General features: G+C 37.8%; 2 protein-coding genes across 3 annotated transcripts; both read left to right on the forward strand.

Moving 5' to 3' along the window:
* The first annotated feature begins 679 nt into the window (after positions 1-679).
* Positions 680-28,715, forward strand: LOC130252980 (interleukin-5 receptor subunit alpha-like). Of its 2 annotated transcripts, none has more exons than XM_056491125.1 (12): positions 680-738; positions 8,390-8,932; positions 10,484-10,683; positions 10,996-11,150; positions 11,285-11,432; positions 11,904-12,012; positions 12,098-12,285; positions 14,122-14,258; positions 15,710-15,854; positions 19,528-19,615; positions 20,738-20,825; positions 23,048-24,222. In XM_056491125.1, exons 3-12 carry the CDS (start codon positions 10,581-10,583, stop codon positions 23,168-23,170), a joined length of 1,284 nt encoding a protein of 427 aa, XP_056347100.1. In that variant the 5' UTR covers positions 680-738; positions 8,390-8,932; positions 10,484-10,580; the 3' UTR covers positions 23,171-24,222. The 2 variants fall into 2 exon arrangements, with proteins under 2 accessions (XP_056347100.1, XP_056347109.1); XM_056491134.1 differs by lacking the exon at positions 23,048-24,222 and adding an exon at positions 27,998-28,715 and having other exon boundaries at positions 702-738.
* A 20,873-nt stretch (positions 28,716-49,588) lies between these two features.
* CRLF2 (cytokine receptor like factor 2) lies at positions 49,589-64,819 on the forward strand. Its single transcript, XM_056489286.1, has 9 exons — positions 49,589-49,645; positions 49,955-50,050; positions 55,693-55,801; positions 56,460-56,632; positions 58,051-58,190; positions 58,926-59,088; positions 61,064-61,178; positions 62,223-62,307; positions 63,467-64,819. Exons 1-9 carry the CDS (start codon positions 49,591-49,593, stop codon positions 63,737-63,739), a joined length of 1,209 nt encoding a protein of 402 aa, XP_056345261.1. The 5' UTR covers positions 49,589-49,590; the 3' UTR covers positions 63,740-64,819.
* The last annotated feature ends 7,270 nt before the right edge of the window (positions 64,820-72,089 follow it).

Raw genomic sequence — 72,089 nt, forward strand, 5'->3', positions numbered from 1 at the left:
GGTTAATCTTTTTGTTCAAAGGACATGTCCAAAAGTCAGCCATGTAATCATAGGTCTGATCTAACAGAAGATGATCAATGTTAGTGTTTCACCCTGCAGAAGGGATGGCTTTGAGAGAAAAATGCTGTTTAGCAAGTTCTCCCGAAGGCATTGGTAAATCTACATGAGATAAGGCAATGGCTTTAAATTGAAAGGTGGTATTGAAGAAATTCTTTCCTGAGAGGGTGATGAATCACTGGAAGAGGTTGTCCATAGAGGTTTTGGACTCATCACTCCTGGAAATGTTCAAGGCCAGTTTGGTTGGAGCTTGGAGCAGCCTGGTCTAGGGAAGGTGTCCCAGCCCATGGCAGGGGGGCTGGAACGAGATGATCTTTGAGGTCCCTTCCAACCCAAACCATCCTATGATTCTATGGTTCCTCAGAAACAAAACCTTGTTAAACTAAAGAACAATGGTTTAAAAGGAAGATAAACATTTAGCCACACACACTTGTCAGATGAAAGCAGAGTGGAAGTGGCTAAATTAGTGTGACTCAGCTAATGCAGGGAACAGTTTGAACGAGTGATGTCAACCCTGATTCAGCTGGGCAAATGTGCCAACTCTCACGTCAATAAAGCTGGTGGTACTACTGGCATGATTAAGGGCACTGGGAAGGGCTGGGGGAAGAAAAGCAAGGTCTGTGACCGAGGGCAGAGATCTGACTGATTCACCAGTGTGCTGCTCTGGCTGCACAGGGGGAGGTGAGTAAGATATCTAAGGGAAAAGGGAAGTAACGCTGGGCAGAATGAGGGAAAGGATTTGAAAATGTTAGGGCAAGCTTGATCCATAGTGGAAGCTAGAGTTTTGAGAAATCATCTCAGAATGAAGGGTATGTCTCATTGGGACTCCCCAGAAGACTAAATGGGGAATTATATAAGCTTCACAGTTGAAAAAGCATCATAGAGGGCTGTATTCTCCCACCTTCTCCCTCAGAAAAGCATGTGTCCTTCATGGGGCACTGAAAACCATGGATGGACTGAAACTGCTGTGAACCTCTGCCAAAGGTAAGTCCTAACAGCATTCCTTTTTAAAATGACAGGAAAATTCACTCCCTTCTCTCGAGTTTCCAGAGGCAGGAGCCCTCTCTCCCTCCTCTGAGCTGGATCAGCCTTCCTCTGTCTGACAGATTTAAACCCATTTTCTTCTACACCTTCATTGTTTTTTATCAATCCTCAAGCAAAAAAATTATATTTTAATCAGAAAAATCAAGTTCCCTCCAGTGGGATGCTAAAAATAACCCACACTCTGCACTCTCAAATTATTTTCATGCAAAGTTGCAAATTTCAGATGGCTCTGATTACAAATCTTTCTAAAATTTTGAGTAAAACAGATTTATTAACTATCTAACATGTTAGGATTTTATAAAAATATTTCCTGTCAATTTTTTTTTTTTTTTACTGATGACAAACAACAGTGTCTATAGATAGGTCATTCTTTTGGGTGAGGATATAGTTGTTTCAAAGCTCATTGCTGTTACAGCCCACCCCAGAAGGTGAGGGTAAACCAGGTTCTTGTTAATATATCTCTTTGGGCAGGTTAGAGCAAAATGACACTGACTGATAGGTGTTTATAAATAAATATATATAGGTAGGCTCTATTTTACAATAATTTGGTTAATTTTAGAATAATTTGGTTGCAATGGAAAGCAGGTTTGTACTTATTTTGGTTATTATCCATAGTAATAAAAAAGCATAAAAATAACACTTAAGAAAAAATATAAGGGAAAAGAAAGAAAGGATAAGAGTAGAAATATACCACCACCTGTGGATCCCAAAACAAGACTTGATTGTTGCAGTTTCAATATTCTTGATGCCCACTGGTCAAAGTGATGGTCACAGTCTTGATCCATTGGGGAGGGGGAAGCCCAGAAACACAAAGCTCAATGGATTAATATAAGCTCAGGCTCTGTGGGAATACTGAGATGCCTCCCATGAGGCAGGTAGTCTTACACTGTCTGATGCAAGACTGGATCATGGGGCAATAAGGGGTCTTTGATGGCTTGTGACACCTTCTAAGACATTTCAACTGCCTCTCTCTTCACTGTAGTTGAGCCAATTATAGCCCATCAGAAGGGATGAATATCTTCAGGCCACATCTGAATGCCCCAGTATGCCCCTGGAAGGGAATTTTCATTTGTGTAAAGTAGACATTTACTATGTCTACACATGGCATGGTAGCAGCACAATCCCACCTCACACCATCTGCTTCTTACAGGCCTCTTCCCTTACCTGGCTCAAACCCAGCAGCTTGTGCACCCTCTCTGCACCTGGAGGTTACTCTGAGCACGATCAGTAAAGCACCTGAAGCTTTTGCACATGGCCAGTTTAGAATCATTAACCATTTCAGCATTCCAGTCTCTCACAACTGCCTTTCACTGGCCCTGAGCAGAGCTGACACACCACAAGAGTTCAGTGGAAGAATTTGTATTAATGAGCTCCAGGTTAGCAAGAGTTTAAACAAGCACAATTATCAATGTTGACCAAAAATTGAGATTGATGAGCAGAGTGCCTAGAAATGTATCTTTCTCTAATACAGAATGAATTTCTGGATATGTCTCTGGGTGAGGCAACCAAGAGCAATTATTTTCTCAGATGGTTCAGTTGTGAAGAAGCTGAAGTGTTCCAAAACTGTGAGCAAAAGCTGTTCCACAAACAAGTAGTTTATTTACTTTCACTTGGCAGATGGATGGGCATTTTCTCTCGGCCTGTCTCTGATGAATTTTGTATCACCAGACTGTTTGGTTGAGAGTCAGTTTTATTTCAACTCAGTGTTAAATGCTGCTCTTCACTATTGTGCTCTTGGCAGATAGAGTTTGGTAGGCAGGAGTGTTACAGGGGTAATATTTTTTTTCCCAGAATGATGGCTAGAGCAGGTGGATAGACTTTTTCCTTCTCCATGTTTGGTTCCCTAATGAACACTGACCTGCTTGTCCTCACTGAGAATGTCATCTGCACATATATGTTGTCATGTTTGGTTAGGCAATAAGCACCCTATATAAGCACTAGAAGGCTCCTTATTTAATATCAGAAATCTAGATAGGAAGCAGATTTTTAATGATTACTTGTAAATCAATAGATGCTTTGCCAGTGCCAGTCCTAGCTCTTGATGTTGGCACTATGAAAATTAGGACTTAAAGTTTAAAAATATTTCAGGAAGTGTTTTTGAGTACCTGAAATGTTTCAGCATATCAAGAAGGGAGGAAAATAGAATTAATCATGCTGAAGGACATTCTAATATTAATTGTATAGAAGCAGCATGGAGATAATTGAACAATGCTCCATGAAAGGAGTAGAATGGAGTAATTTTTTCTTGTTTAGAGTCTCTTGTTTTAAAAAATCTGCTTGGTTTTAAAGGTTTTATCCTAACAGGGGGAGCAGACATTAACAATTCTGCTGTCAGCACTTGAATATCTGATCAGGAATAGTTGCACAAATTAATAATCAGGTGATGATACATATGCTCTGAAGTGCCTAGGAATTTTCCTGTATTAGGTATATTTCACCAGTTCCCTTGAAATAATACAGGAGGATCTCTTCCTAGGAATATTCAGGATGCATAGCTATTGATTTTAAAGATAAATCATTCTTTCAAGCCTTATTCTCTTAGGCTGCTGGTAGTCACAACTATTGTGATGCATCAGTAGTCTGCCCATCACCTTAGAGGAAATTTGTGTGCATAATGAGACATCAGCTTCTGACCAGTGTTAGGAGGTTTTTTAATGTAGTTCATTGAATTCAAAATGGAAATGACAAGAATAGTATCAATTAGCTATTTCAGATATATCTGGTGAGATTTGGAAAACTTACATGATCTCTCTGTGTCTCAGTTCCTCACTGAGGATTCTGTTTTCATGTATTCATGCCCTCCTCCATCTCTCCCATTACATGCAGTGCATATCCTGAGGCAGGTGTTAAATGGGTCTGATTTAGTCTAGTGGTTCTGTAATCACAACACTAACAGCACTATGGTTATAATTGAAATCTTCCACTGATTCCCCTTGATTAGCTAAGGCCAAACATAGCTACATGGCACTGCAGTACCTTATAGGACTCTTTCCAGCCCTGATGCAGTCACCATACCCTACAGTGCAGGTGTATAGTGTACCCCAAACCTGCACTCTGCTATCTCATAAATCTCTGCCTGCAGGATTTGAAACTGGAACAGAGGCATTGGATCCAAGGTTGACTTTCACTGTCAACAGCTGGCTATTTGTTGCAGCTGATAATTTTCAGAAAGGACAGAGGTATCTCCTCCAGGAAATTACTTTCTCAAGCCTTCCATTGGTGTATGTACACAAACAGTTTGAAAAGTATTACAAAATGATCCATGACAAAAGAAATGTTACATTTTGAGACTGTAGATGCAGAGTAGAAGGCTGCATGGGCAACTGCCATCCTGATAATATGAAACAGAAATGTGAGATCAGATTTAAAACAGAAGTAAGAGACCCAGATGGTGGAAATTTAGCTATTGCAGTAGAAAGCTGTGATTTCAAAATTCCCTTCTGTTAACAAGCAGTGTCACTTTCAGGACACTCCCTTTAGCTTTCTGTTATCTTTTTTGCCTGACTCACCATTCCTTTCCAGTAAAACATATCACTAACAGCCCAAATTTCTGAAACTTGGTTTTCACTTCAGTACAGAGCAAAAAATGAGTTTTCCCCCTCTTCCTTTCTTGGTGTAAACAGAGGTAGAACTCAAGAACTCAAGATATCAAGAATCCCAAATGTCCCCAGCACGTGATTGCAAATACCAGCTGTGTTGACACAACAAGCCAGACTGCAGGGGCTGTGAGAAGGAAAAAACCTTGTCCTTTAGTCACATGCATGGGACTTCACTGGCCTGACACAGGACTCAGAGGACTGAGGCAGAAAAGGCTGTCAAGTACTAAACACTGCTCAAAGCACAGTTTTTGATCAGCCCAAATCCACTCCTGGTTCCAATGCATCACTCTGATGGGCTGAACCTGTTATGAAACTCAGGGTGAGAGTCTGTTAAGGATGGGAAAAAAAGTGTTGAATTCCTACCATTCCTGCTTTTCTGAATAAATTAACAGCATATCAAAATTTAAAAAATAAAATTAAATCTTTAATTATTTAAAATTTTAAGAGAACTCCAGGAAATATGTGTAAAGTAATTAACTTCTTTTCTCTGAAGTCAGTAGTGGCAATGAGTTATGGTGCAAGAGAAGAGGAAGAATATACTGCAATTATTGAGGTGTTACCATTAATTCAAAGTACAAACCACACCTTAACCAGACAAAATTCACATGTTTTTCTAATAAACAAAAGACACAAGGGGAAATGAAGTTTTCTACATTTTAAAAATTGAGTACTGGGCTTGGGGTTGGGTTTGCCACTATTACCATTGGATTTCAGATTCCAAGTCACACTCTTCTCACTTAAATAAAACATACTTCTAAATATAGCCAAAGTTCTCCAGAAGCATTTACCTTCCTTTATGTTAGTTCATAATTAGAAAAATGTGGGTTCTGTACATTCCCCACCATAAGATCATGTCTGATTAACACCAGAACAAGGAAGCAATTGGATTCAAGCACTTGAGGTAAAGGTTTGTTGGTTTAACCTTACCTTGAAAACCCAAAAACCCAGAAAAAACAAAAAAAACCCACCCCAAAATGAAAAAGAAACAAACACATGGCCCTAAATATATCCTTTTCCAAACTAAGATCAAGATTAGCTCATTGAATCTATGTATCAGGAAAATCTAGATATAAGTCAGAGTAATCACTGTCAAAAATATTTTATTGAAAGAAAGAGGCACACAAAAGACAAAGCAACAGTTATTAAGACTTTACTATTAACAAGCTGAAACATTCCATTGATCTTCTCTATGACAGTTCTGTAGTTGGATTTGTTTGGTTTTTTGTTAATTTGTTTGTGTTTTATTTGAAACATGTATTTTTAACACACATACTGAAAGAATAAAACTATTCTCATACATAACTGTAACAGCCTCTGCCTGGGATGAGAGTGAAGATCTCTAGATTTCTAGCACTTCACTGAATAAGCATCAAAAGTGTTTCATGGGATTCTTCCTTTCTCAACATTTCTCTGCTGTGTGTCCAGTATCTGAAGATTGGGAAAAGCACAAAAGAGGCAGTTCCTATGCTCTGCACACCAGCTAGCAAATGATAAAAATCCTAATACTTGATCTCTTCAACCCTTTACAGAAGGGATTGTGAAATATTTTTTCCAAGTTTGGCAATTTTTGTAAAGGCAATAAATAATGCAGTCTTGACACCTTAAGTTCATTTTTGCACCAAAACCTGGGGCCATATCCTTAGTGAATAAACTTTTTAATGTGAAAAATGAGGTATATCCATTTCAAGCCAATAAATTAAAAAAAAAAAAAAAAAAAAAAAAAAAAAAAAAAAAAAAGAGAGAAAAACTTTTATCCATTATTGCCCCTGTAAATCCAGCTTAACATGGAAAGCTGGAATGCAAAATATCAGTGTGTATGAATAAAGTGGTTGATTTCAAACCCACTTATTAACAAGTCAGTCAACTCCCCTCAGAATGACATTCATATGTTGTCAGTGTGTCTTGCAATTGCATTTTTGATAATTGCAAATTAACTTTATAAAGCAAGCCAGTTAAAAGGACAATTTCAGAGACAGGGCTGGACAAACCTTCAGATATGAAGAGTTAAACAGGCAGTCCCACCTGTTCAAGATGCAAGATTTATTTGTTTTTTTTCCTTGTTAGTTCTGTGACTTTTCTTTTTTTTTAAATTTGGTGCACACTGAAAGATGCATATTAGCCACTAAAAGCCAGCAGAACAATGGCAAGTAGGGCAGGATCTTCCTGGGATTTTAATTCCATAGGTCACACCTGAAGTGCATGACTTAATTTCTTCTTTAATCTTTTTCTTAAAATATAAAGCCTTATTAAAATACATAAAAGGTTCTGAAACCTTTCTGTGCCCTATGCAAAAAGGAAATAGCAGTAAGAGCTCTGAGCTAGTCATGCAGACGTGTCTCCTTGGAGGACAAAGACCTTGGGTAGGGTTCCAGGGAGAGTTTGCTGGCCCAGAGGGATGCTCCAGCCCCTCGGTGGGGAGTGGCCCTGAAATGGGCTTTCCTGAGGGAGTGCCTTGTGAAAAGGGAAGTCTCCAGAATCAATTTCTCACTGTGCTCCTGAATCAAGCTGATCTGTCCTGCTTCTCAGCCTGAATGACGCATAGGTACCCAGGGTTTAACAAGCACTAAAATTAAGGTAAGTTTTGAAAATAACAATATAAATGGTACTCCTCTTTTGACTCTTCAGCTACCAAGAGATTTAAAATTTATTAGATCTATATTGTTTATTTCATCATAATTGATCAATTTCTACACTGTCTAGTATCAAACAGGGCATGGGGTGGGGGATGTTAAAAAGTATGTCTTGACAGCCTTAAAGGAAGTCTAAGTTTTAGGTAGTCTTAATCAGACAAACAGTCCCAGTGATTGCCTTAATCTAAGACTGTGAATTAGAACAATGAATAAAAGATTAAACTGTTTAATGGTTGAATTTTCTTTCCAAATTAGGTATAATATAATTATCAAGATCACCTGAAATCGACTTTTTTGGCAATTTTACTATTTTTTTCAAAGAAAATATATGTATATAAGAATTGTTTATTTAAAAAGTAACTTTTGCACTTAGGAGGATATAATACTCAGCCCCAGAAACTTTTCAAAAATAGCTTTATTCAAAGACATGTATAGTGTAGATTTAAAATAAACCAGTTTATTTTCCTGCTACTTGAGCTAACAGCTCTTAATTTTTATGAAACTTGTTTTAGCTATTTTCATTTTTCTTTCTCTGTCTACTTCCCAAATGTGGCAGGTGGGCTTTGTACAAACAACCTCTACAGCTGTAGTGGTAGACAGGCTGGCAGCTCCTGTCAGTTCTCTTCCCTTTCTCTTACTCCAACAACCTACTGCTGTAAACCACACATTGCTGGGCACCAACCAACAGGTATTAGCTGAAGTTGAAGATCAGAAATAAAAAAAGGGGATAAATAAAATAAAAAGAAGTGGTAAAATATGTATAGTATTTTTAATTTTTTTTAAACCCACATTTTTGACAGGACACTGCTTGGAAAACATTTGGGTTTTTTGGGGGATTTTTTTTGCATTATGGTTATTTTTAAGGTGGTTTAGATTGTTGAGATAATTTCTATCCCACTAGATTAACTGGACTCTGTAAGTATATTTGGCTGGTATGTATTCTTTCAGACAAAAGAGCCAGAGAGTCTTATGAGAAAAAATATTGCCAGGCAATGAATTTAATTTTGCTCATCAATGACTGAATTTCAGCACCATATGCTAACTCAATCCTCTTTGTAGCACAGGATGAGGAACACAAAATCCCGCCTGAGAAGAAATATTCTGTCTTTCAACTCATCTATGCTGGCATAAATGAAAATATGTGATCTTTGACAAGTTGTGAACAAGAAACTTTTTATGTATGGACAGGTTTTGTTCCCTTTTGGTCACTTATGCTGCACTGCTTTCACTTTACTGTTTTTTGTGGACTAATTAATTGTATACAAACGTAAGAAATACCCAGTGGGCTCAGCCTGCAGCAGTGAGGACAGGAGGTGTTACTCAGAAACAATCCACAACTCTGGCCACCTCCTGCATTGCTGAGTATTCCCCCAGCACCTACAGCTGCTGGATCAGGGAAGTGAGCTTGTGCATCCATCTCTAGCACCTTTTGGCATCTTTCCATGTAGCTGCTTGCCCTGCATCTGCCTGCTCCCATTCGCAGCATCGCTGGCAGAAGGTGGAGAGGTGCCTCAGTCCTCTACAAAATCTGCTCCTAGGAGCAGCTCACCTCGGGGAAACAGCACTGAAACATCTCACCTGAAATGTCTGTCTTTGACTCAGGTTGGTTGGCTTTTTTCTAAGTTTGTTCAGGCTTACTCTAAAATCTTCCTTGTCTGCCTCTGTGTGTCCTCTCTCTAGATGCTTTTATATTGCCACACAAATTATGTCCCTTTTTGTTTCTAACATCAAAAGCTGTTGCTACTGTAAAATTTATTTTGTTCCTTTTCCTGTTCCACATCCCCTTTTACCTTGTTTTTCAAAAAAATCATGTTAATATTAGCCATAAGTATTTTGACTGGCTTAGTGTTTTCCAGCCTCATTTTCCCCTTTCTTAGTACTTACATGTTCCTAGGACTGTTTTTGATTGCTCCATTCCATGGAGAGGGATGAGCCACTGCATGTAGAACAACAAACCATCCAAATTTCCTTGTTTTTAATTTTCCCTGACTTTTTCCTCTTTCCACACACCATACTGTTCTAAGAGCACAGTTAATGGCACAGCTCACCCTCTCCTCTCCATAAATTTAGAATTGGCTTCTTACCTGGGCACACCGAGCAGAATTTATTCTTTTTTTTGCTGACCATGTGCATATTGTGACTTGCATACTGTAGCTGCTACAGCTGAGATCACTCCAGACTGACCCAGATGAGGAAACCTCTGCCTTACAGCTTTTTTAATTGATTTTTTTCACAGCACCTCCTAAACAAGGGCAGCATTCCTTGAGTGGTCTCCTTTTCACTGCATGGTGATAAAATAATATTACAAATTAATCTGTATATGTATATAATTTTAAGTGTATGTGTATTACTTTTGGCCAGGAAACATCATTGCAGATTTTTTTGATGTGCTGAACATTCACACATTTCCCTCTAAGTGACCAGTGGCACTTATTTGCCTATGTATTGTGAACCTTTTGATATAGCTCCAGGTCCTGATTTCTGGATACAATATGTCCGAGAATTTAAAAGAGAAAACAATCAGAGTCAAGAAAAATCAGTTAGTGAGTGAAAGTCTCTGAACATGGAGGCATGTGAACACAGAAGGTATCAAATGCTGTTTCACATTAAAGCAATCTCTGAATGAGACCCTTCAGAGAAATAGCAATGCTGTCTTGCTAAAACCAACTTTGATCAGTCTGAATCTGTTTGCTCACTGTATTCCAAATTTAGCAAACTCCTGAAACTCTCTTGCTGATAATTATTCAAATGGCAGGATTCATCTCTTCTTATGGTTCATATCCTCCTAAACCAGGTAACACAAACACAGTCAAGAAATGTTCTCTATGGTCACAAGAGGCCAAATAACACATTCAAGTAGAGCTACTGGGCTGAAACCTGGTCGTGGGTATGTCAGGGGGGCCCTACCCAAACTGCCTGCAGTGCCAGCAGTGTCATATCTGTGGTGCTGGCTTGCAATCAAAGCTGTGCTGTCACTCAAAACCAGTGCTCTGTGGCACATTCTCTCTGGCCCTGGCACCCAGTTAAAGAGTGGGAACATCCTGGGAGCAGCAGGCACCAGTCAACAAGACCTGTCAAACTTATTTCATATTTACTTTTTGTACTTTCGACACCTTTTAAGCATCTAGGTGACCCTTTCCTAATATTTCACAGATGCAAAATGAAAACCTCACGTTCTAACTACTTTTTCAACCAAACTTGGAGCTAAGGAGCCTCAGTTTCCTCAGATCTGTGGCCCAAAACTTTTGTTATGGCACGTGTTACAGTCATTCCTGTCCTGCTGATATCAAGCTTTTTCCAGCATAAGACACTGTTTTCCACAATCCTGGCCAGTGGACAAGAAGACATAAAAGGTGAGTAACAGTTCATCCTCTGCCAACCATCCCAGATGTTTAATGTGAACAATCTAATTGTCAAGGCACTTTCTATGGCCCATAAAGAGACTTGCAGTAGGACAGGTGCCCAAGACAATTAATTCTGAGAGCTGCAAAGAGCAGCATGACTCCCACTGCTGAAAGTCTTATTCAGCAAAGCTCAGAAATTCCTACTCCATGCAGAAACAGAGGTCCTGGTAGAGCTACTGGGCATGCCAGGCTTGCTGAGGGACAGTTCTTTGTGTACACAGTGGAGGATCCTCTCTCCATGTAATATCATTGTTATTGCAGATGCACTTAGGCTACATAATGTTCTGTGGATCACCAAGGATGATTCAAGAGTTATTTTGTCCTGGAACAATAACCTGACAAAAGAAGAAACCAAGAAATACACTGTGAAATACATTTTGGTTTATAAGTTCTTCAATACCACTAAGGAAAGGAAAGTAAGTTCTTCAGAGGTTGCACACAGTGTAAAATGAAATAATATATTGTATCATTCAGGAGATGAGTTTGCATAATTTCCTTTTTAATACTTAGAACAGTCTACCTTCATGGAATTTCTTCTTCCTCCTCTTAGGAAAGACTTCAGGAGAAGGAAAAGATAATACAACTTAAATTACACTCTGGTTTTAATGCTAAAGTTAAGACACAACTTTTTGCAAAAGAAACAGAAGACATAATTAAGGAGAGTGACTGGACAGAATTTACTTACAAGGCACCTCCAGGTCAGCTATTTCCTACTTACTGTTAGGAAATCCAAGCACTTATGATAATTTCCTGTCTTGGAGAATTTCTGAAATCTCATTATTATCTTCTGCTACTTTTTTTTTTTTGTACAGATATGTTAAGAATATGGTTCATAATACTTTGAGGTATTGCAGAATTATTTCCTTTATTAGATGTGCTCATCTAATAAGGAAAACTACAGCTCTGCTGAGCAAGATGTCAGCATGACCCAAACACTTTTCATTTTCCCTACCAACCCATGTCTCTTGAAGATTGCCTTCTGTGTCACACGATTTCAGCAATTCTTAACTGTCTAAAATGCAAAAAGAACTATTTTTTCCTCACATAATATATTTTCATGCTTCTAGAAAGAAGCCAATATAATGGGCTTGTAAAGGAAGCCATCATGTTATTAGAAAATAAATGTAAAATAAACACGATTTTTTCTTTTTACCATTTCTTTGTTGCAGTCTACATTCAGAATCTTTCATGCATCATATATAACATTTCTTTTTTCAACTGCACCTGGCACATCAAAGCAGAAGCTCCTGAAGATATTCAGATCTTTACCTCATATAGGTAAGGATGTTTAGCAAAATAAGTATGAAACCAAGATTTTAGACCTAAGTCTTTGATTTAAAAATCTTATATTTCCTTCTCACAGACACGTAGGAAAAGTTTTTACATGCCAGGAATATATTAAAAATACAAGAAAGAAAAACATTGGATGCCATTGGAAAGAAACACATTTCCAACAATCAAGGAAAATAAATTTAAATATAACTGTGAGAAATTTGAGAAACAGTTCAAGAGGATTGTCTTATTACAAAGCTTTCACACCTCAGATAATAGGTAAGTATTGTCTATTACTGTATATTATGAAAAGTTTATTTATTGGTTATTATTTATTGTTTACTTCATGGAAAGCAAAAAAGGAAACAGGTGTGACAAAGCCATAATATTAATTCTAAATATTTAGGTATTCATCTCATTGTGAATGTTACACAAAGTTTAAATAAAATGGATTAGGGCTGAAGGTTTTTTAATTTTTTTGTCTGATTTAATAACATTGTTTATTTATAATTTTAATAAAAAGAAAAGATAGGCTAATGTGAGGAAACAATATTTAAAAGCATTATACCTTGTTTATCCATTTTTTTCTTTTCTATCCTTTTTTTATAGTGCTGATCAAGTGTGATTAAGAAAAAAGAGCATAAATAGTCACAAGTCTCATTTATAACCTGAATATATTGTTCTCAAACACTAGTAGAATTTTTATTTGTTGTTTTTTTTTTAAAGTTAAAAATATCTTGGCAGTTATTTTTAATTATCAACAGTTTTGAATGATCATATAAAATTACTTCTCCTAACTTCTCTGGGAAGTTTGAATTAATCTCATGGGTAAGAAATTCACCTGAATTTTAGCAAAGATTGCAGATTCAAATGCCTTTTAAGTCATTAACATGTTGATCATCTTCCAGACCTGTAACCTGGGAATCTGTCATAGCTCAAGGGATAGCTAAAAAAATATAATTCAAAACTCTAAAAATTTATTCTGAGTTAGATCTCATTTGACATTTTCCAAGACATTAGAATTGTTTGCTTTACCTAAAGCTTAGCACTGCAATCAGAGCCAGCTATAATCCAAGATATGACAAAAGGATGAAAAGAAATTGCTGCCTATTCTTGACATCCTTAGAGAAGGGAGAATGGTCTGGCTGCAGTATTTTAGAGACTAAACAAAAAAAAAAAACCAAAACAACAACAACAAACCAACAAAAACCAAACAAAAAACCCAACAAAAACACACACACAAAGAAATCCACACAAACCCCCCCCCCCCAAAAAAAAAACCAACCCCCCCCCAAAAAAAAAAAAAACAACAAAAAACACCAAAACCCTGCATCTTACTCTTATATGAATCCAAGGCTGAAATCCTGGGACCCAAACATCCCTTGCTTCCTATCTTGTACTCCCTCCATAGCAAGTGCTTGCTTTCTCCTCTACAGGAGACAGAAAAAGAGAAATTTCTTAAGCATCTGCAGAAATCTTCATGTATTGAACCAGACAAATCCTCTGGGCAACAGGTTGTTGTGAGAAATTGTGGATGCCCCATCCCTGGAAGTGTCCAAGGACAGGTTTGATGGAGATTTGAGCAGCCTGGTCTAGTGGGAGGTTGCCCTGCCCATGGCAGAGGATTTGGAGCTAGATGGTCCTTAAGATCCCTTCCAACCCAAACCCTTCTAAGATTCTCTGAAGACTTTCTAAGTGCTCCTTCTGTAACCCCTCTGTGAGAGATGAAATTCCATTTTTTGAAGTAATAATACCAGGCCTGTGGGTAGATGAAGCACATGTATCCTACATGACATGGAGCCAGCAGCAGACTCAAGATCTTCTCAACACCAACACAGACTCCAGAGAGGACTTTTTTCCCCTGCCCACTCCTTCTGCTTTCCTAGAAAGGTATCTGAAAAACCCCAATTATGTCACTTTATTTTGAGACAGTCACTGAACAGCAACTTCAAAGAAAATGTGTCACTCACTAGATGTCTCATTTGGGTGTGGCAAGCTCCCAAGCACTCAGCTGTGTATTTTAAGGACTAATGTACTTTTATTTGTTTAACACCAGTTTAAATATGAGAAGGATCATGAGTTAGAGAAGGTCTCTCTGTGCCCTTTATTTTTCAGAGAAGCTGAACCCACCAATCAACGTGTCAGTTTCCCTTGAAAACAGAAGTATTAAAATTCACTGGAAACCTCCACCTACTATTGGTTCAGCAAGGAAAAAATGTTTTTTGTACCAAGTGAAAATAACAGATCACAAGGTAATCAGTTTCCCTGGTGGTACACTTAGTCTGTATAACATAACTTCCATAAAAACAAGGAATACCTCAAACTTAAAAAAATTTAATCTCAAACAAACATTCAAGAAATCCCATTGTCTTTAATGAATAATCCAACTTGTCCTTCTGGTAAAAATGAAAAATCAATACATTTAATGAAATCTTTCAGAGTCAGGCTTGCATTGAAGTGAATTGGAAGTTTTTGTCTCCTATATTAAATTTGAATTGCACATTAGCATCACATAGACCATATTGACTTTTTTGTTATAGAAAAAAGAAGCATTGTCTGAAAGCTATGAAAGGCTGTCAGGTACCATGGAAAAAAAGATTAGAATTTGAAATGTTGGTTAAGTCTGAAATCAACAAGGCAAAACTCAGCAATAAGGAAAACCCTATGTTTAGGAAATACAGCTCAAATATGTCAACACAAAATAAGGAATTGAAATATAGGAGTCAACAGAGAAGGGAAAAGGTCTGTGGATTACAGTGAACCACAGACTGAGTCAATAATTCTGTGTTCTTAGGCAAAGGTCAAATGTTATTTAAGTATATATGATAAGCATGTCACATGTGAGATGCAGGTTGTGACTAATTTACCCGTCTAGATTCTGAGTTTCACCTGAAGTTTCATGCTGTGCTTTGGGCACCACAAAATATTAATAAACACCAGAACTGGAAAAGTCTTAAAGGGAAGAGAAATCATGCACAGGGTGAAATCCACATCACATCAGTCACTATGAGAACAGATCATGCTTTCCTCACACCAAGGAAGCAAAGATTCCATCTTCTCCATGTATGAGATTCCTAATTTCTACTTTTTTGCAGTTTTCTAACATCACTTTTAATTTCTACAAGCAAAAGTTCTCTCTCTTTTTTTATTACTTCTTAAATTTTTAGCATTTTTTATTTACAGAAGTTTGCTAAAGTGGTGGATGATTTAGAGATCACTCCATGTTTGGGCTTGATTTTTTGAAGTGATGTGTGTTTTTTCATAGGCACAGTTAAAGGTGTTTCAAGGTAGTCACAAAAATAGTGGATATCCTTCACCTTGAAAAATGCAAGATTTGATTTATCTGAGAAGAAAGTGTAGCACACTACCCACACCAAAATCTTGAAATTTGCAGTTCCATAGTTACTCTGTTTGTCCTATATGTGGTGTGAGAAAAAATGAAAGGGGAATAAGTGTTTTCAAATTCTTAATGTCCTGCCATTAAGGACATTCCATCTTACCAGCTTCAGTCTCTCTTCATATTAATTTTGGAGTTTTAGTACACATCAGATGAGTCAAATTTTATCTGGACATAAAAACTTGTTCTGAAAATCTCCTCCTACTAGTTAGAGATGTAAATAGTAATACTTGACACCCCTAGTTTATATATGTTTGAACTGAAATGTAAATATCTTAAAATAATCCCCTAAACCTCTCTTGACAGATTGTGAATGTCACTGCAGAGGACTATATGTATCCATTTCACAAGCCAGCAAAAAAATGTGCAGCACAAGTGAGAGTAAAGAAAGAGATTTGCATAGCAAACAAGATCTGGAGTGAATGGAGTGAACCAGTATTTATTCAAGATGGTAAGTTATGTACTTACAACTGTTGTCATGGGTTATGTTATTGCCATTCAATATATTTACTTCAATATTGCCTCCTCTTCTCCAGGCTGGTATTGGGTCATAACTGTACCTGGGGGTCCATGGCACACACCATGGCACAGCTCTGCTGCAGGGAAGGAGAGTCCTTAGTCTGAGTTCTACTTCCCTGGTCTTTACAGAGCTGCTGTCCTGAGTTAAGCTACAGCCTTTAGGAAAAAATAATGGTCAGCAGCTGACAAGGTCCTAACACCATCCCTCCACCCATTGCCCTGCAAAGGACAGCCCACAACAACTCTAAAAATACTTTCAACAGGAGTTAGTGAGCCAAGAAATCCACAAAAGTCATAACATTAATCAAAACACATAGTCTTTAAGGATTCAGTCCAAAATGCCCCTTATTACACTGGTGGAATAATTTTTTATCTGAAAGAGGTAGGAAATGGTTTAGCTCTCATTTTAGTTTGTGTGCTCTGGCCCCAACAGCTTGCTTGAGCACAAAGTAAACAAGAGCCTTGCAATTCTTTTCTTTCAACCTCTATGAAGAAAACACCTAAGACTGGTGTGCTTACAAGGAAAACTTGTGCTTTCCATGATGAGAATAATGCCTCCAAGTGCAGAAGCTTCCTGATTGTCAGGTTAGGCAGAGGGGAAGTATTGCAGTGGTGTGTTCTAACATTTATAGAGAAAAGCTTGTGTCTGTGTGTCAACATGCAAAAAAAAAAAAAGTACAGTACTATGGGTGGTAAAACAAAACAAGAAAGCATCATTATTTAATACAACAGACTGTATTTGGGAATATGACTTTTTCAAACTTGAGCTCCAAATACACATTTATCTGAGGACAGGAAGTGCCAGGGGAGACATTCTTATTTTTAAAATGGATTGAATGTAAATTCAGTTATAGAGTTCACTGGATACTGGCTGCCTACTCTATCAGATTCCTCATTGTATCCCACTGGTCTGCTGAAACCTTTTTTGCCCTAATTCATTCACTTCAAAAGTGTTCCACATGTGAAATAACTGGAGAGAGAAACCTAATTGTCCTTCATGTTCATTGTGGTGAAGGAGATAACTTCTCAGGCCATAAGAGTCTTGAATTGCTCTTTAAAGATTCCCTTTTCTTCTCACTAAAGAAAGAGAGAGTCTAGGACCACTGCATGGTCTAGGAGGGGTCTGCCTGGTTTTTCTGCCTGGCACAGGCCAGACACATCTGATGTGCAATAGGAGAAATCAGGAGAGGTCCTCTGGCTGGAGCCAGGTAGATTTCCCTGCCAGCCTTCCTCCAGAAGAAGGAATTGGATTTGAGCAGTCACCATTCTGGTTCCAGCCCACCAGACCCTGCTCTCAGCATCTGCCATCTCCTTTAGCTGTTTTCAACATTGCTGCTTTCCCAGCTTCCTCTACAGCTGTTGCTGAGGTTCAGTAATCACAGCGTGTTTCCTCCACTTCAGAAAAGTTTGTGATGGACAAGACCACCATGGCACACAAGTGTTAGAGCTGCATGTGTTCAGTGCAGCTGATGGTTTACCCTGGGGCATGCTGCACATGTGGTGCACAATTCCCCTCCTCCCTGCTCAGGAAGGATCAGTGGTTGTTGTAAAATGGATCTATGGAGATATTCCATTGGAGGGTCAGGTGCTCAGCCAAATCTCTTTACATACTTACTCTGTTGCTGAGACAAATTTTTCTGTCCATTTTACTCTGTGTTCTGTGGAAATTATTCTATCTGCTTCTAATTGGGAACATGTACAAATGGACATTATGCAAGTAACCTGAAAAGAAAAACATCTTTTAATATTTTTGTTTTGAAATGTGTAGAATTTTCTGGTATTACAGGATCTCTTTCAACTGAAAGTCTTGAAGAAGCATGACCTGCTTTCTGCTTGCTTTCCATTACATTCTACTTTTTCGTCTAGGAAATGTGCTGCATTTCTTTAAGAATGCATTTTAAAAAGGCATTTTAGCCTTCATTTAAAAAAAGCTGAAACATCAAAATGAAATAACATAATTCAAAACATAACTAAAATATTTGTTCTGAAATGTTCCTTTGACATGAAAAGAATTTGCTAATTTTCTCATGAGGAAAACATTAATTCTCCTTTGGAATTAGCATATGGCCTTGAAAAAAAGCCTCACAATTTAACCTGAACTGAGCTGTTTACTATGGAAACTTTCTGCTAAAAAAAGAAATGTTTAATCAGCTTTATTCATATGTAGAAACTTGAAATAATTGGTCTAATTTTTAGAGCTGATGAGCATTCATAGATCACTTTGAAGTTTGTAGTAATTCAGAAGTGTTCTGCATTTTTGCAAACCAAGCCACTTGTTTTTGGTTTCAAAGTTCTCTTATTTCTGTCAAACTTAAAGCATTTGCATCTGAAAAAAACCCACCATGACATGGTCTGCACAAAAGAATATATCTGCTTTTTTTCTTGCTGCTCTCCAAAATGCAAGAAGTAAGAAAGAGGAGAAGCAAACCTCTTTGTGGTTCAGCTGATGATAAGAACAGGGCTTCCTCTTCTCCTGGGTGTGTGCATGACATAGGGTTAGCAGAATGATGCAGAGCAATTACCACAAACTAAAAAAAAAATTTCTACTGCACAGTTCAGAGGTTGTTCAGAATAAATTTTCTGAGCCCTCATCTCAGAAAGCTAAAAGAAAATAATTTCCTTTTCATTATATGTGAATAGTTTTGTACTTTAAAGAAGGTAAGGCAGATTCTTGTAAGTTCTGCCCACAAATTTCTGAGTTTTTTCTTGGTTTCATATGAAATTTGTGTAAATAAATGTGTTCAAACTCTGAACTTTTGTTCCATTCTTTTATACCTTGATTTTTAATCAAGATTGACCCTAAAACCACTGTATAACTGGCCTCAGACCATAAACATTTTAAGAGCTGTCCTTGCCTGTTTTTCTTCAAAGTACTAAGTTAAAACCAGTCCAAACTAGTTGTGGTTCTAAAGCTAGATATTAAACAAAATATAAAATTTCCCAGAAAAAACATGTCTCAGTCAACCAAATACGTTGCTATTTTGGGTATTTTGGAGGAAGAAATGCAAGATAGAGAGCAGTAGTATTTGTTGAGCAGTATAAATATGTATTTATGCCATTTCTTTAGGACTGTGTCAAGCAGGGTTAAAAAGGTAAGTGTAACAGAAACCAAATGCTGTTCCTTGAATCAAAGAGAATATTTCGTTTGACAAAATGCTTTTATTTTCATTTTGCCTGAAATCAGTCACAGCTGTGGAGTGGTGAGGAGGCAGGAGCAGGGCACTCCTGGTGTGTGCAGATGGGAGGTAGCAGCAGCAGGACCAAGAGCAGATGGACAGAGGGATTGACATCCAGGGGAATCAAGGCTGTGTGGAAATGTCCAGTGGCAGGACAGACCATGCCCAGGATATGAGAGCAGAATTCCAGGAAAAGGAGGGAATGGAATGAAGCAAGAGGAGCTGCTGGACAAAGACAGCAGCAAGTCAGAAGCCCTTTTCCCCTAAGAAACCTCCAGGAAATGTTTCTTTAAATCTGTGACAGTTCATGAATAGAGCAATATTTATGAGTCCATATGCAATTCATCCATTTAACAACTACTCTGGCCTCTCCCATATACTCTCCCATACAACTAACATTCCTTTTCTTTTTCTTTTTTTTTTTTAAAGAAAAAACAGTGGATATCCTGCTGCTAAGCCTCTCATTGTTTTGTCCTCTGGTTTTCCTTGGAGGTTTGCTGATATATGCATGTAGAAGGTAGTGTACATTTCTGGGTGGCTGTATAAATTTCTGGTGGAAGAGGGGTCAGGATGACAGCAAACCATACAATAGATAAAAGTCAAACACAGATTTTGTCAGATAACTTATGTTTACAAGAAGCAGTTAATTGTCCATTTCCAGCTATTGTTCTAACAAAGCAGTGCTTGATGTTGTGACCTAGTGTAAGACACTGAGACTTATAATTCTTCTCTCACAGCTCCTACTACAGTCCCCTGCAGATCCAGTCTCACACCTTCCTTTCTGCCACTATAAATGACCTTTTTGTCTTACTCTGACAGCTGCCTCTCTATCTTCAGTGTGACTTTACCCCACGCTTTCACAGGTTCTGCATTGAAGGCCAGCTGTATCAATCAGGCCAGAGATGAATGGCATGTCATGCTGTCCAATTTCATTTCATAATCCATGGGTGTCATTAAAGCAGTCTTTCACTCTAAGCTGGAGAGTTTACAAGGAATAAATAGAAAAGGGATGTCAGGCTGATGGAATGAACTTCTTTTGCTGTGCTATTAATACCATTAGTAGAGCAAAGTAATAGTAGTGGCCCTACACCCACTAACAGTTAAACTCTTTATGCTATTACTTTTCTGCCTGGCTTTCCTATTGACAGCTGCCTATGGCAGCAAAGGTTTTCTTGGACTGAGAAATAAACTTGTCCAGGATAGGATGATAACTCAAGATATCTTAATATTTGGAATGTGCAGTATGTAAGTGTAGCCTCTATTATAAGTAAACATTATTTGATTAATGGCTAATTGTTATTCCTGATTTGTATAATGGAAGCTATCAATTTTTAATTATGGAAAGAACACATAGGAATTATTTTTATTAGCATAAGTTCTCACTTTGCTTGGAAATTATATTTGTGTAGAAATCATAGGGGTTTTTATATCCATCCAGTCCTTTTAAAACTCCTGCAGGTTAGAAACCAGTCAAGCTAAAGAAGAGCTTGGGAAAATATTGAGGAAAGAAAGAAAAAAAAAAGTTTAAATGGCTTTAGAAATAGTATCTGCCTGTCTTGGAACATACATTACAAAGCATGAATGTCTGATGTGTCCCTGCAGACAAGAATAGTGGCGTGCCTGTGTCACTGTCTTGCAGGTACAGATGGCTGGAAGTCATAGCCACGCCTGTTCCACGTCCTTCAGATAACATCAAAACGTGGTTAGCAGAGGAGACTCACCACCAGGTAGAGTGGCTGGCTTTTTCTCTCACCACACTGACATGCATGATGTTACTTGCAATTGGAATGGTGCAATGTTGCATTTGGAGCAGCATGTAATTAAAAAAAAAAAAAAAAAAAAGAGAGAGAAAGGTATGTACAGCATTTGTAGTGAAGTCAGAAGAGAACAGAAAATTTGTGGAGGTTACAGGAAAATGATGTCAGTAGATAGGATGGAGAAAATCCTCAGGGGACTACAATGTTTGGTGTACTCAAAGGTGTTTCAGTGTATCCACACTAAGTGGGCCAACATTTTAAGGATGATCACCCTGAATCCCTGAAGAACAATCAGTTGTGGGATGTTACACATATAAGCATGTAGACCAATTATCAAGGGATTTTTTGTGGTCATCTACAAGTCATTGGCTGTGTGGTAGTCAATGTGCACATTCCTACAGCAGGAAGGAGGAGGCTGCACAATGCAGTATAAGCTACCCCAGCTGTGCCCCTGCTGCAGGACAAAGCTGGGTGCAGAGGTGTTTACTTTGGGACAGCTGATGTGCTATAGGTTCAGATGCTTGCTCATCTCATGCCAGATTACAAGTCTTTAGTCAACTTGGCAATATTTACATATTTAAAATATATATTTTTATAGAAATATTATTATGACTGTCATTAATGGAGCTCCTTGGCTTGCACATTCAGTCTTTCTTATTGCTGTCATGGTGTGAGCTGCAGGAAAAAATGTGCTAGTCAGGCAGAAGTTTAGATCTGTGTAGCTCCAGAGAAGCTGCACAGTGAATTGTGTACCAGAAGGCACAAGATTGCCTCTTACTTGGTTCTGCAACACATGAGGAGAAGGCACAGGTGTGCCTAAATTAGGGGTTTTTTTGGTGGAAAACACCATTGAAATAGAAAACTGTAATGGGGATTTTCTCTGCTCTGTGTGCTCAAAATATTTGTTCAGAGCCTCTGCAGGATTTCTGTTAATTTTACTCTATCCTGCCATATTATTGTACTTACACTGCAATATCAAAATATCTTTTAGTAGACCATTCAGCAATTTAACTAGCAATTCCCACTGTGTTCTCTTATGCTGTTTCCTTTCCCAAGAGAAAGATATATGCCTTCTAATATTGTGTTTTGTTTTTATTTTAAGTAATTGCAAACTTTTGTGATTGCAAACTCTGACAGAAACCACAGATCATCTCAATCCAGGAATCATAATTTGTGTTGTAAGGCAAGAGGAATGGGTTGTTTAATTTTGTCTTCTCCAAACAAATTAATGGGGAAAATGATGTTCTATATGATGTTCATATTCTATAGAATATTATGTTCATATTCTATAGAATTAAATTACAAATTAAAAGATTGAAGTGTTTTGAACTTGCACCTGGAGTTCATTCCACAAACCATGGGCTGGCTCCCAGAGCAGACTGTGCTCCTCTTCCTCACTACACTCACCTTCTCAGAAAAGCTCAAGAGCTCCAGAACTGGCCTGAGGCCAAGTCTCTTATTCTCAAGATTCAGAATAATTTCTATGACACTTCTGGTCAATATAATTTGACCAAATTTGATGCTAAAAGTGCCATATTGACCCTGAGCTCAGCTGGTTAAAGAGTACATTTTTTATCTCTTCTGTGCAAAACCCATTTTTATCAGTAATTGTGAGCAAATTAGCTGATATTGCCCATTTTTGTTATGAATATGGGCTGGCAGAATACAGAATCATCACCATCAGGTTTGTATTCAGCATCTCCCTTCACATTAGAACTGTTTAAGTTGCTATGTAGGGGTCTTTGTATTCAAAATATAATCACCACAAAAACTATATTTAATATTACTGATAGAGAAAGAAGTGATTTCTGTCCCCAAACTATTACAAACACTGAATAAACCTTTGACAGAAGACCAGCATAGCTGGGTAGTTACTTTGTACATGACAGCAACAAATTATTGAGATGACACTGTGATACTTTGATTCAAATGATTGTTGATGGTACAATGGTCATATCATCCTGGAGAGTGCCAATCAATGAAATCAAGGCTCAGAACAACTAAGCAAATTTGTCTGTGAGCAACTTGTCAATTTAGAGAGTAATTAATATAATCTTTGTATGCTGTAACAGTAATTAATCTGTACTAATTCCAGATATATGCCAAATATATTGAGTACTTGCAAAAATACACAGAATTTCTGATACCAATGAATGCAGATTTTGTTCATAATGTAATTATTTATCCCACAGCAACATATGTCAATGCAAATGGAGATGCACTCAGAGGTTACTCTGGGAACAACAGAAGAGAACAGAGATCAGAACATTCAACTGCAGAAATGTTTGAAGGAATTCATGTTGGAAGACCTATAGACATTATATGCCTTTTTTATCTGCATGCTAGTGTACCTTGTACCTTTCCATGAGGTAGACAATATTCTAACAGATCAAAGAGCAGCTGATGAGGGAATTTGTCTGAGCCAAATAACTTGAAGTACTTTGTGCTCTGACAACATGCAACTCTTAAAATTCGCTTTGGATGACAAACACAAAGCAGTATCTTGCAGTTTGTCTCTAAAAAACCTGATCTTCAGCCCAGGGAAATTAGAGCATCTCAGAAAATATGAGCTAATATTGACATCCACTTGGGTTAAAATGAAATGGGAGTTAGTGTTTCATAATGCTCAATAGCTTCCAAGTACTGTCTGATAGATCAAGCCTTTTTGAAGACTGGCTGTTCATACAAATCTCATACTAGCTATTCAACATCTCATTTAAGGTGGTCATGAGAAATTGTGGAAGAAACAAATGTTTTTGGAAACAGCAAGAGAAAAGTGTTCTCTAAAACTCAAAAAACCCCCAATCCCTTTCTGAGTCACTGCATTGAGTAAGCACACATCAACCAGAAATAGGAGATATGTGTGAAGATATGTTGTGGACCTTGCAGTTGGTAAAATAAGTAAAACAAGAAAATGTTAGATGAGGTAAAGAAAACAAAGTTTTCTGCTGCACTGTGATTGTTTAAAGAATTTTAACTCAGAGAAGTTAAAAGTTCAGAACTGACCAATTTTTCCTATTTATTTTTCCCCATCCTTTTAAAGAATCTTTCCTACTGATTTCATGAGGTGATGAGCTATGCTAGTCCATAGCACACAGTCAGGGAAGATTATTCTAACTCTTAGTTGAGATAGTGTTTATTTGACTAGAAGAGAATGAATTGATTTTGCAAGGACAACATTTCTTTTTTAAAGGTGGGAAATACAAATCAGTGATAGACATAGTTTTCTGGAAGGTTTGGAAGATACCTATAATTTACTTGCTTTCATTACTGGTAATGTTTTTCCATGTCAGAATAATATTGATTGGAAGAAATAGCAATAAAAAAAAATTGTTTGTGCTTTTGAAACATAAAGTTTCTAAGATACACTTTGGTGCTGAGTCTTGATTCATCTAAATGTGCTTTTTGTTTTGGTAAAAGGTCCACAATGGAGAGGATTGCACTATTTTTCCTTTATTGACTGAGCCAAGTTCCAGTGAGACAACTCCTGCAATATCTCCTCTGTCTTGAGTGCTGAAGGGAAAACCCTCAATCAGTGTAATAACTTTTCTTTTGGATGATCACACACCATTTCCATGGGTAGCCAATACAATTTATCCCATCATCCAATATTCAGGAAGGTTCTCTCAAGAAGAGGGGAAAATCTCCTACTTTCTGATAAAAACCATTAGAGGAGGCATTTAGAAAGCATCATGAACTCATAGATTCCTTTCTTGGTGAGGATAAAGAGTGGATAAAATGAAAAAAATCACAATATAAGTGAGGTAAGAGGGGTAGAGGAGAACTACACTGGCCACTCACATCTGGAATACAGACTTCATAGAGTGAAATCAGGCCACAGTGAATATTATATTGTTCCTTAAAATATATATTTTTATACATATATTTTATATAGTTTTGGCTTGAAGTGCTCGAAGCCCTAAAGCTGTGCCAGGATTTAAAATAAGACAGAGAACATACAGACAGATTAAAGGAATTTTATTGTTTTATCTGAAAATAGAAGAATTAAATAGAATTCTTTCAGATTAAAATTGATTTTCCTACAAGAGGCCTTGGTCAATACACAGAGCTTGCCTCATGAACATGACAGCCTCCAGAGACACATCACATGAAACATTATGATAATATCAGTTGTATTGAAAATTAATCCTAAAGTGCAAATTTGATAAAGCAAAATACAATATCTGGAACCTTCCAAGAAATATTTGACCTATCACAAGATGGTATAGCTTTTCCTTAAAATAAAATATTATTTTAAACCTATCCAACACTTCTTGTCCAATAGTGGATTAATCTGCAAGAAAGTTCATGACCTGAGAGCACAGGAAAGACACCAATCTGTTGGAGCAGGTCCAGAGGAGAGCCACCAAAATGACCAAGCAGCTGAAGAACCTCTCCTAGGATGACAAGCTGAGAGGGTTTGGGCTGCTCAGCCTGGAGAAGAAATTATTTCAGGGACACCTTACAGCACTTTTCACTACCTATGGGGGGCTGACCAGAGAGCTGAGGAGGGACTTGAAAATGTAGTGGCAGGACAAGGGAGGATGGAAGTAGAATTAGATTAGCCATTAGGAAGAAATTCTTTACTGTGAGCATGCTGGGGCAGTGGAACAGGTTGCCCAGAGAGGTTGTAGGTGCCTCTTCCCAATGGTGTTCAAGTCCAAATGGGATGGAGCTTTGAGCAACCTGCTCTACTGGGATGTGTTCTTGTCCATGGTGGGGAGGTTGGAAGTAGATGGTCTTTAAGGATCCCTCCCAGTCCCAATGACTCTATGATTCTCTGAAAATCCTACTCAGCTTGGCTTGCTTTCAGTGAAGCTCCTTCCTTTACCTAGCTGTGAATGACACTCCTGTAAGATTTCACCTTCTGGTACTGAAGTGGGACCTGATGAGACACTGGGCACTGCACTGCACATAGACTGCTCTTCATCTCCACTCATGCATGCACAGAGCCAAAATCCCTTTGCTGAGGTCACAAAACCCAGTGATATGTCCTGGCTGTTTCATGCTTTCATCTCCAAATCCTCACCAGTCAGCTACATTTAGTACACAGGATCTCAGGGCTAGGAGCATTATTTAGTGTTTGTGTTTCTTCCTGAACATCAGTGACTCTGTAGGTATCAGACATACCTTACTGAAGCTCCTGAAGGAAAATTAGCCCCTTCTCTTTGCTTTTAAAGGAGAATAGTTTCAAGAGGATGATGTCAGTCAGCAAAGCAACCTTCAGCCTTGGGACTCAGCACAAAGGCTGGTCTGGTTGCCCAGTGCTGTAACCTGCTGTACAAGCAACTTACTTCCAGTCAGAAATGTTCCTCAAGTTTTCAAACTGGTTTAATTTGGAGCAAGTCTGTTGCTTTAACTGCACTGAGAGTATTAAAGCAATACACCTCCTACTCTATCTTGAAGACCTGGCCTTTATTAGGGACAGGATACAGTACAAGATTCTAATTTTTACTTCCTCAGGTTTAGGTATCTAATCAAACAGAACTGGCCACAGCCCTGGGATGTTGAGAGAAGATCTCCAGTAATGTCAGTCTAGAACAGGTGCCCAAGACAGGATGACCACCTCTTTCTGATTAGACACTAGATGCTCAGAGTGCATGCCCACATTTTCTTGACCTAGTTATTTTGCCTTTCTCTGCCCTACTGAAAGGAGATATTTTGGCCAAAGACGAGCTTGGCAGTTACAGCCTTTGCATTTGGGAGTCTTCCCAGAACATTTAAAGATGTCATAGGTCATATCTTATAATGTTTCAGACCAACATTATTAGCCAGCAATAGCAGTTTTGATCAAAAACACCCTTGCACAGAAACTCGGGCCACAGTGTTTAGGCTGAAGCCTGGGTTCATAGTTTTATTCTGATCAAGTAGAGAAGCTGAAGGATGCAATACTTAAATGTAACAAACACATGAAGAGCACAGGAATGTGCAGCTGTATGCATGTGGATACACATGCATGGCCAAGGAAATGCTGTTTGTATGGAAAATGGCCAATATTCCTTAGGGCTGAGTTCATGCTGCATGTGGTGTTCTCAGCATACTGCCCTGTATTTCTCCATTGCAGATGTGCAAGTTATCTGCTGGCATTTGATTAGCCAGAGCCAGCTGACTGGTACAACTTGGTCTACTCATATTGAAAGGAACCAGCTGGCTCCTACAAAGCAGCTCAAAAGATAAAGGTGACATTGGGAGATAAAAATGCTTTGGTGACTGATGCAGGACAGGGTTGTGCTTACAGTTACATTACTGCATCTCACCAGAATATATACAAATACATACCTATTGTTGGTAATCTCAGAAAAAAATCCAGGTCACAGTTGAATGCCAACTGCATATCAAGCCTGTCACCATGCTCTGGTTCTCCTGAAACTTGGCAGATGATCAAACCCCTACACAAAAATAGTTAGAGAATACAGTTTTGGTATTTAGCTCAGAAAGACACTTGGAGCAGCACAGAGCCAGCAAAGCAATTGATATCTTTGAGTAAAAACTACCATAGTTTTACTCAGCTTTCCTCTTAATATTCTCTAATTTTGTAAAAGTTTTAAAGAAACCACGATCATATGTATCTAGCCTCAGTGAAATCAAAGCATGAAATTATTAAAAAATAAAAAGTGTAATAGATAGGCAAAGCAGGACATTGACAAAGAAGGAAAGAATAGATGAAAGTGGGAGGGAAGAATGAAAATAATTAGTGTTTCAGCCCATACAGCACTATTATTTTGTTCTCATTAACTCACAAAATTAGTTTGGATTCAGCAAACTGTCACTTTGCATTCATATAGATGAAAAATAATTGCATTTTAAAGCTTGTTTTGGCTTCTGGCTGTCATTTGGTTTCTTAACCAATGACAAAAATGAGAAATAAGGTGATTATGTAAATATTCTAGACCACAATAGCTAACAAATATTCATTTCATCCTGGATTTTGTGCAAAAGGCTACTCTGCAGGGAAACCTTTCTCCAGTTTTCAAACTACTTGTTGTAGGATACTGAAAACAGACATGAACTCAAAAGGAAACTTGACAAAACCATGAAAAAATATCTATTAAAGACTTGTTGGATACAAATGTCAACTCTACTGACTCATGTTCAAAATTTCATGTTCAAAAATTGCAAGACAATTGTTGCTTTCTCCCCAGGCTCCTGCAGGCACTGCTCAAGAGAAAACGGAGCACTGGTCAAGGTCAGACACAGCTTTGGAGCAGCTGCAGGGATGGCTGAGGCACTGAGGGATGGCTGTTTGTGTTTCCAGACCGAGCCATTACTGAGCTCACTGCTAATGCTGAAACCAAGTGAACAACCTCTGTCTTCAGGAGAATTGCAAAACTTGCTGCTCAGCTAACACCTAAACCCAAAACCCAGCAGAACTGTGGCTTCATAAAGTCTCTCATTCATCTGATGAATTCATCTTCCAGACAAACTTTATTTGCCCATCCTTTCAGTGATAATGTGGCAAGGGTCTTTATCCACTTGCATAATTTCAGTAGCGTCTTGATTCACAAGGGGTTTTTCATAGAAAAAAAAAAAATGCTTTATTTAAAACACACAGGATGGAAAAGCTTTACCCCTGCTCCCTTTTGGACATTTAATAAAGGAAATAGTGATGTATATATCATGGCCTGTTTGAACATCTGGCAACAATAGAAAGAGATGGACACAAGCAAAATTGTGCTCACTTTCTGCAGCCTGGGGAGAATTTACAGCAACATATACTCATTATATTGTTAATATAGTCAGCTTTTATTCATTGCCCTGCCCTGCTTGACTGAAGAGTCTGGAAAGCACGAGGTTTTCAGGGTTATATAGAAATTGTAAATTATTTGCATCCTTACATCTTTCAATTTATTTTTTTTGGTGAAAAACAATAAAAAATAAAATCACAGAATACCTGTCTCATACATAACACATATTCTGGGTTCCTTGAAATTAAAGATAGTGTCTGTTATAGGAAAGGGCCGTGCTTGGTGAAAAGGCTAGTGCTGGTAATTTGAAACTAAGAGGCTTCAAGATAACTTGTTTGGGGATTATTTTCTTGTTCATCTCCTGCCCTATTTCTATCCCAGGGACTTGTAATAAAAGTGTTGATGAAACCACTTCCCTGCAGTGGGAAGTAGGGCACTGCTGGGCTTTGTAGGAGCATAGAGTTGCCAGGGCCACTCCACCAGGGAATGATAGGTTTCTTCCCTCCCAGCTCTGGAGCAATGGCTTAGATGAGCCAGAACAGGGAGATTTGGGGTAGAGGCAGCACAGATCAGATCATTAAATTAGTGGAAACATGATAATTATCAGACCATGGTGATTATTGACTTAGCAAGACAGTATGTCATGTGGTGTCTTTAAATGCTGCTTTTATGGAACATCTCAGCCCTTGACTTGGAGGAATTCTGATGAAACAAATGGGAGCTCTTCTTGCTAAAAATAACCCTTTTTTATTGCTTTTTGTGTTCTTTTCTCTTTCCTTTCCTTTCCTTTCCTTTCCTTTCCTTTCCTTTCCTTTCCTTTCCTTTCCTTTCCTTTCCTTTCCTTTCCTTTCCTTTCCTTTCCTTTCCTTTCCTTTCCTTTCCTTTCCTTTCCTTTCCTTTCCTTTCCTTTCCTTTCCTTTCCTTTCCTTTCCTTTCCTTTCCTTTCCTTTCCTTTCCTTTCCTTTCCTTTCCTTTCCTTTCCTTTCCTTTCCTTTCCTTTCCTTTCCTTTCCTTTCCTTTCCTTTCCTTTCCTTTCCTTTCCTTTCCTTCTCTTTTCTTCTCTTTTCTTCTCTTCTCTTTTCTCTTTTCTTTTCTTTTCTTTTCTTTTCTTTTCTTTTCTTTTCTTTTCTTTTCTTTTCTTTTCTTTTCTTTTCTTTTCTTTTCTTTTCTTTTCTTTTCTTTTCTTTTCTTTTCTTTTCTTTTCTTTTCTTTTCTTTTCTTTTCTTTTCTTTTCTTTTCTTTTCTTTTCTTTTCTTTTCTTTTCTTTTCTTTTCTTTTCTTTTCTTTTCTTTTCTCTTCTCTTTCCTCAGTGTGACTGGATTTTAGACACTAGGTGTCAGTCAGTCACCTCTCAAAGGCATGCTCTCAAGCTCTAGCCCATTTGTCTTTGGCAGCAAAAACTTTTAAAGAGATAATGTACAACAGTATACCCATTAAATAATAATTACAATCATGCCAAAGTCAGGTGAGGGCTATTTAGCAGCCAGACAGATCCCAGAGCCTGGAAATGTCAAGAAAACCCTTTTGTAGAAAGACCCTTGCACACTCTGTGGTGAGTATTCACACTGTCATGATAAAATATTTTTTAATTTCTTGTCTAATGCTACAGGTGACCAATTAATTTCTCTTTCATTCATCCATCATACTTCAGCTTCTGTGCTATTTCTAAAAAACATATGTTTCAAAGGAAAGCACACCCATCCTGACCTGTGGAGTTTGCTCCCCACAGGGCATCATTGCCATGTACAAACTAATGCCTGCAGCAAAGCTGTTGTGACAGAGGAGGCTGATCAAGAAAAATGTTTATGTTGACAACAGTTTGAATATTGCTCTTTTTGCCAATTCTCCAAACATGACATTTTCACAGTGTCAAGCTCCAGCAAGAGCCCCTGGACTTAACAGATCAGGCCTCTAGGGCACCCCCACACTGAGCATCTCCAGTTTTGTGGATCTGGATCTTAGTGTTCAGGTACCTCAGGAGATGCTGATAACAGAGCTGCCTCAGTCAAATAATGATATACAAGAGGAGCTGTTTGCTGTGTGCTCATACTGCCTCAGGCCTCAATCTCATATGTCCTCACTCAGCTCCCAGCATGGATATTGAGGATTCCTCTGCTGTGTGACTTGGGCACTTTGGTTTGCATCATGGACCTGTCCCAAATGCTCACAGCTCCACTAGATGTCAGGACACAAATATCCTCTGGGTCATTTAAACAGTTTCTGTAATTTGACTTTGTAGGTACTGAGGTTTTTTATAAATCTTTTCAGCTACAATTTGATTCAGTAATCTCAATAGTCCTCCAAAAATCTATTACCTATTCTTGAAATACATTCAGGCTTTCTTTCCTGGAATCATATATGTGTGTAATTTCCAGTTTCAAATACAGAGCTATTAAGACAATGCCACTGTGTAGCTTGAATGGAAACTTACTCTAGAGTGCATTAAGAAATGCATTTTACAATTATGATCTTTATTCTTTTACACATATATTTAAAATTTCTGCATCTCTGCTGTGAGGCTCTGAGGAGAAAAGTCCTTTATGATATGCTGACTCCATAACACACAATTTTTTTCACCCAACCTGTGATATCCAGATTGCTAAGCTTATACTGCTCTTGTCTGATCCTGCAGTACTAAAGGTTGGATTAGTGCAGCTCTCTCCATGTGCCAGTCCACAGATCAAGGACCACTGAGAGCATCACATTAGAAAAGGCAGGTAACAACTTCCAGGCTACAAGAACAGAGCTGGATTGTTCAGTGCTCTGTATTTTGTGAGAGAATCCATCCATGTGCAGGGCTCCCCCACGAGAGCAGTTTCCTTTCCAGGCACTCTTCACTCATCCTGGCTGAGCATAGGTCAGTGCAGAAGGTGAGGGGACTGGAGAGCCAGCCCCTTTGATGTCTGTGTTTGGGTTTTTAAAATTTTATTTAGTTTGTTTGATCTCACATCAGGGCTTTAGTATTTTTTTTTTCCTGGTGATGGAAAGAAACAGCAATGAATGAGTTCCTCATCTGTGTGCCTCTCTTCTGCGATCACTTTCTTGTTCCCTTTACTTCAGAGTATTTTTGCAGCTGCACATCATCATGGCAGCTCCTCAAATCAGTAAAAATTAGACATATTTGTGTGACAACTTTCTACCAAGTTAGCTGCCCTGGAGTGAAGTAACAAGCAAACACCTACACTCAGATTGATTCCACTTAAGTAAGGTGCATCTGTCAGAAAACCAGAACACCCCAATATCCCAAGGAGAAAGGCAGACACCACCAAAGGATGGCTCATGCTACATGAGGATGGCTGTTTTCTGCTTTTCTCCCTGGATTTTCAAGACCTCCCTTTTGCTCCCATTCTTACTGCAAGAGGTCTAGTTCAGCACATAAACTTAGTTGAAAATAAATAGGGGAAAAGCACTAGTTATAAGATCAAACAGCATAATTAAGAAACATAGTTAAAGTGTAGAAAACACAAAGACGGAGGAAACATTATAGTGATGAAGAAGAAAATGGCTCTCAGGTGCCCTCTGTCTTCAGACCTGTCTTCTTACTGTAAATTCACACTAGTTTTCAAGTTCTGTTATTTTTATAATTCTTTTGTGGACTGGCAAGACTGATAACCACCACCAAAAATGTCCTTCTGAGTGCTTGAAAAGGTAATTTATGGCTCTGTCTGATGTCAGTCCAGAAAAGTGGATGAATTTTGAACTCATTTTCTGCTTGAAGCTGAAGACTGACCCAGTGTTACAAGTGTTATCTTTGCCTCACTTAGAAACAGAGCATGTGCTACTAAGCTGAGTTGATCTATGAGATGCAGTGATAAGCAAAAATTATATCCTTCCAAATTATCACGTGGATCTTTTGTTCCAAAATGGCTGTCCAAAGCTCAATTTGGTGTTTTACTGCTGAAGCAGAGCAAAAGACCTCTACCATAGCTAAAGAACTCCACAAAAACAAAAGAATTCTGCATTCTTTGCCTATGGGGACCCTTTCATGGCTATGAAGGTTGAATGAATTGGCCTGATGGAGCCTGCCCTATCCCTTGATGACTTCTTTAATGTTTGTAAACACTGAATATTCATCAGTCCTTTACTTTCAGTCAAACTGTAGCTGAATCTGGTGAGTAGGATTAAGAAAAAAGAGGTGACTAAGAGACATAGGTGTGTATACACACACAACAGGATCAACCCAGCTTCATTTACCTAAAATAAATAAATCAGGCTCCAAGGTCTTGAAGACACACTAGGATTCTGAAAAATGAAATTACCAAAATATTATATGATTTGTAAATAGGTTGGTTATATTTATTTAACTCAATTAAATCAGTCTCAGGCATACTAAGCAATCTTCAGCTAATGGGCTGATTGGTATGTTTCATGCTTCATAGGTTTGAAGACTAAATTTTATTTTTGTAATCTGTAAAGAATAAAATAATTCATTGATGTTTTTTCCTCCATATAAGGTCTTTCCTTAAGTGACACTGACTGAAACAGCTCTCTGAAAAACAAAATCAATTGTTTTGCAAGGCATCTAAAATCAGGAAATTGTCAAGGAAACCAAATGAGATAAACACTGAGCTGCCTGGAAATAACATGGGTTTGTTAAATATCTGCTTTAAAAAGCATGTAACCCATTACTGTGGTTGCATACATCCTAAAGATGTGTTCAGCTCTGTCATTAAAATATAATTTTTGCACTTGTGCTGAATGCAAATCAAACAATTATGAAATCTTTATGAGGGCACACCAACCTTGGTCTCAAAGAAATTAATAGCAAAGTTCTCACTGAGTGCATGGAATTTCTTTATTCCTTTGAAACACTGGGAAGTGCATATAGTTCTCTAGAAAGTCTGGCTGTACAGCACAGCCAAGTAAACTGATATCAGAGTCCAGTCTCATCCACAGAAGGAGGGAGAGCCATCTGAGCATGACAGAGAGTGAAGATATATTTTTCTTGGCTTAAAAAGCCAATATAATTGTGCAAGCAGGAACTATTTCAGAACAAATCTGAAGCTCTTGAAACAAATGATATTTAAATAATGCAGAATCACATAGTGGAAAGGGTTAAAGTATATTAGTTTTGGTTGTCTGGCTGGGGTTGTTTGTCTGGGGTTTTATTTCTGTTTTATTGTTTTTTAAATTTTTTTTTTTTTCCAAAGCCAGATGATCGTGATATAAAGCAGCAATTTGATTTCTTGACTCATAGCACAAACATCCTGTCAAGACAAATGGATGGTCTGCTTTGTTCTGATGTAGTTGTATGGGTATGCTTTATTTTCTAGTTTTGAAGAATTCTTGGAATTATTGAGGCAAAAAAGAGCAAACCAGAATATATCATAATAACATTGTAAAACTTCAGGGTGTAACAGTGGCTCAAAAGCTGCCTGCAGGTTTGTTTATCCAACCTAGAGGCACAGAATACATCTAGAAAGTGAAAGGCAACAGAGGTAAAAGATGTGAAGCAGCTCACACCTCAGGAAGAGCTATGTGGCATAGGATCCTTTGGCCTGGAACAGAATAAGTGGAAGGATGATTATACTGGTTATAAACTAAACAACTGGCTATAAACTAAGCAAATCAGACACTTCTCTTCCAACAGCAAGCATTGTTAATAATTGAAAACCATTTCCAAGGAGTGCTATGAATGTTGATGAACAAGGGTTCAAAAGGTGATTCAAGAATCTCCTACAGTAAACCTTAATTCATCAAGAACTGTCAAACACACCTGTACCCCAACAAGCCACTGAGCTCCTGTCCTGGTTTTGGCTGGGATAGATTTATTTTTCCTCTTAGCCAACCAGAGAGGAGCAGGCTGCATGCTACACTTGTTACTCCTTTCCTTTGGCCTTTCCAGGTATTCCAGCTGGAGGATCAGTTGGTTTGGCAGTGCCAGGTGTTCTCCTCACCTGTACTGGGAGCTCAGCTTTGGCATGGAGTTTTCCAAACTGCATGTGGAGGGGCTGAGGATCTGCCCTCTGCCTGGGGAGGAGGGGGTTTTTGGGAGACCAAGCTCTCTGTGAGAGAATAGATTTGGGACAGAGATCCTGCTTGTTTTTGCTTGTACACATATCTCAAGGGGAAGAAAAGTCAGAGTCTTTGAAGTGTAGATAAGCTTATCACCTTTGATAGGAGTATGAGTAGGTATGGCCTATACCTTCTTCCTGGAATCAATTCACTGAAAGGCTGTAGAAAGTTCCTAAAAATGGTGATCATTAAAAGTATAACCTGGCACAGTAACAATTTCATGCAGGACAGCCATCCTTGATTTTGGGCAGGGACACATGACCTTCTGTGGCCCTTTCTAATGGCCACACAGGCAGGTCTATCACTGCTGAGTTGTGGTGCAGCATCACTGGCTGCAGCAGCTTCCATCTCTGCATGCCTGTTCAGAGGTGTGTCACCCAGAACAGGTGGGCACTTTAATCTTTTGACTCCCTCCTCCACCTTCTTCCTTTCCCCTTGGAAAGACAAGTGCTGCCTGGGCATGAATGCAGAACAGACAGAATCCATTTTGTTCAAAACAAGACCTTAAACTTGCTCAATGTGTTCTGCTTTCTCTGTTTTGCTGATTGATAAAGGAGATAATAAAACTGGAGATAAGAGAAAAAAAGAAAAGAGTTCTGTCTTGATCTGTTTGTTTTTTTCCCTGTGTTTTGCATGACATGTCTCTAAACTTTGCTTCTCTTTCTTAAGGTGACATTGATTTCAGCAGAATTTATTAGTTTCACTTCTTACTATCCAGTATATAATCCCTAATGATCTGAATGTATTTATCCCTAATTTTTGGCTGTATTTCAATACAGAACAGAGAAATCATGAGCCTGACTGACAGTATGTTTGCTATCCATGGTGAGAGGGGTGGCAGGGATGGATTCCAGCCACCCACAGCTCTCCTTGCAGCATAAGGTGTACTTCTTCAATCAGCAAAAGAGTGATGGAAATGTTGTCTTTTGTAGTTTCATGGTTGATAACTGAAGGATGGGAGAAAAATAGGAAAATTACACTTTGCAGGCTGGCACCAAAAGCCACAATTTACACCAGGGTAAAGTAAGACAAAACTGAAGCAATTCCATTATAGTATTGTTTTCCACTCGTGCAGAAGATCAGGGAATCAATGCCTATGCTGAAACACCCTGAGCATTCAGCCTTCCTTATCTCTGAGCTTTGGTCCTCTTGCACATAAGTGAACCAAGAAAGCCTCTGCTCTGAAAGCCATCCAGTAAAACAACATAAAAGGATTTATATGGGAGAGGGGCAGAGGAGCAGTAGAGGTGGGAAACCTGTATTTATTGTTTCTAAACCTCTTAAAGATAGAATTTAGAAGTGCTTCTTAGCTAGCCTTAGAAGTGCTTTTAACTGGCAATGCAAATTGATGGACATGTGACATTCCAGCCTTTTGTGAGTGTGCCCTTTTTAGTTAGAATCTCCACAACTAGTTTTTATGACTACTCCACATCACTGAAGCACCTTCTACAGAAAGGGATGGGATTGGGCAAAGGGTTGAGTCAAACAGTATTTCCTTTCAGTTATCCATGGATTCATTAAATTCACTGTAGCTGATAGGCTTTCAGAAAAGAAAATCATAAAATACAACTAACTAATTCTGAAATATCAATGTAGCATAGAAACTACTTTGCTTCCTTTCATGTGCACAGGAAACTCTGTCAGACCCAAACACCAAGTCAAAGGGGAAAATTTTCAGGAAAAGTAGATACAAATTTTCAGCTTGATTTTCCATACCAGTACCACATTTTAGACAGAAGTAAATAGTAAGTATAATCTTGAAAAGATGTTCTTTAACAAAAGCAGAATCCTTCCTTCCAGCTCCAAAAACTATTATCTTTCCATGAGCCCTCCCAGCCTCTACTTGCCCTTTCCAGATTTCCTTCTAAAAAATACTAAGGGAAAAATAAAAGATCCTAAATACATGTTCTTCCTCTTTAGATCTAATTTGATAAAGACTGCTACCCTCCATTCTCCATATGCCTGCTGGTCATGGCCATCAGAAAGTTAATATTGTTACCAGAAATGAGCTCAACTAACTCAAAACATGTGTTTGCCTGTACAAGAGCATTTTAGAAAACTTTGCTTATATTTCCCCATCCTCAACTTTTCTATGGTTTGTTTGAAAACAACATTTGAAATTCAATTATATTTGCTACAATTCTGAGAAGGGCCCCTGCTTCCTTTTCAAAAGAACTCACAGAGAAAATAAAATGGGAGTTGTAGTGAAAAAAACTCAAGCTGCTACTAGTACATAAGGCTGTAGAAACTGGCTTTCTCTTTCCTTCTTTAAGCAGATTTACCCATTTAAAATATTGTTTTGTACTCATTTCCAGTTAGTTTTGTACTGAAGGTTCTTCTGTACTGAAGGAACAGAGAATAACAAAGCAAGAAAATTTCCAGGCTGAAAAGTCCCCTTTCAGCCCCCAAAAAAGTGTCTTTTGTGAAAAAATTAACTAAGACTTTATGCAGATACAGTGGCCTAAGAAATAGCTTGCTTTGAGTATTTTTCTATCCTTGCTCTTCAAGATTCAGGCAATCTTCAGTGTAGTCAGTCATTAAAAGGCACAAGAACATTTTGTTGTTATTATTAGTTCAGATAACAAAAGATGAACATTATGGACCTCATGCAAAATTATCTTCCCTGAAGGCAGAGGATTGCCAGATCTCCAGAGAGATGGATGGCATCTCCATCCTCTTTACTGTAGGATCACCTATGGAGTAGATAAATAGTTCTCGACACATGCATCAACACCTCAGCAGCTCTTCCCTCCAGAACTGCTTTGAGTCTTCAGTACTTCTTGGGGCACAAATAACCAAAGAGCAACTGAACAAGTACCTTCTGAAATTTGAGATTCTAATACCATTTTTCATAACTACAGGCAAACTGGGACCTGAGGGAGTAGAAACATGTTTAGCTGGTTGATGATGGGTCTGTTCAGTGCAAGGGAGTATCATTAAATGCCCACTTGTCACCCTGCCCTCTTTGCCACTGCAAAGTCTTCCACAGTTGCAAAGAGCCCAAACTCCCCCCAGGCCATTAAATCCCATTCTGCTGTACTGGGCTGAGGCAATGGTAGGCAGGATAGAAAGCTCTCACAAAGTGTCCAGCACCAGCTGTTGAGCATTGACACAGAATCATTTTTAGGGGAACTCCAAACTTTGGGTGAATATGGCATGGGACTTCTTAGAAAGTTGTGGTGGGTAGATGTGAGGACTTTCCTCTACTCTAGAAATTCACCTCTAATCAACATGAGAAAGAAAACAAGGAAACAAAATATTATTAAATAAAATACACACATTAAAAAAATTAATTAGACCCATAGTCATAAAATAAAAGTATTGAATTCCATATAGACTTAAAAAAATACACAGAATTACTATGTAATCCACCCTTCATAACAATGCAAGAAAATATATGTATATAAAAAAGTTGAATTTTCATCACAGTTCTAATCTTCAGAAAAAGTTGCATTTTGATACCATGGGCTGAAAGAAAGGGAAACAGTTCAGCTTACAGTTGGCTGGGATTCCTTAATTCAGAATACTAACCAGAGGTAAGATGGAATGCACAAAGTTAACTTTTCTTTCCTATCTTATGTACAAAAACATTTACATATATGGGTTCACTTGAGAACAGATGAAAGAAGTTGTAAAACCACAAGACTTACATGAATCAACATAATTCTGCATCAGCCAAGAGTATGCAAAACAGAAATCTAACATTTTTGAAATTTCATGACACTGGGATGTGTTTCACTAAAAATTTCAGCTGTTGCTGTCTATTACACTGCACTATTGTACTTTCTAGAAATATAGAACTAATTAAAATATATGACATAGAGAAAAGCAACACTAATCATAGCTCTTCAACAATGGAGACACAGATGTTTACATGTTATTCTTGCATATTTTTATGAAGCAGCACTGCTGGGTAAATGCAGATGCCTGAACTTTGCCAGCCAGTCTGGAAAAGCTGCCAAAAGATAGACCCAAACACTATACACTGTATATACACACTTACAAGAGTGGCACTTTACAAGTGTTCAGAAAGTTTACCTGAAATCAGATCTTTCTGATTTGAAACATTTCTGTCTTTTTTTGAAAACCACAACAATGCAAAACACTTTAAAAAAAAATAGATTTCAGGGGTTTTTTTACAAGAAAAGTAGGAAAATGGCAGTTACACATAAAGAAGATTCTGTCATATTCCCATTTTTAACAGGAAGATTTATATACTAAAAAGTATATGTAGGAATATGTAGTGACAAAAAGTTTGTCAGGAAAGGCAAACTCACAGACCCAGAAAAAATCACTTTTTTTTTTACAAAAGAAGCTTTCACACACTGAAAGCTTTCACACACTTGAAGTGGATACAGGAATACTGAGGCTCCACAGAGGCTGCAAACAATTGCTGTGGGTTTAAGGTTGGTATGTTCATCAGGATGTGTAGTGAACAGCAGGAGGAAGAGATAAGGTCTTAAATCTTGCCACACAGAGGCAACTGATTTTAAATATGAACTTGAATGAATAAGACAGACTGACTCTTGGAGAAACTCAAAACAGGTGATTAGCATTTTCTGAACCAATTGTAAGACAGGGTGACTTCTTTGCATACAAACAAAATTAGGATTTAGGTTGATCATGTTTTCCTTAGAGGACAGAGAAAGGAAGATGAGGAGAAGGAAGAGGGGATGATAGGGAATTTTAGGATTTTGTTTTGGTCTGCTTTGTTTTGTTTAAAAGAGAGAACTAGATTGTTTCCACATATTTGCAAGCCCACCAATATTAAAAATGTAATTATGCAGCATGAATCTCTGGTGCTGAAATGATGGAGTTTATGCTGTCAGCATCAGGGGCCAAAAGAAGGACAGCTTAGTTGCTAGATACACTGCAGGTTTCTGCAGAGCTTTCTGTGGGGATTAAAGGGTTGATTCCAAATCCATACAGTTTGTTAGATATTCCAAGGACTTGGTTTTTGCCAACATATTCTCTTGGTTTTGCAAACAAAAAAAAAATAGAAACTTCCAATAGCTGAAATAATTCATCTGGACCTCCAGGCAATTTTCTAAATATTTGGTTTATCCTCATGACTGGCACACACAGTCTTACATATGCAAACAGGTCAATTGAAAAGAACAATATATCCCAAATGGGGAAAAAACAAATTTGTGAAATTGGGTCTGGAAGAGAGACTTTGCCAGTTCTGTGGCCTTCATTTGAGAGTTCTTTAAAGAGTACTAAATTATTGGTTTTATCACTTGGAATAGATATAAAGGTTTATAAAATATCTTGCTTGCAATTTGGAAAGAATGTGAAACAACCACTTAAAAAAAACTATCTAGAAATAGTTTATAAAATATAAGTTTTTCTGAGTTTTCTCTTTATATTGATATCTTTGTATTATAATAATCAACACTTAATTAGTATTGAGACTACACAAGAAAAAACAAACCAGCACCAGGAACATTTAAATACAAGCTTTTTATTTTCATGTTGAGAAATGCATATTATGACTTCATTTGCAGCAAATGCTATAAGAGAATTGAGTTTTTAGATATGCATGACATTTTGAGACTTAGAAATCACCAATGAATTTTGCTGGATCAACCAGTGGCCAAAGCATTTGGAAAGACTCTGGATGACCCAGGAGCTATCAGCACTCTGTGAAACATGTTGTAGGGTTGTCTGACAGCACATCTCAGACCAGGCATAAAAAAGGCAATTTAAGGATACCAAGCATCCAAAGATAAAAGCATCAGGTATTGCTTTGGTTAAAAATTTGGTCGTGGTGTGTTGGATCTTCACCCTCTCCTCTGCTGGGCAGTATGTGGGACTGTTTAATCTGCCAGTGGTGCAACCACAGTTCAGCAGAAAATTAAAAGCACTTCACAGCTCTGCTTCCATGAGATTTGCATGAAAATTTGAGGAGCAACAAGGTAATCACAATGACCATTCATAGGCTTAGCTAGGCATTGTGTCTAATTTTACAGAGCTTATTTACTTTCTAAATCACTTTGGGGCATAGGCTGGTATAAATGGCAGAAATTCATATAATGGAACTAAAATTTCATGCCTAGGAAAAATGCCAAGATTCATAACCATTCCCCCAGCTAAATTCTACTTTGCCTGATTTTCTGAATTAAGTGGTGGTAATTTTGTGCCTAATATGCATTCCTAGTTAACATGCTTGTCTCTATAAATTCTGTAATTGCTTATTTAAACAAGGCAACAGGCATATTACACATAATTGGCGTGCACAATTACCTCATTTGCATCAACAGTCACTGTAATTTCATGTCACACCGATTATGCATGAAATCATGAGTATATTTTGGAAGACATTTGAAACCCAAATGCAAAGCAGAGGAACAACATAAGTTTCTAAATCAATTATTCTTTTCCTTCACCTTTAAAATTGTTTTCCTTCCATGATGCTATTCTGCATTCTTGTGCACTTACTTCTGTTTGTCTATTTATTTTTGCTTTCATTAGCTCACTGTCCTGTAATCAGAACTGTAGAAGGGTGTTAATTATTCCCATGAATAATTCCTGCACTCCTCCTGTGTCAGCTAAATGGTACTTCCATGTGTGTTCAAAGAAGCCTAGCATTTTCAATAACCAAAGGCTGCAGTGTTTTCATCCAGGCATGGCTACCTTCTGCAGAGGAAAGTTTGCTCTAAACACAGTTGATACTTTTGAGGACTATGTATTCGGCCCCCCCAACTACTGGCATTCTTATTTCTATCTCTTTTAATAAAAAACATTTAAATTTCTTATTGCCATTATAATTTAATTTTTTTTTTATTTAATGAATCTGGGTCCAGTCTGTGATGTTTATGATATAAAGTCCATCACCTGAAGGCACTTGAGCATAGTGACTCCTCACCTGCTATGAGAGTACTTGCTGTGGAAGTGTGCATAATGTACAAGTGTAAACCAACACATTTGGCTGTGTTCAACAGTGCCATATCACAAGTGGGAGTAAGCCAGAAAGGCAGATTAACTGCTTATTAGACTTTCAGACTGGAAAGAGTATTAATTATGCAATATTCTGAGGGGTGCACTGAAATCACTTTTAAAATTTGATTTCATTGTATAGAGAAATATAAGTGTCTGATTCATCCCAGGGTTAAATAATAAAATACATGAGTATGTTCATATGTCTGCATAGCAATAATCTGTCGTGGAATATGGTTACACATGTATTTATGCATCTATTTATATAGTAGTTACACATACAGATGTGTGTGTGAGGGCACACACAGACACACATAATCAAGAACATAAAAACACTAGGAAAGAGGTCATTCTCAGAACAGAGTTCAGGAAAGAACTCAGTAAGATGTAAGGATGACCAGCCCCTGAGCTGATAGACAGAAACAGGGTGCAGAATGAAGCCCCTATAATCCAGCAGGAAATGGTTGGTAGGGATACAGCCCAAAGCCAGGTGACACAGTTGGCTTGTCTTCCCTCTTCTGTTGTCTGCAAGACACAAATAAATTTATTATGTGTGTTTGTAAATGAAAAACTGGCTTGACCTCGATACAATGTGGAAAGAGAGTTGTGTAGTTCCAGATGCCTTAAAAGATCCTCTTTTTAACAGGTAGGGGAAAATACCTTGGGTACATTATACAAAGTGGTAATTTCATGTTTCTTTTGTCAATATTAGAAAACCTCACTTTTGATATTTTAGATAATTTATATCAAACCTGGAAAATTTTCAGTAGTTCTCATTTATTAAAGCCTGATTGAGACCCATCAGAGCCCAAACCTGCTTGCATTAACTTGCCAGATGCTGGAGGCTTCCCCAGCTATTTCTCTTCGTTGGAAGAGGTGGTTTCCCTTGATCCCCCAGCAATGACAGCTCTCACACTAGCCTGCTGCTATGGAAGAAGCTCTGCTCCTCCCTGGACAGCCTCAAGCAGCACTTCAGAGAGCTGGGCACTTGCTAGGGTGCTTGTTCAAGAATCACAGCAGGCTGCCATGAAAAGCACTTGCTGTCAGAACAAAACCACCCTGTGTAAAACACAGGTTAAGTTAAAGTGGAAATATGCCTGTTCTGGAGGGCACATTCAAAACAGCTGATGCTAAAATAATTGGGTGAAGAAGCGAAGAAAATATAAAATATGATCTTCTTAGAGCTAGAACAAAAGTTGAAGGCCTTGTTTCTCTTTTCAGATGATGTGCTGTAGGTGTGTCCTTGGTCTGCAAGGTCAGGGATCTCTGCTCCACGATTGCTGCTCAGTGCAGATAACAATCTTCAGAGCAATCTGTTCTAGATAAACTTTCACAGGTAATCTGTGGCTCTTCTTAGGGTCCTCCAAAGTTCTAGTGCCATTAAAAAGCCCTTCCCACACCTTATACCCTGGCAAAACCCATCAGTCTTCAACATCCTGGAAAATTAAGGATTGTTGCCATCTGTAACAAATGCTTGTGGCATAGTGCATTGCATTGTTAGAACAAAAGGATCTGTTTATATTTCCTTGATTCAATCAGGGGTACAAATCCACCACTGTGACTGAGGTGTTTTTTTTTTTTTTTCCTGAGAGCAACATCAGCATAAGGAGATTTTGCTCCCTGTATATTTCTTCTTCACAGCTCCCTGCTCTCATATTATGATTTCTGCACTGCCCTGTGCCTGGTCTAAAATATTTGCTGATCTTAATCTTAGTTAAATGAATTCAATACCTGATTTCAAGGTCAAGACAACACTGTTCAAAATATCTTTTATTTTATCATATTTTGTGCAAGAATTAAATCCAAGAGAACTAAAATATATTTAAACAGTGATTGCAGTCTGGAATATTGAGCTTTCAGGAGTAGAAAGTTCATGAGAGATTTAATCTGATATGAAAATGAGAATGAACTGTTCAGTGTATCACAGGTTCATGGCTCAAGTACCAGCTGTGCAGATCTTTTTGTGATTGAATTAAGGCATGTTAGAGGTGAAGAGTGATGATTCTCAGTCAAAGTCCATGTGGGATAAGAGTTGTAATGATATGAGAAAGCAAATAAAAATTCTCAGTAAGAAAATACCAAGGAGATCAGGTGCAGTTCAAAAATCAAAATCCTATGTTTCCAAAATTCCTTGTTCAGCAATTTCAAAATAATGGAATTTTTAGTAAGCTCTAATTTTTGGTCAGCTTTTTCTTACCTAAAAAAAAATTTAGAAGTCAATGAAATAAACATTCTGAGGAATGAAATGAGTGTAGCACCTGTGTCTTTCAAAACAAATACCTGAGACAAGGATTAAAATGCTTTTCACAGATAAGAATCTGCAGTCATCTCAGTACATCCTGAGATTATTGACTACTCTAGTAGTTTCACGCTGTTACATTATTTAAAAAAAAAACAAAAATGTTTTCTTCCAGATGCCACAAGTTTGCTGTTAAATTGAGCACAGACAGCATTTAGCCTGTTTCAACACACCTTCCACCTGTCAAGCTTCTGAAATACCACCATGTCATCCATGGGTAAAATCTGGTGCTGTTTGGCTTTTTCAAGGCAATGCCAGTGCATGTTGAAATTAGCATCTTGCTGAAAGGGTATGAGCACAGGTTTGCTGCTGCTGTAGCTTGACTGTAGTCAAAAGGCTGCAGGAAAACAGCCTGTCACTTGTCCTTTTCCAATAAATATCCCAAAAAGTTGTAAACAGCAAAATAGATCTACTTCAATAATCTGACTCACAACGTTAAATTCAGCACACAACAGCAGAAAAACCCAACAGCTGCATTTAGTCATAATATGTGAAAGTAACTGGATTCATAAGAAACTAAAAGTAGTGTGGAAAAAAGTCATTCTCAATGTCCTTATCTCACTTTCAGTATCTCCTGTGTGTGCATGTGCAGATGCCTCTCCGGAAGAGCTCTCAAACTGAATCCTTATCTCCTCCCCATCACTGTCTGCAGCAGGCAGGGGAGGGGGAGGAAAGCCAGCTGGAAATCCCAGGGTGCACTTCATGGAGTTTTCTGACCCTTTGGGACTCAGCAACATGTGCAGGAGCCTTCAGCATCTTCAGAGAACATAAGCATGGAATCAGTGCCTGCCTGCTGCCCACCTCTCTGTGCCCTAGAGATGGTGTACGTGCTGCAGGCAAAACCCTTTTGGTTGCCACCTGCTTTCCTTGAAGTCCTATTCCTCACATGTCACTCTATTCTTTACAAACACAGAAGCAAATCAAGACCAAATCTTATTCTTTTCCTCCTTTCTAACATCTTAGCTTTCACTAGTCAAGTCTCACACAAGTTTGCTACCTGAGAACAGAATGCCACTATGGACTCCAGGAGCTGAACAGGTGACAGTCATCTGACAAAATCTCTGCAATAGATAGGTCAGTGTGGGACACAAAAGTTGATTTTCAGAAACAATGCTATTTCTCTCATGATTTGAAAGACAGGCCAGGATTTCCATAGTGCAGCCCCTATGGGAGAGGCTATAATCCAGTTTTGAAATGGTTATTTAACCATCAAATCTCCATTCATGCTGTGATTTCTCACTTTACCTTGAGTGTTTTGTTGGAGGAATACCAAAGGAGTTCACTCTCAGGAAGATTAAATAATGCTCAGACATATTCCTGATGTGGTCTCCTGCCCACTGCACTCAGCAAGTGAGGACTCATGAAGAAATGAGATACACAGAATGAAATAGCTTTATGGTGGGAGAAGGAAATATTACTGTTTTTTTACCAATTCCATTACTTATTCTTTCTTTGTAGCAATGGAAACACCAGTGACCAGTTTGAAGGTTCTTCTTGTCTCCTGCTTTACTTTTTATTTAGTTGTGGGAAAGGTACCTAGATAGAAGGATATACTTTCTTCCAGAAATGAATATTTAGGTTTTCTCTTCTATGTAATCCACCATAGTTTCCCACCTATTACAGCTTACATATTCTTTAATAAATCAGACCTTTTCCCCATATATATGTTCACTATTATTCCTGTTGGATCCCTCTCAGCTTCTTTACCATTTTAGGGAACAGGAATAAATCCCCTCACCTGCAATGCAATTGTTCCAGGATGGCAGAAGCCCAGCCTTTTACCAGGAAAGACCAAAGGCAGATGTGTTGGATGTTTGGAAAAGGAATGTGCCAGAGGACTGGAAATCTCAAAAATAGGTCAAGATACTTCATCATGGCAGATGGAAACAGCAGACTTCTTCAAAGGAAAATAACTGAAACTCACAGAAATTATTTTTAGCCTCTAACCTCTCCTGGCATTACAGGACTGTAATACTGCAATTATGTAATTACATAGTCTTATTTGTTTTTAATGTATATTAAGGTATATTAAATCATGAGACTTCTAATCTTACATAGTCTTAAGGATTATGCAATCAAAAGGTCTTTATGAATTTACTTGCACACAACTCCTCTGTCTTCTACAGATTGCTTTATAGACTGTATAGTAAAATTTACTTTGACCATTTTGACGTTTAATTGAATGATCCAACATGTGACATTGACACAAACAGATGGGAAAAGAGATGTTAGAAAGAGAAGTGCAAATGACTTTGAGATGTGCATATTATTTCCGTTTGATTCAAATCCCAAAATTGAGGATGCATCCCTGAATTTACAACTTCATTATTTTTTTCCTCAGAAAATAAAAGTATAATTTGAAGAACAAATATGTATTACTTCTTACAAATGGTTTTAAGGATACACACAGCAAGGATAAAATTTAACAAAGAATGCAGTAAAAAATGGAACATGCACAATTAACTAGCAAAGTGAAAGACTTTCTAAATGAAACAGGCAACCCCATCCAAGAAATGAATTGTTGTATACTACCCATTATTTTTTTTCTATTATATTTCAACTGTATAACTTAAACTATTCAATTTTATACAGGTCCTTGCTTGATTCTGTTTTTTGAAAAGATGTTTAATTTCAGCCAATAGGTTTATTTTCCTTTTTCTTTTTTTTTAAAGTTCAGAGTTGACATTGAGAAATATCTCTTTACTGAGAGGGAAGTCAAACACTGAACAGACTTTTCCTACAAAGAGGTTGTCAATGCCCCAAGCCTGTCAGTGTTTAAGAGGCACTTGGACAATGCCCTTAATATCAGGCTTTAATTTCTAGTGAGCCCTAGAGAGGTCAGGTAGTTAAACTAGATACTAGATGGTCATTCCAACTAGATAGGTCCCTTCCAACTAAAATATTCTCTTCTCTTCTCTTCTCTTCTCTTCTCTTCTCTTCTCTTCTCTTCTCTTCTCTTCTCTTCTCTTCTCTTCTCTTCTCTTCTCTTCTCTTCTCTTCTCTTCTCTTCTCTTCTCTTCTCTTCTCTTCTCTTCTCTTCTCTTCTCTTCTCTTCTCTTCTCTTCTCTTCTCTTCTCTTCTCTTCTCTCCTCTCCTCTCCTCTCCTCTCCTCTCCTCTCCTCTCCTCTCCTCTCCTCTCCTCTCCTCTCCTCTCCTCTCCTCTCCTCTCCTCTCCTCTCCTCTCCTCTCCTCTCCTCTCCTCTCCTCTCCTCTCCTCTCCTCTCCTCTCCTCTCCTCTCCTCTCCTCTCCTCTCCTCTCCTCTCCTCTCCTCTCCTCTCCTCTCCTCTCCTCTCCTCTCCTCTCCTCTCCTCTCCTCTCCTCTCCTCTCCTCTCCTCTCCTCTCCTCTCCTCTCCTCTCCTCTCCTCTCCTCTTCATCCGTATTTTAAAGACTCCTTTTTTTAGTTGCTGATATAACATTCATGTTGATACTGGTTTTTTTTTGTTTGGTTGTTTTTTTTTGTTTGTTTTTTTTTTTGTTTTTTTGTTTTTTTTTTTTTTTAAATAACCAAGCATGCTTATTCTTTTAGGTAAGGATTTGAAATTTATATGGGAGGAGTTAATGTCAGTAGCAGACATTAACAAAGAGAAGAACTTCCATTGCGTGGACAAGGGCCCTGCACAGCATGGGATTCATTCAGCAGTAGGTCTCTGTCTTCCTTAGTCCCCTTTTACTGTTTATACACTTGTGGATCCAGCTCCACAATGGCCTTGGGTTCTCTAATCCTGTCCCTGAAGGACCAAACAGGCTCCACCTGTTGTGTGTGGAATCTGTTTCAGTCTGATTTTAGATAGGAGCTCCTTGCTCATCCATGTAGTGCCTGCCATCTTCACTTGATTTTTTCCCTTCACTTCTTTCCTGTCATTCATAAAAAAGACTAGGAAAGGCCAAGCCATGATGATACAAGCAGAGACCACCAAGTGACACTTTCTGAAGTGATTGTATAAGAGTGTGAATTTTAAAAACTCCGGGAACACTTGTAGATTGCTCCCCTAGGCTTTTCCTGTGGGTAGAAGACATGCCCAAAGCACACAGTGGAGATCTTCACACATGCACTTTGCAGCATATTAAAACAGGAATCAGGTTCTCCTGTCACAGTTGACTAATCTGATTTGTCATGGAGTGATGGGACTCCCTATTTTATATAAATGATTCACTGTTCCCTTTATCTCACTCACTCAAAGTACACTGAAATCATATCCTGTTAATGCTAAAAATTAAAAAGGGTCATTTCTCCAAAAAGAGATAATCTTGCTATTTTTCAGGGCTTTATGTGGAGGCTGTGAGAAAGGCCTCGAATAAGTAACTAACAATAAATGAAAATTACAGACTATTGATTGTTTTGGCTCTAAGTGAAGGAAAAACTAAACTGGGACAATTTGCTTTGCTGAACTTGGTGACCCAAGACCCATTTAACACCACCAATGAAATTATAGAAAGGGGAATAAAAAGAGAGGAAGGAAACTGATGAAAGTTAGCAAGGGTGCTGGAAGCTGCAGCTGGCAAGTGCAGCCACCCAAGAGCTGCTGCTGTGGCTAGAGCAGCTGGCAGGGGGCCAAGATGGGTGGTTTGATCCAAAGTGAACAATGAAGTCAAAAGGGCTTCTTTTGATTTGCCTGCATTACTTGCACTGTTCTCATCCTCTGTACAAACCACACAGTGTCTCACTCAGCATTGTCCCTTCTGCAGTCAGCATCAGTCTGGCTGCTACTTTTCAGCTCACCTCCATCATTTGCTGTCCCTATTCCTGCATGGAGCTGCAGGATGAGTCTTGTTTTCTCAGGCCAGACAATCCAATCTCCAGCCACACACTGGACTGTGTGTGAGCCCTGACCCTGACATTGTGACAATGCTCTGTCCTTGTCCTCTTGAGAGCCATGGCCCAGAGGACATGGGCAAGTTAATCAAGCACAGACCTCCAGGAGAACAGATCCTAGGGTGTCACAGCTTTTCAGCTCATGGGCTAGGATCATGAAAAAATCAAATCAGGTGATCAGAGCCTAAGGAAGGTGGTTGGGGCAGTATCTGCTATATGGGGGCGAGTTGGGAGGTGCCAAAGCCCTACTTCTCTCTATCAAACCTGATACTTCTCTCAGCAGCAGCAAAAATAGCTCAACTTAATACAAGCAGTTTTTTTGACCTAGATGTCATTTTTATTCCCCAGGATCTCAGCCCTAGATTTAGGTTCCAAAGTAGTTAAACAGAGAGATTTTGTTTGACTCACTTTTCTTTGACCTCAGTCTATGGAAAAGAAGACAAGACTGGTGGGAAGGATAATCACTTGTGGTACCAACATACATGGTATAAGGAAAAGGTGAGTGAAAATGCAGTGTTGTTGCTTGAGAATTAGACATTGTTTTAGGTGTAGTCTCAAAATCAAAATAATTGTAATCCAGAAGGTATTTTAGATGTCTTTCCATTGTTTGTTGTCTTCCTCTATCCCTTCCTTCAAGCAATGAACTACATTAGGAACTTTGCAGTGCAGTGTATTTTACCTGTGGGAAAGCAGAAAGGGACAAATTTGGCTTCATCACACTCACATGTTCTCTAAGGACAGATAAGACTTGTTTTTTAGGAAGAAAAATGTGTTTTTAACCCAAATGGGGACACGTGGGAGTTGCCATGTCCTGAGGATCCAGAGGATTTTGGACCTTTGCCTTTGTTTATCTCACTGCCTTTTGCAATGCTGACTGTGGAAACCACGAGTGATGCCAGCTTTCCATTAACTCTCACCTACAACCTAGTTTAGTATTTAGTATTTATTTAGTGCTGCTTGTTACTTTAGTTCCAGGAATTAATGGCTCCCTGGAGGAACTTGATCAAAGCAGGGAGCAGACAGTTATCAGAATACTGTATGTATGTCAGACAGTCGTGCTGGGGGTTCCAAGAATTACTGGGGTTTGAATGGGTCTTCTTGGGACATGCAAACTTTGATGATGTGACTAAGCTGAAAAAGGTCTCATTGCACAAGCAGTGCTGTTGAGGATTTTTTTTTTTTTTTGTACATTGTATGAAGAAGGTCCAGCACTTCTGATTTGTTTGTAGCTATAGATAAGCCATTTTTTTATTTCCTGTAGTCATTTCCTCCACTTCCCTCCAGCATCTGGTAAAAAGTGATCAAATAGTAAATCCAGAGATTATGATTAATCATCTCTTCACAGCCTGTTGTGCCATTTCAACCATGAGACTCACATTTCAAGCATATTTGATGATCTTCACACTGGGCAACCTTGTGGCTTCTCAGTTACAATCTTCTGGTAAGCTCAAATTCCATATATTTATTTAAAAGTTGATATATCAGCTATCATTATTTCTCTGTATATTTTACTTCATGTGTTACAATATTCAGTGGTTTTTTTGATTAGTAGATTGAGCCAAACAAAAATTCATATCCAGCATAAATGAAAGTGGTCTCCTAAAAAACAAAAGATAACAGATTTCTATGGAAGTTTTCTACCAGAGTAGATTGCAGCCAAAAAATACTAGACTTCACTAAACAAAGAAGGATAAAACATTCAAGGTAAGGCTTCTGCACTTACTACTCTGAAAGAATGAACACTATGGGAAAAGATCAGCAATACTTTATTCCAGAGAAAGCATCAAAATAAAAATACTATTACACAGCAAAATTATATATATTTTTCTGGTATATGTCTGCTATAGCTTGTCAAAGATAAATGCATTATTACAGAAATCAACCATAAAGCTCAACATCTACATCAAAAATCTAATCTTGGCTCTAGTTAATTTCCCCCAATTTCCCTGTCATTCATTTTATAAGGAAAAATAAATTCTCTGAAGTTATGATCTCCTTCTATCAACCTATAAGGCAGCTCTCTGTTCTGCCATACATATGGTAAATACCATTTTTGACAGTGCTGCACCCCTGGCTCCCCAGGGTTAATTATCCCTGTGAGTCACTGGCTGTCCTGTGAGGGAAGGTGACCTCCCTGCCCTGAGATGGCACTCACCTATAGCCATGCAGTGCTGTGGCATGCCTTTGTGGAAATACAAAATTAGAGTTGTGATGCTTATGGCCATAGTTAGGGATCTTCTGAGAAAAACCCCAAAGCACTCCATTTGGTGGATTCTCAGAATTATGCTGTAAGAATTACACCTCGTCTCAAAATGTCTATAAAAAACTTTTACTTGCTGTCTTTTTTTCTTTTTTCTCTTCTTGAAAAGATGTTTTCTAATCATTCTCTGCCCCATGCATTCAATCCAGCAATTGTGCACAAATGGAACCTTCGCCTACGTTTGTTCCTGTTAAAAAAATGAAACTGTCCTTCAGCAACCAGTAGTGCTAAGGGTAACTAAAGACTATAGGTTCAGATCTGGGTCTTGTTCTCCAGTAGTTTCTGTACAGGGTGCTGCAATATGTGGAAGTTCAACATGTGGTTAGTTATCAGGGTTTGTCAGTGTAAGGAAATCAAAAGTGGTTTTTCTTCTTTGTTAGGCATCAATGAGGTTGCAACTGTTCCAGTACATGCATGTTTCACTCTGTTATCTTTGAAGATTGATATTCTGCCTCTCCCTTTCTTTTTTTAAGTTTGTTCCATGACATTTAGCCTTTTAACATGTTCCCTTTCAGCAGTATTTTTTCTCAGTAATAAACTTTGAAAAATAGAAAGGAGGTGGAATGTACTTGCTCACATTCTTTCTCACGGCTGTATCTGCATAATTTTTTGCTCAAGGAAATTTCTTTGATTTTCCCCATACTCAACACAGCACAGTGATATTTTCCATGCTTCTCTGTCCTGAGAACAATTAGGTTCCCAGCAGGGCCTGTGAGGTTCAAGCCTTGTGCAGAACCTGACCTATCTGGTTTCACAGAGGGTGTAGGTTTGGGTAATTCTCTCTGAAGCTCTTTCTCCAGGGCACTGGGATGTGTCCTGCACAACTGCAGCATGCTGCATACCTGCAGGTCATCCTCAGACAGAGAGTTGTGCCACCTCTTCTAGCCCTGGGACTGCCTATTCACAACATTTTTGACCTTTGCATCTATCCATTATTATAATAGAAAGAATAATTATGAATGTGTGCTTTGGTGCATTGTATGGCTCTAAGATCATAATTAGAAGAAAGCTTTAAATGCTTGAAACTACTGTGGGAGAACTGACATATCAGCTGAAAATTATGTATGATGTTACAGCTGAACTTAGAAGAATTCCATCATAAATGAAGGGAGAGAAATGGTCTCCTCTATTCTCTTTCTCTTTCTCTTTCTACTAACAGAAGATACAAATGATTCTGCTTGCAAAGGTATAGGTGTGTACTTGCTTAAAATTAAACACCTTTTCAGCCAATGATAAGGGAAACATAAAAAAGAAAAAACATATTTCAGATAAACCGTATATATCCTCAGAGGATTTGATGCTAAAGTTTAAAGAAACTCACTTAGGTTATGCATGCCTTCATGATGAAATTCAAATTATGAAAAATATACATATTATAATTTGAAAAGATACATGCAAATGCCCTATTGTACATTTGCAAAAACTACAACTCATACGACATTCAAAAAGGCTTCACAGCTCATGAAATTAGGAAGCACAAGAAGAAAATTTCTCTGACTAGAGTTCTGAAAACAAAGTCTTTAATGACAAAAGATTGGTAAGATTCTGTCCTACATATCTACTTAATTATGTTGAAACTAATTTCTTATGAAATTATTTAAAATTAGAGCACAGGAAAGAATGTTTATTAATTATCAGGAAGGATGGTTTATTAATTTCTATTCAATTGCAATCAACTTTCAATAAATAATTTAATTATTGCCTTCCATTTTAGTGCACAAATAGCTGCACTTGTTGGAGTTTATAATTTTAGTTAAAGTCCCTACAGTTAAATTCATAATATGTTGGGATTTTTTGCAGAAAAAGGTTCTGATTAGATATATTTATTTATGTTAAGTTGATGCAATCTGACCAAATCCTGCTGAAGTCAACTACTCAGACTTAGGTCCACGAATAAATCACTGCAGGACTGGAATCAAACTGATATTCTCTGTTCACCACCAAACCCAAGATTTAGTCTTCACCTCTGAATTGCAGCCTATAATAAGTAGCGCAGAGTTGTAATAAATTTGAAAAAATGGAGAATAATGAATATGATTTAAGGTTCAGAATTAATTTGAGTATTTTTTTCCTTCCAACAGGCTAGTCAGAACAGACACTTGGTTGTTAGTTAGTGTCCACTAACTTTGTATTGTGTGGAAATGTGATGTGATTCCTCTGGTTTCCTTACTAGTATCCATCTCTAGAGCCAGTCATTCCTCAACTAACCCACTGAGAGTCTGAAGAGATCAAACTCCCTATTGAAAGAACACTGTGGGATTCAAGGCTGTAATCTGGTGTCCTTTGCACATTGGTATTGAGGGAAAATGTGGCATCCTGGAAAAGGATTTCAAGAATTGACCTGCACAGAGATGGAAGGGTGACTTACAGCTTTACCCAATCTTTACTTCTCTGCTGACAGGTTGTAGGGTATATAGTCACAGGTTCAAGGAGATTCCCAAGCATAGATCACCTATTTGGGAGGCAAAATAAGTCTAAATTTTGTCACTACATTTATTGTCAGATGTTTAGAAAAATTTTGGATAAACAGTTTCTGTGTGCTCTCTCTCACAATTAATGAGCCAGTGCTATTCCTCTTAATCTAACGATTTCCCCAGAAATATAATTTGCAAAAAAAAAAAGAAAAAAAGTTATTTATACTGCCCAGTAAGATAAAATCAATTCAGAAAGAATAAGCATTATAATATTGTTCTGGCATTCTGGACTTGGAGGAATAAAACTCACAGCATTGCAATTTTTTCCTTTTGGAGATATTCAAAACAAACTTTTCCTCTACTTGCCTCTGTTATGGTGTTCTGCATTTATTTTATAAACTCCTTTTCCTCTCTTCCTTCTTTTTTTTCTGTGTCTGTACAGCCCTTGTTACCAAATTGCCTGAACACCTCAAATCAACTGTGATGGAAAGAGACTTTCTATAGGGAGCATGTAGTGACAGGACAAGGGGCAGTGGCTTTGAAATGAAAGAGAATAGATTTGGATTAGATATTAGGAAAAGGTTCTTCCCTGTGAGGGTATTGAGGCACTGGAACAGGCTGCACAGAGAAGCTGTGGATGCCATCCTTGGAATTGTTCATGGCCAAGTTGGATGGAGCTCTGAGCAGCCTGGTCTAGTGGAATATTAAAAAACATGCCCTACAAAGAGCATTTTGCTTTCTATCATTGTGCCCAACCATTGTACACATAGAAACAGCATCAGAAATTAATTTTAAACTTAATTACCCTTGAAAATATGTAATTAAGAAAGCAAGTACTCTTCTTGTTCTTATTTTCATAAGTGAAGCATGATCATTAGCAGTTCTTTCTCAAAGTGAAAATACAGGCAATCAGACCAATTATCCAAAAGTAGAATGTATATATTTTGTAGCTTCTAAAGGGAATGGAAAGGATTCATGATATAGTCATAAAAATTATCACAGGTCAGTACAATATTCTCCATTCAATATTTATATATTTTTTTATTGTCAATTTTATTTAAGGGTTGAGAATATGTAATTATATACTTAAGACACAATTAACTACTTTTATAGAAAATCTAAGTCCAAGAAGTAAAGGATTTCAGTTACACTGTATACTGGACAGCACAACCATGCTAAAGTAGTCCATAAAATTTAAAATGTATTAGTGCAATCACAGACCAAGAATCCACTGTTAGGCACTTTGCCTACAAACTTATTAGTGGCTTTGGTAATAGACAAGATCATCTCTTAGACCTGCAGAAGGAAATTACAAAGAGCTTGAAATCTTATGAAAAATGAAGGTACTTTGCTGCAACAGAGGTAGAATTAGCTGGATAAACTCCATCTTATTACACCTTTTAAGGTTTTTCACTTCTGGTTTTGCCTCAGCATGTAAACAAGGTATTTTGTTTGAGAAAACAGTACAAAACAAATTTGTAGGCATTAGATAAGAGATGGAGGAGGCAGTTTCAAATCCTTTTCTTGAATAAGAGCAGAATAATTTTTTTTTTCCACAGCTCCATGAGTCACACAGCAGCAAACCTGAAGGTACATCTACCCAGTATGTTCTGGACTTTTGTCATAGCTGTCTGGAATGGTTTTGACAAAACTACATATACACAATATACTAGTACTAAAATACTACAACACAAATATCCCTCCATGAAAATGTTCTAACTCTCATTAAAGAAGTCATAAAGCACCTAGACACAGATACAGGCATGAAAATAGGCAAAATGCTTACTTGAACCCATTCACCACATTCTTTGTGTTGATTACAGAGCATAAGGTAGCAACCATGAGAGCAGTTATTCTTGATTCCCATGAAATGATCAGAAGGACTGGATATGATGAAAAGAGCATAAGAAATATTCCAAGATTCTAAACCCCTTCAAAAGTCCAGAGAAGCACAAAATGTATGCAGTATTCAAAGCTAAAATCCTCTATTCTCCTTCTAGACAGGAATATTCCAGCAAAGATTCTTTGTGGTAGACATTTCACAGCTGGAGAGAGGTCTGAAAATTTTGCCTTCAAGTGGTTGCTTGATGATACATTTTCTTCCTCTTTATTCATTCAAGTAAACATAATTTTGCAACTTACAGAATACAAAATAGATAGTTTTTTGATATAGTCTCTCTCTCATGTCACTGTGCATGCCTTCATTTCATGATTTTGAAATTCTAATTTCAACCTCTCTAAGTTATTTTACTCTATTTCCTTGTATTTTGGATGTTCTGATGTCTTCTTATTTTATGATTATCTGAGCCTATTGCCTAGATATTTTAGAAATGCTGATTGATATTCATGTCAAGGGATGCTTTTCATGCTCGCTCCTGAAATCATATTCTCCATAAATGTCCTGAGCAGGTGGGAAAGTTGCTATCAACACCACCATAATCAACTTCAATAAGAAGATGCAGATCACATGGGCAACAAGAGAGATTTTCCCCAATGAGAATGTGTCATTTTTTTACACGTGAGTATTGTCAGTACCTATTCCTCTCTTGTTAAAGGATTTTCTCAGGGAGAATTAAATATCCATTTGAATCTTCTGTGAACTAGAAATGTTTTCAACATTTTTTAATATCCAGCATGAAACCTGTTTATATTCACAACCTACAGAAGTGTACAAATCAATGAACTTGGGTCCCTCTTCCATCATTGTGATAAATGCCAATACTAATTACACTATTGAAAGTGCTTTTTCCATCTAAGTTTATATATTTTCCTTATTAACTGACATCACTAATGGCTAACAGAAGTGTAATATTATGGTTAAAGACAGTCATAGTGCTTATCTTTTCTTTCTGGGTTGCGTATGTGGAAGAACTTTTCACAGTATATTCTTGAAAACAGGATCATGAGAGCATCTGCTTGAGCAAGTCATTCTCTGCATGAATGAAACTTGATTATTTCAGACTGCATTGAGACCCAGGGCTGGAAATTCAGTGAAGTTTGGGTGATGAATTCCCTCACACCACCATGAAATTTTTCACTTTGGGAAAAGCCATGCTCAGATTTTCCTCAGTATAGCATTTGAAAAAAAAAAAGAAAAAAGAAAGAGCGGTAAAAAAATTTAATTAAATGGTGTTAATTGTTAAGTTTTCCATTCGCCAATATTATTTCATTTACAGATTTGATGAAGGCAAGCACAAAGTTTGGAAGCCATGTCCCACCTATTTATTGGATCAAGATTATAATTCTGGATGTCTTTTTAAGACAGAAGGTCCTACCCTTGCCATTTCTATCAGGAGCAGCAATGGAAGTGAACAGTTTTTTTCTAAAATATTCAAAACTGATTTTTACAGTAAGTATGAAAAATCGTGACTACTTTGGCAGGTTTTCCAGTTTTGTTAAGTTTGAGGAGAAATCAGTAATATGGAATATAAAGTGTTATTAGTTTGCACATCAAAACAAAACCACAGTTATTTCTTGCTGATTTTTGTTCCTTGCTGTCACCAGTAGTTACATAGGCTTGTGTGCAGCTGCAGTTAAATAACATAGGGCAGTTTGACTTGTCCCAAAATACCATTTCAAAATCCAAATGAAAATGCTAAATATATATATAGGTGCTCTTTGTCTAGTGCAGGCCTGCTGATCAAGAAAATGCATAATAGTTTTTTGTCTTAGTGCTGACTGTGTGATCATACTTTCAACCTTCATTCTTTTTCCATCTTCATGCAATGTGAGGCAGCAAAAACTGCTTCTTGTCAAAGATGCTGTCACAAAATCCTCATTGGGTCACAACAGAAAGTAACTGAGTGGCTATGGTACTGGCAGAGAGAGATGATGGTTCCTACTTTTATTAAATCTTTCCTGTCCCCAAATACATATTTAACATCTAGTGTGGGACTAGTTTATCTAAAACTTCTGAAATTTCACATACCTATGTCATTCAAAGTAGAGGGATTTTTTTTTCTAGTAGTGGTCACACAGAAGATATACAGTGGAGAATTATCTGAAAAATAATATATATTCCAAATTTATTAATAATTTTTTTTTAGCAAAAGGTATTAAATACAAACCTGTCAAGGTATCAAACTTTGAGAATACTTTTATATCTCATAATTTTACCAGTATCTGTTAAATTATGGAAAACTGCAGCCTGATCCTCAAATTTTCACTGTTAAACACCCACAGATAACAAAATTAATTTCAAAAGGGTGAGGTAACAAAGGACAAATATCAAGGATCAGACTGAAGTCTTTAAATTAGGAAGGCAGAGTTCTCATAATGCAAAAAGGCAACCAGAAGGATTGAGAAAGGTGGTAGCACTCTTTTCACCCCTTTATTTCCCACTGCTGAAGACTTACCAGCTGTGTAGGTCAGACCATGGTGTCTTCAGACCCTCTGAAAACAGTGAGGGGCAGATTTGGTTGTGCTTAGGTGGGAGCCCAGGGCTTTTGATATGCCCCACCATATCTCACATAGCCTCCAGCAGCTGCAAAATTCTGTCTTGGAGGTTTTATTCCATTTCTCACTTCATTTCCCATGAGGAAGAGTGTTCCTTGGTCTGGATTGCAGGGAGTGTGAGGAGACTGGAGTCCTTTCCTTAAGTAGCTACAACAGGTTCCTGACATGAGACAGTTGCAAAAGCAAAACCTCCAAGAAGAAACTCCACCTTCTCTTACTACTCATATTGAGCCAAGGAAGGAAAAAAAAATATTTTAACTGTAAAGTGCTTTTTTAGGACGCTATAGCAAAATTTGTTTCTCTTCTTCTCAGTAAAGCCCAGTCCACCTGAAAATGTGACCTTCTTCTGGGAAGAGGACACTGTTACTGTAAGCTGTAATAAACCAAAGAGAAATGCACTGTGCTTGACACTTGAGCTTCAGTACAAAAGCAAGTTTGACAAAGAGTGGCAAGTGAGTTGTATGTCACATTTTTAATTAACATTGAAAGCAGTTGGACATCACATTTTTAATCAACACTAGAAGGAGTTGGAGGTAGCTTATTCATAGAATATAAAATACAGCTGTTTCCAAAATTTTCTCCCTTCCTATATTTTCAAATATAGCTGCTAGCAGAAAACATCTAGATTTTTAGAACCCTGGGTTTCTGCCATGCCAGAAATAATTTACAAGTTAAAAGCAGTTCCCACCCTAAATGTTGAGGGAAATCTTAGGAAAAGGCATATATTCAGAATAGAGGAGTTTGGAAAGATAGAAGCAGAAAAGAGGGAAAAGAAGACAGAAAAAAAGGGAAAAACTAATTAAATAATATAAAAAAGAAATTACACAGAATTTTTATTTATTCTAAAATTAGCTGTTAAGTATTTCCAAGTATTATTTCACTAACTTCAACCTTTCCATTCTCAAATGTATGGATAGAAGTGTCTTTGTGCATTGTAAATATGCAACTCTAACATAGCACACTATGCAATGATTGTTAGAGCCTTCAACTCAATACCCTGAAAAAGGAATGGATGTGAATAGTCAAAAGTCAGTCAAGAAACAGAATTCCTCAAAACTCAGAGAACATTCAGTTCTGAGGTTTTGCACTGGCCTATCCTTTATCCTAGTTGTGACCATGACTGAGTGCAGCATTTTGAAGCACTGTCTTGAAAACAGCAATTAACAACGAGGATCCTCCTTTCTCAGTCCAGAACTTCTAGATGCTGCAGAGTGGGAGAGCAAGGCTTTGATCCAAGGAAGTGCTACTCTTTCCGGGTCAGACTGTGGAGGCTCTCACGACTCTGCAACGTGGAGAATTACAGCAGTGCCTGGGAAGCTGAAACATTTTGGATGAATGGCACGTTATTAGGTAACAGCCTATATGTATATATATTGTCTAAGTGCAAAAGAAGAAGGGGTGACTGCAAAAGAAGCTGAGGACATCCAGCAAATGAATGTTGCACTATTGTTCTCCATCTTGTGTTATCAAAGAAAATTCATGTGAAGGTTTAATTGTGACTGTTTAGTTTAATTCTGTCCACTGTTCCTGATGGCCTCTAAAGCTATCAATTTATGTCACAATCAGTCAAGTTAAGAGTGTTGTTATTTATGTTACAATAGCATCAAGGATGCCCCAGTGACAGTGATGATGGCTCTGTGTGTGTGGTTGTTGAAGGGGGGGTGTCCATATATGATATTTGGACATCAAATATGAACTCTAAGAAAATCCCTGACGTCCAATTTTTGAAGGCAGTTTGTTTTGCAAGTACCTCCAGTTGAATTATAGGACAACAGGTCACAGAAGTCTGATGCTTAAGGGTGCTGCATTGATCAAAGCAAGGAGGATGGGGAAAAGAGGTTGAAGGGAAGCAAAGCCAGAATCCAAGCTTTCCTAACAGACAGTTGCATTTAACTGAGGGTGACTGACATTAATTGGATTGTCAATGTAAATAGCATTCCTACTGCTTATCAAAACCAAACCCCAGATTTCCTATAGGAAAAAAACCTGTGCACCATACCAACACATTTATATTACCTAAGCACAAAATGCCACCCACTAGGCTTTATCAGAATTACAAAGCCCCCAGTTGTCCTGTAACAAGATCTGAGTTCTCTAAACTTCAATAGGCTATTAGCTCACTTGAAGAGTGAGCCAATCTATCTACAGAAATCCTGGACCACAGGGAGCCTGTGCACCCATGGCCACAGATAAGACTCTTCAGATAAGACTTACAGATAAAACTTTTTCACTATCCAAACTGTGAGCCTGAAAGCATGTCCTCAGGTGTGGCTGGCAAATTAAGAAATAAGGAAAATGTCTTCCTCTGCAGCTCTGATAGCAGACAGCCTTACCTGAGCCATTGGCCAGAGGCTGCCAGCAGGTACCTGCAAGCAAGGACATCACAGGGGAGACAGTCTAAGAGGTTAAAACATTCTGGGTGCCCCTGGATCAGAAGTGACATTGACACAGCCCCTTCACTGAGGCAAAAAGTTTTCTTCAGGACTTTGATGAGTTATTAACTCCAAATTCCTAATCAGGTGCAGCTTCAAGAAATTTCATTAACTCTGAAGACCTCACTTAGTGGTGGGGGGGGGTCATAATTTTACTTGTGGCTTCCTGGTGTCTAAACAGAGCAAGGGGGTGGAACAGGCTGGAGAGTTGCTCCTGTATGAATAATTATCCAGGGTTTGGCATTTTTGTGGAGACCAGAAGGCCAGTAGTAGGAGGCAGAGATTTGAGGTTACATTACAAAACTGTAGAAGAACACTAAGAATGCAGAAAAATGCACAAATTCATTATACTAAATTCATTAGTTTTATATATTTGCATGTGAGATGTTAGCCTGCCAGTAGTTACTTTCTGGGTATCAACTCTTTTTTGCTGGCTCTTTGTTTGCTGGGATTATTTGTTTGTATTTTTTTTGTTGGGAGATAAGACATTTGGGCTACATGTAAACTTGCATTTGCATCTTTAGTGATTGTAAGTAGTTGTATGTAATACAGATCTTAGCACAAAGTTGCTTTATCACTGTAAAAGTGATGTGATGGAGGTGAGTAGAAATATTTGATTGATTCATAATGTATCTACACTGCCTATAACCCCCCTCTGTTGTTCTCTACCAGGTCAATTTATATAAATAAAAGCACCATTTTATTTTGTTGGGGAAGCAGAGATTTTCCCTGCAGTCTCAACTGAACGATTTAATTTGTCTTGTCTTTAAAACCTTTTGTTGCTTTTTTTTTTTCTTTTTAAAGAAAAGCCAACATTTTAGCATGATTAAGAACATGTACAGTTAAAGCAAAAAAAAATTTTTTTGACATATTCTTTTTGTGTTTATTCTTAGATTCATGTGATGATGATGTAACTCCTCAGTCAAAAACAATAATTGTTTTAAGTTGTTCACAGGCAGTACTCTTAATGATGCTTATTCTCCTGATTCTTCTGTGTAAATGGCAGAGGTAAATATCATTTTATTGGTTACTACTAAATAGCCATGCCATGAAAATACAGCTATCATTCTGGATGAAGCCTTTTAGTGATGAAAATTCTTATCAGGTAAATGAAGTCATGGTGAAGATGTAGAAGTCAGTAGCTTAATCACTGTTGGAGCAATAACACATCCTGGCTTTCCAAACACCCAGGCCTTTAATTTGCAAAACTGGAACAATTCTGGTAAAAGGCAATGTTTCAGGATAAAACTGTCTCTTCCACCTAATTTCTTCTCTTTTTTTAGAAATCTTGTTAAACCCTGAGAAACTAATTTTTCTAGCTTCTTCTTCTGAAAAGACATTCGTTTGTGCAATCTTCATCAATCAATCAAAATGTCTGTTTGCACTAGGATAAAGTAAGCTTGAGTGCATTTAACTGTAATAAGACTATATCAGTATTTAAATTGGCAGCTGAATAATGGTTCATGTTTAGAATTTACAATTTAAAAAAACCCCAAACAACTACCAAACAACGAGCAAACCCAAAAAGGCCTCAGATTTCTTACTTTTTTTGATGGAAAAAAAAGCCAGAAACTATGTATTTTCAGAGATGAAAGTATTTGTGACTCTAATTTCCTTTTTAGTTTATAAATTGAGTTTTTTCTCCTGCACTTCTGTGGTTCACATTTAAGTTTGTATTCACTAAGCCAGCCAATACAGCTGGTTGCTACACCATCTTCCATGTCTAGGGGAAGGAAATCAGAGAATTCAAGCTCTGACTACTGCATCAAGCAGAATGGCACATGCTGACTAGCTGGAAGTTTGTGTAAAGTCTGGATTTTGCTAGGCTGGGGTTGGGTTGAAAATTCATCAAAAATTCTCTTAGCCCAATGGTGTTATTATCAGACTGTTGTAACTGCTTTTTGACTTTAGAACGCATTTAAAAGAAATCAAGAACAGAATACTGTCATGTAAAACATATTTGTGGGTACAGAACTGTGCTGAAGGAGATTTTTGTATGAACAAGTGTACTATAACAAAACATTGATTTGTACTTTTCTTTCCTTTTTGCAGGGTTCAGATGTCAGTCCTGCCTGCTATACCAGACCCAAAATACTCATTTGCTGATCTCTTCAATGATCATAATGGAAACCTACAGGTAAAAATCACCTTCTTAGCAGGGCTGTAAATTCCACAACGTTGAGAAAAATTTGAAAGTAGCTACTGATTCTTGCTCTGCACAGATACTACCACAAGGAGTCTCTGGCCCAAGATAAAAGCCCCAAAACCCTTCCCCTTGTGCAGCATCACCAAGAGGATGCACAGAGCAAATGCCAGAGCAAATAAAACCAGTGCAGTGCCTCTTTGGGACTGTGAAAAGACACTATAGAGGCAGAGAAAGTGCTGGAGAAGAGTTTAAGGGTGTCAGGAGGCACACTATCCCCTGAAATGAGGTGTTAGCATCCTTTCCTGCACATGATGGGTCAGGAGCTTGCTTCAGCCTGATCCTGTCCTTTATGTTTGTGAAGTGCTGAGTGTGTGAGTGCTGGCACAGTGATGGCACTCACACATTTGGAGGTGTCAGTCACAGTGGGAAACATCCTCTCTAAGCCAGAGAGGTGCATGTTCACAAAGCCTTGAGACACAGGATGGCTGTAACAGGTTTTGCTTTCACTATCTTTTTGTTTCTTATGAGTCCCTGACAACACATATGTGGTTTTTTGTTATTATCTGTACTGGTGTTTACTTTAATTGCTAGTAAGGTTCCTCTAAAGGGGAAACAGGTTAAATATTTACATTTTCAAACCCAATGGAATATCAAAAATCACTAGTAACTTTTCAGTGACAAGCTGAAAACTTTTTATATAAAAGGTAGTTTTAAACTCAAAGTGAAATAAAAAGATACAAATGCAAATTGGTACAGAAGCATTGATACAGATATGCTATGTTGCCTAAATCTTCATCTAAATTTAGTCTTAATTTAGATTAAGTCAAGGCCTGGGTCAAAGAAAGCATGAAATTATCAAAGAAAGCACACCAGATAATTTTCACATCCAAGGCTTAATTAAATACAAAAATGTATTTTATGTGGAATTAAGAATGTAGGAGTTCTGGAATTCTGTCTGCTTCCCTTCCATTCATTCTTTATCCTGCTATTTTATGTCCTGCTTCTTTACATTGCTTCTTTTTTATCTTGTCCATTGGCTTATCCTGGAAAGATGCCAGTATAAAAAGAAAATTGTTAGTTGGTATCTGTACAATCAAGTTTCCTTTGACAGATAACTCATCTCTGCCAACATTAACTTTAATTTTTCTAGGAATGGCTAGTCAAAAATGACCATGTGGTGTTGCAAACCAAACTAGAATATGAGGAACCAGAGTCCATTACTGAGGCAGAAAGTCAGCAAGAAGATGGGAAGAACAGTGACAAACAAGGGCCTTTGGAAAAAATCTTCACTTTTTCAGGAGCAGCTGAAAACAATGATGGCAAAGCAGCTGAGATTGCCTGCCTGATACCAGCACCCAACACTGCAGCTCCTCTTGCTGGCTTCCATATTTTAATGAATGATGACATGTATGTGATGTTATAAAAGCTGCATCATGCAGGAGGGTTTAGGGAATTCCATAAAAATCCTGATGAGCTGGGGAGAGTGACTGAATAGAAAAGGTCATCATGATGAGATTCACATCAAGGAAGACACTGGGCTGTGTTTTTAAATCTGTACTTTCCCAGCAGTTAGGATCTCTTGGGCAGAATCAAGTGTTTGAAACAAACTCCTGATGATCTACAGAGGTAGGATTTGCTCTTCTAATTGGGGTTTATCCCTAAAGCTCATTTTCTTGCTGTGGACAGGAGAGCACAGGAACTTTTCCATAATATATGTCAGCAGGGATGAGATTTAGTCCTTCTGCTTATGGAGTGTGTAGAGCAGGGCAAAAGAACCATTCTTCCCAAATGAAGAGAGAAAATAAAGAGATTTTGCTGTCTCGTGTAAAGAGATTTTTGATGCATAACTTTACATTTCATGGCATGCCTTAAAGGTTTTATAGAGAAGGAATAAGGCCCTCATCTAAGGAGAGGAGTGAGGATACACAGTGTTAAATCACATTTTAGCCTGCAGATTCTTCTGTGTAGCCTTACAGCCTTTATTTTAGAAAGCAGAAGTTCATTTTGAACAGTATTTAACTGAGTTTCATTTATTTCAAACTGGGGTTTAGTGCAACCAGCAGCTGTAGACACAAATTAGGACTTATTGCATATACTAGTCTCTTGTTTTGGTCTAGGAAATGGGGGCTTTGGGTTTTTTTAACAAGTTTAAAAAATAAGTTTAGAACAATATTCTAAAGTTTTCTAAACATACCTTCTTTTAAAGTATGTTTAAAACCAAATTTAAAATGCAATATACTAAGCAATCAAAATTGAGAAAAAAAATTTTGACTATTCTGAGTTTCTCCATATCACTTATGTTACATGCTATTTGAAGGCAAATTTAGTAAAAAATTTTGTGTTAAAAGTGTCTATCATCCAAGCAGATACAGTGTGATTATATGATGAATTAGCTACAGTTATTCACCTGCATATCAGTCAGTCATTAAATGGCTTTATCAGTTGACTAACCCTTGCCAATCACATGTTTTTATTATGCAAGCACTCTAAATTATTGTGCAAATTGGAAATTGCAGTATCAGAAAATTACAGTGATAAGTAAAATATATTAATTCAGTGCTTTAAAAACTTAAATTCCAGATCTTTACAAGAATAGTAAACAAAGTGCCAAAATCTTTGCCTAGGTGTTCCAGTTTGTTTTACAAGGGAAAATACAGACATTTTCTGGCCAGAAGTGGGAAACTTAATTGAAAGGACAGTTCAGCCACATTTCCCAAGCTTTTTTTTTTTTGACATTGTCACAGATTTGACTGTTCACTAACAAGATTAACATGCTAGCAAAGGATTTCCCATAATCGTGAAAATAATTTTATCTTGTGTGCAAGTTTTGGGGGGGCTTTTTGTACTCTTCACACTTCTGGAAATTTTTGTGAAAGGTAACCATGCAAAGTTTCAATAGCACTGTAAGAATGCACTGAATTTTAAGCTAATTCAAGCTCCATAAAATTTGACAAGCAGAAACTATCTCAGCTCAGTTCTTTGCACATTATATAAATTGTCCTTATTGCCTAAGCACCAAAGAAGTTATAGTGAATTACAACACACAAGAACCTGCTCCAGTAATAATTCTATGAATAAAGAGGGAAGGAAAGCACAGAATATATTGCTTAGTTGCTTCCTCTTCAATCCACATCATAGGGTTGCCTGTAAAGCAACTTCAATTAAACCACTTTCTGTTGGGTAAATACTTGTCTGTCTGAATTAAAAATGTTTTAGTACATTTTCCTGAAATTTTGCAGTGGGAAAAAAAAAAAAAAAGAGGAGAATAATCATGTTGAATTGTTCTGTTTAAGTAGCTGTCCTGAAATGTTGTAATCATATAAGTTTTTAGTACAAACTATATCTTCTATTGTGTTTTATAGATAGAAATGAGTTTCTCGTGCATCTATGCAACCACACTTACATTGTATATAGAATATTTCAAATAAAACAATCAAAACACCTACATACCTCAAATATTTATTGAAAAAATGTCCCCCTAGAAGAAAATAAGGGAAATTATAGGGAAAATATGAATTATAGGGAAAATAGGGAATTATTTGCTTTAGAAAAAAAGCTCCCCTCTCCCACTCTTCCTACCCCTAAAAAAAAACCAAAAAAGCCCTGCACTCCTTAGAAACTCTGTAAGAATGTCTATAGAATGATAAAACACACAGGGAACAGGAAAGGTCTTGCCTCTCTCCTCTCCTCTCCTCTCCTCTCCTCTCCTCTCCTCTCCTCTCCTCTCCTCTCCTCTCCTCTCCTCTCCTCTCCTCTCCTCTCCTCTCCTCTCCTCTCCTCTCCTCTCCTCTCCTCTCCTCTCCTCTCCTCTCCTCTCCTCTCCTCTCCTCTCCTCTCCTCTCCTCTCCTCTCCTCTCCTCTCCTCTCCTCTCCTCTCCTCTCCTCTCCTCTCCTCTCCTCTCCTCTCCTCTCCTCTCCTCTCCTCTCCTCTCCTCTCCTCTCTTCATTTATATGTTAGCTATAGCAGTACCAGGCCAATTTATATTGATAGATTTAATATCTCCATTGTTTGTTTTGGTTTTCATGTCTGATTTTCAGTGAGAGGAAGAATAGTAGGAAATAATGTTTTTGCTAAAACAAGTAACAGAACTTACTGAAACCAATCTTGTAACTCCTACATTCCTTGTTTGTTTGTTTGTCTTTTTATTTTAAATAATGTTTTTAAATTTATTTGAAAATATGCTTTGCTTAATTCTCAAATGAATAATTTTGACCAGAGAATGGTTGCTTCTTTTGCAATAAACCTAGAATCTTCTTAGTGTGTTTTAAACAAACCTTTCAAAACCATTCTTGCTTTTTAATTCTCTTTTTTTGGTAGCTTACATTTTTTACAGTTACTGAACTCAGCCACGCAAAACCTAGTTTATTTTACTTTTCTCTTTTTCTGAAAACAATGCAAGCTGCAAAGATGAAACTGGAGGGTCATGCTCATTAAATGCTTGAAAGACTGGACTATATAAAATATATTTTTTTTAAAAGCCACACAGACCTAAACTTGTCAAAATACCAAGGGCAAGAAGTCATCATTTTCTGTGGGGAAAAAAAGACATGACCCTAATTCATCTTTTGTCACTGAATACCTAAGTACAGATCTATCACTGACTAATCTAGTGGCCAAAACAGCAGCATGGTGCTACAAGAGATGGAATACAACAATAACTCCTCCTCTCCTGGAAATTTCTCCCTATATATGTATCTAGGCAGGCTTAAAATGTTGTCAGAATATGGGCCAAATAATATCTTGACATTTCTGAAGTGCTTTACATTATAATTGTATTGAATAAAAGAGAAAAAAAACCACTGTCTCGTGACTATTTTATTAGTTTTTCCTCATCTCTGTTTTCTTTGTATCAGTATGCCCCAGTATCACCCTTTTTGATAAATGCTTTCCTGTCTTATGTTGGCCTACAAAAGCCTTCTGTTAAAAGGCAGCATTTATCACTGTGTTCCTGGAAGATTGTTAAAGGCAAGAGCATATTTCAGATTTTTGATAAGAAAGCTAGATGGGTTGATAAATTGTAGGCAATAGGTCTTGCAGAGTCTACAGAGAGAATGAGCTCTCTGCATTAACTCTCTGCACTGCCTGGAAATTTTGTAAATAAGAGGAAGCATTGCAGCCCAACCCCTTAAAGGAGATATCCCCATAACACTTAGGAAGGGCCATCAGTGTATCTCTTGACTGAGGAGGAGGTTAAAGTCACTAATAGTAAGACAGAGGGGCACATGTATTACGTTGGTGCTGTATGTAGCACAAACAGCTCTGCTTTGTCCAGTGATTCTTTTAGTGTGATGAGGTTATGGGAAAAGCATCAATCCCCTTTTTGGTGGGAATCTGCATCCCTGGGATGTGGAGTCACATTTTCTTACCCCTCAGAGTCAGCCAGTTTGGAAAAGTGGGTTTTTTGCCTGTGAGCTTTCAAAGAAGGGTGGGAACAGCAGAGATAAATGCACCATAGTTTTTAATGGGTATAGGAGACCCTTCTTACTAAAAAGATCAATGGGATCCTGACTTCTACACACCTGTGAATTCTTTAAATGTTGAGCTATAAGGCTAAGCAGAAAGAGGGAGAGGGAGAGGGCTAGCCATGGTATGATGAAGGGAAAATCTCAATTCTGCAGGCACAAGGAGGCCTATTTAAAGCTGTGCTTGGTCAACAATAACAACAAACAATGCTTTCCACCAAAAATTCTTAAAGGATGGATTTTCATCTATTCTACCTCTATTTAAATGCATTGATGGATGCAGTGGGAAACCACAGCCACTTTCCAGGTTACACAGGCATTGCCCAGAGTCTGTCCAGTATCTAAGAGAAATACAGACCATCACAGTAGAACCAGGCATACTGGTCTGCAAGGCAAACAAGCACATTTCCAATGCATTAAATTATCACAGACCAGATGAAACTAATCAATACAGACAAAAGTTCACTCTACTTTACAGTAAATCTTGCCATGAGCAATGCTGTTACCGTTAGAAAATGGATGTGTTTTGGGATTTCTCTCTCTTTAGGTAGCTCAGCTTTAATTTCCATATGAAAGACTCCTCATCCAGAAGTTATGAAGTTGATTCAGGCTTACTGTGGGCCTACAAATACCTGCTCCACTTTTGAGTATGTTACCTTTGTGTATTGAGTTTGCCTGGGGTTTTTACATAATAAACAAGGAGAGAACACCCCAAACACCCCAGAGTCAGGTTTGTGTATGAATCAATAGAAAAGCAGAATACAGCAAAGCCACTGGAAACAGATGTTTTTGTTTCCTATCATATTCTGCAGATGTTGTTTATAAAGAAACTAAAACTGAGCTGGGGAGATACTTGTGCAATTTCTCCCCCATTCATTCCAAAATATTTGAGCTTCAGTACAAAGAAAGGCAGTAAACAAAGGGTCTAGCAGATGGCTGATACTGGAGTTATCACTCATGGTATCTCAGTTCGTGCAAATATCTCCTGTCTCTTGCACGCTATTTTGCAGAACTAGCAGGTGTTAGATCACAATCACCAGCACAAAGGATTTAAACACCCAGGTACTGGAGAAAATCTCCACATCAGAAAAGACTCAGGGGTTACCATCCCCCAGACTAAACCAGATAGCACAAGTAGAGTGCTGTAAATTAAAAACAAGAGGTAAAAGATGCAGACAGAAAAGAGTCTGCATTTCCTCTCATTTTTGATTACACAAGAACTATGAGGTGGTTCTGCATCTTGGGTTGAAATGAATTAAGACAGAACTGTTTCCAGCAGTGAGGTGTTCCTGCTGCCAGGGCACTCAGTGGGAGGACTGTCCTCAGCAGTGAACTCAAGGGAATGAGGAAGAAGTGGGAGCATTTAAATGCATAGCATTGACAAAGCTTGGACAATTGAATGATAGAAAAGCCTTTTGCAGCACTTTTGGTTTGATGTGAATAGGTGTTTAAAGACACCATGCAAAATATTTTTGCAACACACCCATAAATCTACTTCACTATTAATGGGCTCAGTTGTATGTCAAGGAGGAATTTGGCATAATTTCCCCATATTCTGTTTGTCAGTTGGCAGAATCTGACATGTGTTGAATGCAAAAAGAAAATCCAGTTGATGTTTATTCTGTGGCAGGATCTTTTGAAGTTGAGGAGCCAAACAAATTGAAAGACAGAGAACCTAAGTAACCTTTTGTTCCAGTGTTGATTATACAGCAACAGGGAAATTAATAGAAAAATTAAATTACTCCTTTAAGAAAAGGAAGAGCAATTCTACTAGAAGGCTTGATTATATAAGGCTTTTTTTGTGATTTTGTATTTCATGTACATTAACTGCACCACAGAGCCAGAAAATTTATAACCAGACACTATAGACATCCTCCATTAGCTGTTATACTTCAAATTTTATTCCAGATATTGTTTGATAATGTTGTGGTTTAACTCCAGACAGGAACGAGGTACCATGCAGCTATTTACTAACACCTACACCCCATACCTCCCTGGTGGAGTGGGGAGGAGAAGGAAAAAAAAAAGGGGTAAAACCTGTAGTTTGCGGCAAATTAAAATTAGTAGTTTATTTAAAATATATTAATATTAATATTAATATTATCAATAATAATAGATATATAGATATATAGATATATAGATATATAGATATATAGATATATAGATATAGATGATATAGATATAGATAGATAGATAGATAGATAGATAGATAGATAGATAGATAGATAGAAAGAAAGAAAAATAAATAAATTAGTACAACAAAAACAGACATAGGAATAAAACTCAATAAAGACAAGTGATGCACAGCAGGGTTGCTTAGCACCCACTGACCAGTGCCCAGCCCAAGTGCAGTGATAGGTCCCCATCATCCAATTCCCCCAGTTAATACACTGAGCATGGCATTCCAGGGTAGGGAACATCCCTTTGGCCAGCTCTGGTCAGCTGGCTGTGCTTCTTCCCAGCTCCCCATGCATGTGCTCACTGGCAGAACATGGGAAATGTAAAAGTCCTTGACTCAGGATAAACAGGGTAAACATTAACAGCAGCTAAAACCTTGTTGTATTTTCAACATTATTCTCATACTAAATAAAAAACACAGCACTGGACTAGCTGCTAGGGAGAAAATTAGCTCTATTGCAGAAGAAATTGCCTTCCCTGCAAAGCTGCTTTCCAGTGTTCATCCCCAAGCCTATGCTGCTCCCCAGGTACAGGACTTTGCATTGCTTTTTGCTGAACTTCAAGTTGCCATCACCCTGTTTCTCTAACCTTTTAAGATCACTGTCTAACGGTACACATTTTATTTTGCACAGGTGACACTTCTATGTCGATGCCAAAGGCAAGGTTCATCCACTCTTTGATCAGCACTGGTGTCAGAAGTAGTACATTGTGGAGGGTGGTGGTTGAATTGTTGTAAACATAATTGTTATAAACAAAATTGTTATAACATTGTTATAAAAAGAGCATAATGGATTATTGTTTATCACATTTAGTCAGGGAGTATTTAAGAGAAAACTGTTAGAATAGAAGCCATGCAAAGAATGCACAGAATTATAGACAGCATCTACAGAGGAAAAAATGAACTGAAAAAGATGCTAAAAAGGTGAGAAAAGGATAGCACACATTGTAGTGAACTTAGCTCTCAAACAGTAGACAACAAATCTTTTTGATTTCTTGATGTGATTTTGCTCTTATGGCTTTAAAAGAAACATGAGTTGAAGATGAAATACAAATGCTCTGACATCACTCACACATTCTGTCAGCATTTACATTGGTGTTTGCAGCTCAGTCTTTGAAGACACAAAAGAAATTTTGCAAACAAAGTCAGCCTGAGGGGCAAAATGATTTAGCAAATCTAATAAAAATAAGTCCTCTAGGACACAGATAAGCTATTGGACCACACACCAGTAGAGAATGCATCTTACTAGGATCAGATGTGTTTCTGCTCTTGTAGTACTCTGACAATACAGTCAGCTGCCTCTGGGTATTTTGGAAAAATACCATGATCACAATGTCCTATGTTATTTTGAATAGAAGTTCAGTTTAATCCTTCAGCATATTGACTTTGAAGTGCAAGAAGCCTTAAAGGTTCTTATAGGCTAGATAAGCATGAAGATCATGAGGAGGTCCATTAAAAGTGTTAGCTGAAGACAACCTGGCTGGTCAGAAAAACTGACACAGCAAGTTACTGTGTTTGATGAAGAGAAAGGAGTAATTTGATTTATGTAGGTTTTTACTTAAAAATCAATTCAATAACATGTACTTCTAATATTTTTAAAATAGAATCATATTTTCTCTCTGGTTACATTATGAGAATATTTTGAAGCAGTCAGTATTTCTTCCACCAAACTCTGTAAAATCACTCAAGACACTTTCATTCAGAGCAGGTGATTCTCCAGGGTGAGTATCCCATCAAGAAGAGGTGAGTATCTCCATCAAGTACAATGAAGTCTTCAGGGATAAAAACTTTCATGCTGCTTATGTTTACAGTCCAGTGGAACATGTACACAAGAGTATCCTCTTTCAATTTCTGCCTGCAAAAATACTATACACAAGCCATATAATATGTGAAAAGCTGTCAAAAGTCATCACAATGTTTTCTCTAGACAAATAATTAAAAAATAAGGCAAAAAAAAGTCTTTCAGGTGTGTACAAATAAGAGAAAATGTGCTCTTCCTTTTGTATAGCCTTACTGCTAACTTTCTAAAAAGAAAGAATTATGTTTTTACTGTTATTCCATATACAATATAGATGAGTATAGCACACTCCAGGAGAATGTTTTTTATTTCTGGCTCTCTAGTACTTGTTTTCTT

The sequence above is a fragment of the Oenanthe melanoleuca genome, chromosome 1, assembly GCF_029582105.1.
Source record: "Oenanthe melanoleuca isolate GR-GAL-2019-014 chromosome 1, OMel1.0, whole genome shotgun sequence".
Lineage (NCBI taxonomy): Eukaryota > Metazoa > Chordata > Aves > Passeriformes > Muscicapidae > Oenanthe > Oenanthe melanoleuca.

Excerpts from the sequence above, each read along its gene's own strand:
- LOC130252980 (XM_056491125.1), top strand. The coding sequence starts at position 10,581 with ATGGCACGTGTTACAGTCATTCCTGTCCTGCTGATATCAAGCTTTTTC. Across the intron at positions 14,259-15,709 it reads TGAAAATAACAGATCACAAG|ATTGTGAATGTCACTGCAGA; the intron begins GTAATCAGTTTC and ends CTCTCTTGACAG. Across the intron at positions 15,855-19,527 it reads ACCAGTATTTATTCAAGATG|AAAAAACAGTGGATATCCTG; the intron begins GTAAGTTATGTA and ends TTTTTTTTAAAG.
- CRLF2 (XM_056489286.1), top strand. The coding sequence starts at position 49,591 with ATGGCTCCCTGGAGGAACTTGATCAAAGCAGGGAGCAGACAGTTATCA. Across the intron at positions 56,633-58,050 it reads ATTCAAAACTGATTTTTACA|TAAAGCCCAGTCCACCTGAA; the intron begins GTAAGTATGAAA and ends TCTTCTTCTCAG. Across the intron at positions 59,089-61,063 it reads GATGAATGGCACGTTATTAG|ATTCATGTGATGATGATGTA; the intron begins GTAACAGCCTAT and ends GTTTATTCTTAG.